Below are 72,089 nucleotides of genomic sequence, written 5' to 3'. Positions count from 1 at the left end.
CAAAAGCCCAGAAAATATTTTGCTTCTCCATAATCATATTTGATTTTATTGGGAACTATATACATATTGAGGAGTGACTGCACACTGGAACAGATTACCCAGAGAGGTTGTGGAGTCTCCCTAACTGCAGTGATTCATGAATCATCTGGATGCAATCATGTGCCACATGCTCCAGAATGGCCCTGCTTGAGTAGGGAGGTTGGACCAGATGACCCACTGTGGTCCCTTCCAGTCTGACCCATTCTGAGATTCTTTGAGTGATAGTGAGCTCCCAGCAGATATCAGGAGAAGACACTTAGCTTGCAGTGAGGAAACAGCAGCGGATTAAATACAGGATGCTCCCTTCAAAGCACTGAATCCTCATTGTTTTATTTAGGGAGTATGCATAAATGGGATCTTGTTTGTATAAATACAGTAAATTGATTTAAGAAAATAATCTGAGAGGAAAAGAAGTGTCTGCTAATTAATCCAGACCTGCCCCTTCTGGAAACACGCACTCCAGGCATTTGGACAGTGCACTGTACAGCATTACTGTGAGTGTGACTAACAGCACCATGGGTGACCTTTGTCTTTAACACTTGCTTTCTTCTGTTACTTTGCAACTTTGAACAACAAATGACTCTTGAAGAATCTCGGTGGCTGAATTCTGTATTTCAGGTATGGCTTTGCCAGTGTAACTGTTTTCTCTAAAAGATTGTGGAAACAAATGCTCAGAGCGGGCCAAGAGCCATGTTCCTGGTGACTGGATCCACTGAGGCCATTGGGACAGAGTCAAGAGGCTGCAAGAGGTGCGACCCATCAATCAGAGGGATCTCCTTACCCTGCACGAGGTTTAGGTGGAGGGAGGAAAGGCTTCCCAGCGCAGAGCAGTTGCCCAGCCTGTAGTTGCTGCAGCACGTATGTTTTTCTGCAGATATGTTTACTCTCCTTTAGCTCAGTTTCCTGCTGTCTGGCTCTAGGGGAGGAAACAGCACAGGAAGAAGAAGGAAAAAGGGAGCTGTGTTCCAGGATTAGATTCCATCTGCTTTTGGGAGCCCTTAACAGGGAAGGAGACAAGAGCTGTCAGAAGGGAAAGTTCTTTTCTTCTGGAGGAGGAAACCTGGCACCCACCTAGGAAGGCAGGTGTAGGTTGGGCAGCCTACACAAAGGGGGCTGTGGCACTTTGAAAGAGGCAGTGCTGTTCCTTTGCTCACCCTCCAAACCATTTGTAATCAGGCAGCTAAATACACCCTTTCTCCTGCTGATGTTCACAAGTTGAGGGGCTGGAGTTGCACCAGGAGGTTCTCCAAATGGCCAGGGGTAGGGCGGAGCAAGCTTAATAGGGATCTCTGCCTGTGCTCCCAGCTATGCCCCAGCTTGGGATGTTGGTCCAGCATGTGAATTTTGGCAGTAATGGAAAGAGTAGGCTTTTAGTCTGGCAAATTGCTTTGTGTGGAGTCAAGGGTCTGGCTGCAGGAGTGGGAAGGATCTGCAGATGAAGCACCCTGCCAGCAGTTCAAGGCTTCCCAACTGTCTGGATTCAAGTACTGGAGATAGTGCTGCCAACCTTTAAAGAATAAATAGACAGCTCTGGTTTCTAGATGACCTGACATGATCACACTTCTCAAAATTGATTCACAGTCATGGCTCAGAGTGTCCTGATGGCTACATGGGATGGCAAAGACAGGAGGACACAAGGGCTGTCTGAGGAGCTGACACGAGTTGGGCAGAGACTGTGTGAAGGGCATACAGCGTTCATCCAGTTTCTCCAGTTTTTCCATGGAAATGTCCTTGTGTCCTGGACTCTGCAACAGGCTGAGCTTCAGGAAGGAGAAGAGAGAAGAAATGAGGACCTGAATGGGAAAAAGTGGAAAAGAGAGATCAGGCAAAAGAGATGAGCCCAAAGAGCCAAGAAGGAGGAAGTGTCAGAGGACAGGTAAGAAATGCAAGAAGGAAGAAAATCAGCCCAAATCAGACAGCAAGCTTCAGAGATGGCAGGAGAGTGGAAAAGTGTGAAAAAATTGGGCACTTTCAGGTTAGAGTATCCTGGCAAGCACATTTGCACATTTTGAAAGGAATAGAGAGGGGGCTGCAGTGGGGGCACTTCCAGAGGCTTGGGGACATGACTTGCCTGCCAACCACTGCTTCAAAGCTGCTCTCCTTCATCTTGCAAGCCCTGGGAGGGCAAAGACAGTATCACTCTGCAGAGGCTTCAGGGGAATTTGTGTCTTGGCACCCCGTCCACTGCCCAGGCAGGTGGCAAACACCACCAGCCACCTGCATCCTGGGCCCCTTTGCCATCTTCTGCTGTTCAGACAGGCTACCCAAACACGTTATACCTTTCTTGGGATCAGGAAATGGATGACCAGGATGTCTCAATCCTATTCTGTTACAATAGTCTTGATACTCTAGGCCTGAGCACCATTCAGGTAGGTAGACTCTGGCCCATCAGAAAGGAGTGATGGAGGTCTTCAGTCTGGAGGTGGCAAGAAGACCACTTTTGGGTATCCAGAAAAAATTGTCCCACAGTTGTACACGTAGGATCCATAATTTAACCTGATCCATAACATTTGTAAAGGACTTTTCCATAGAGTTTTCACAAGCTGCAGACTATGCTTTTCTCAACAATGCACTTCTAAGGAGATTGAAATTACCAGAATTTGCTTTGTACTGCGGAGAAAGCCCTGAGCTTATTTCCTGGCTTTTGTTTTCATTCATTATTCAACAATAATTATACCACTGTTTCCAGATATCTAAAAAGTAGCCAAACAGGTTTTCATTTTATTTAATAATACAGACAGGCTGCAAAAAGCAAGGGGATTTAAGCACAGTCGCCATGATCTGCTGGAGACAGGTGACAGGATCCTTCCCAAGGTCCTAAGCCAGTGCAAAGCTAGATTTTCTCAGCTACTGGAATAATGAGCTCTTAGTGGATCTAAGAAAATGACTGTATTTCTAGAGAGAATTTTCCAGAAGTTTAGGCTTACATTAACACACTCAGTAATGAATGATTCTTAAGCAAACCCAAAATAATCTTTCCCAGAAAAGTTTCTTCCATTCCCAGGAGCTGGAGAAAAGGGCTATAAATCAATGCAAGTATAAGTGGAAATTAAGAGGTGCATGAGTCCACATAGCACAGTCCGTGACCTACAGTTTTTAAAAGCCTGAAAAGCAAGACCATTTTTTTCTAAAGCATAACTCTGTTCTGTGGACCTAATTCTCAAGACAGGAGATCCTATAACAGCCTTAAGATATTGTAAGCATTTTCTGAATTTCCCAGAATATTCTTAAACACAGAATATTAGACATTTAAAAGTATGTAATATGGAAAAACTATATTTTAAGCATACAGTTTCTCTCCATGTCCAGAATGGTTACTTGTTGATGCTTTTGGAATGCACAAGGGTGAGCTGTTAGACTTAAATAAAAACTGTAGGACTGTAGGATAGCTCTGCAAAAAGAACCAAACAATATTTGGACCACATTCATATTTGCTCAGCCCTCGTAGATATCTTTTTTTTTAATAAACCATAATTATATTAATATGATCCATACTTGGAAAAAAAAGTTATTCCTAAAATTCTGATACCTGTCTGGAAACCAACATAGAAACAAAGACTACAAAACACTATTATTTCCAGCTGAGTAAAAATCTGCTATAAAAATAAAGCTTTCTAGTTCAATTACTCTTCACATAGCATATTTGTCTCAAAGCTGTTTCATACACACTTTTCAGAGTCATAAATAAGTTGAAAAACTTTTCATGAAAAAGTCTGCACTGCAACAGGAAGAATTTAGTGGGTGGGTGTGCATAGGGGACAGGCTTGAGGTCTTTTAATTTGTTTTTTCAGACAAAAACAGGAATAGGAACTGCAGCCTCAGAAGCTCATAAATAGGATTTTAGTCAAGATTTACAGTATATTAGAGAGAAAGTATTAAATGAGATTCAAATTTTCACATTAAAATTCTTCTGTAAAATGCAGTTTTTCATTCTGTTAGGTGAGAGTTTGCTTGGAACAGGATCCGAGCTTACTTCTTGGGTTTTATACAAATTGAGCAAGATATTAAGAAAATTGTCTTAATATCCTAATCCTGCTCAAATGGACCCAAAGGCTGGATCCACATTGCTGCCCCTACTTCTCTCCCTGTGCAGCAATAAGCACAGGCTGGACACTATCAAAAACCACACAAGCTTCACCATGGCACTCCCAAGTGCTGCCACATATTGTGAAGACCTGAGACCAGGGTCAGCCCCACCATCAGAAAAGGGGGTTGTGGAATAATAGGTTCATCAGTGGAATAATAGATTCGTCAGTGCCATAAGTGACAAGCAAGGTGCATATCCCAGGTGGGATTTGGCGGCTCTTCGTTCTCCGTTATATTTAATAGGATGCTATCTACACTGTATTCACTCTAGTGGACGTCACATGTTATTTGCCTTCAATCTCTGCCAGGTGTTTGAGGTGAGCCCTCGGAGGCGTGAGAGGGCTGCCTCGTGCAGAAACCAGACCTGACAGCAGCACCCTGTCTTCTCACGGAGCATGGGGGGGTGGCAACGTCCTCACATGCTTTTTAGAAGTCCTTCAAGGAGAAACCTAAGTAGGTATTGAATTTCACTTCTTCATAGTACAACAAATTCCTTCCAGGAAGAGGGTGAATGGTTCCTGCTCGCACTATTAGATCCCTCTGGCCTTGACATCAGTTACAGTCTCATGTGATGTTTCTCCATAATATGCTGTTGGATCATCATTAAATAGGTCACTTTGTCTCTCTTCATTATAATCTTAATTTTATCACTCTACCCACTTTATGTGGCAGGGTGTTTATTGGCCTTGAAGTCAGACATAAATGGTAACGTATGGGTGCGCCCTGCCCTTGATGGTGAGTGAACATGAAATGTAGCTAATGGCTTTTGAGGACCTGCCTCCAAAATATTTGGCACCAAAACATGTTCAGTACAAATGGGGGGTGACAGTGATTGACAATGCCGTGCAGTCAGCAGCTTAGCCAGTGACCCCAACATTTCCTCGTGTCTAACCATTCCCTGCTTTCCCAGAGAAAGCCATCTGGCCTTCTGCTGAAGGAGTTTGGGGCCATATGCCTGAGGAGAGCACTGGGTAAGTGGGTTTAATCCTGCTGCCTGTCAAGTAACAAAAAGCAGGGTTGGACCCAATGCAAGAAAATGTCCACATTAACTACTGTGCGGTGTACCAAACAGCCTGCTGTTGCAGTGAAATATTTATAACTAATCATTTTGTTAAATGAAACATGTACTTTATGGCACTTTCTATAATTAACAGGCCATGTTCCAGTTAATTTTGCACATGATGTTTCACAGTTTATTACCAGGTACTACAAGGATATGCAATAAGTACTTAAAAAGAACTGCCCATACTAAGATGTAGTACTGCAAACAAAAGCAACTGAGCTTAGTATTACTTGTTTGTAAACAAGTATAAGGGGAGGATCTTTGCCAGACAAAAGATTGGATCAGTGGGATGATAAAGCAGTAAACCTTGCAATGCATGAACACATTACTGTGGAGCTACATGCATGGAGCAATGAGGATGTCTTAGCAGTTACTTTAATTTTGCTGACAAATAACATTTAAAGATACTGATATGGTTAAGATGTACTTAATGATGCATTAGATGACCTGAATGCTGGCATTAACATTGAAATAATAGCTCATTTGAGTAAGGCATTCTCAGTGGACTATGGTCACATTAACATATTCAACATTTACCATTGTCTAATTTGCAAATTATAGACTGAAAGAAGACATTTGATGGGTTTGTGCAGAAGTGAAACCTTGAACAACTGCCATTCATCTTGTTCTCAATAAGGTGGAGGTTGTGAATACACAAAACTCTGAGAGATTCGTTCTAATCTAACCAGAGGGCAGAGATGTTGCACTCCTAGTTCATTGACTTGATCACAACAATGCAGTGTGCTAAGTCATCTCCTAATTTTTCCTACTGTGTAAGCACAGGACAGCCACTGCCACCATTTCCCGTGGCCACCTGGCAGGACAAACCTAGTCAGAACAGGATTGCTCACCATGCTTCATCTTGTTGTCAAAAGCTAGAGTAGGCTTAAAGCAAGTAAACCTCATCATTTCCATACTGCAGATGTGGTCTGAGGACACAGTTCCAAAGTCTTATTGAAGCATCTTCTGAGGAAGAATTATCCCTTGGTTAGAGCCAACAAAATGGGTATCTTGCTCCTGTTATCCCTGGCTGGCAGACAAGCCAGGGTGTACGGCGAGAAAGCCTGGTCTGGTGCACCTGAGCAAGCCTTCCTGCATTAGTGTTTCCGAGCACAAACTCCAGCGCACCCTGGGGAGGCACAGAGTGGGAAAATCCTCTCTGATGCACGCAGATGCCCTTCATCTCTCCCGAGCAGTTGTGTGCTGGCTTGGCCAGTCCATGCTGTCCCCGTGACAGGGGCACAAGGCACCTCACACCAGGGAGGCACCACTGCCGTATGGGCCAAGCCAGGGGAGCACTGAGGACTCCACATCCTCACCACCAAGGATGTGCCATAATCTTGGGCCCCAGCACTGCAGGATTAGGCCTTCCTGTGAATCAACCAGAAACGTGGCATTTTCTGTCTTACTTTGAATGCAAAAGGCTGTGGCTGGCTCTGCTGGTTATTTGGAATCTGGCAATTCTCACATATTTGTTACTTTTACTGGTGCTTTGAGTTCAATTTTTGCAAATTGCTGAACAGCTTTGCCAAGCTTATGTGTGTCTTCAGCTCTCACTGCCTTAATCACTGGTCCTTCGGTAACCAACATCTACTACATGAATTAGCCATCTGTGAAAAACTGCCCCACTCTATTTGTGCCAAATCCCCACATCCTTATTTGAGATCAGAGACTGAGGGGGCACAACGAGTCTACATACACAATTTTCTTGCAAAATATTTCCTGGCTGTTTCTATTTTTAAGGGCTGTGTCAATATTTGGGTCGTGATCTCTGCAGAGGTAAGCATTTGTGTTTCAAATATAAGGCAAAGCCAGGTGAAAAATTAAGGTCTTTAATGATGTTCAGTTTGAAAGATGACAAAATTATTGTGAATTTTCATTGCATTTAACTTCCTTCTCTTTGTCCTATCTTACCTTCATCGATCACAGAATAACTAATGTTCCCTAGGCAGTCTTGCTCTGGTTAGGCATGCCCATGCTGGTTGCTTTGTTTTGGTGTTGTTGGACCAGTTTCTTTGAGTTTGGCCTAAAACTGGAGGCAGAAGATCTGAAGAGACACTCAACTTGATGAAAAATTCCTTTTTCATGCTGAAGCCAGCAGATGGTGCTTACTGCCTTTGCACACTTCTTGGAGAAAGCCTACACTATCTGGCAGTTAGTTTATGGTATTTACCAGGGAAAAGCTATAAGGCTCACAGCTGCTTGTCGCTTTTCAGAGAGCTGAAGGATTGGGCTCTGAAAGCAGAACACAACCCACAATACTGAGAGCTTTAGGATTTCAAACCCCTACAAGTTTAGATGTTTTCGTGAACTGTTTTCTGAAGATGCTGCTTTGCTACTATCACAATAATTGGTGGGGGGTTTGCTGTTTGCTTTTGGTGTTTTGTTTTTTTTTTTTGTTTAAATTTGGAAGGTAGGAGGAAGAGAGCAAGTTGTACAATCTCCTTGCATGGATTTCAAAGTGAAGCCTACAGAAATAGGCTGTAAGAGACAGGTTATGCCTCTGATAAGGGCGTGCTGAGGCCCAGGGGAGCAGGTTTGAGTTGGGATGATTTGCAGGGAATACTGAGCAGCGTGTTCTTCCAGAAGGGATGCTCTGAGACCTCTTCAGCCTGAAGAAAAGGTTGATAAGCTCTCAGAAAACCATCTTCCCAATCCATTCCCAGCACTGTTAAAGAAGCACTATCCATCCTCACTGATGAGTGGAGAAAGCTATTGGGTTCCCACATTTGCCTTGGGAGATCTTTACACCCTGAATATTTTCCCAGAACAACTACAGATGTTCTTTCTTCCTGTGTGACTTACATCTGATGGAAGGTGCACAGAGACTGAGTTATGCAGATTAAAAAGAAATAAAAGTAATAAATAAATCAGAGCTGCTCTGTCATTTGGTGATGGAGAGTGTGAGCAGCAGAGTGCTGAGGATAAAAGGCTCAGCTATACATTTACATTACGCTCCTGTGCAAAGAGCTTCTTTTCTGTTTACCTTTGTATTTCCTTTCTACAGACACAAAACCAGAACAAAAACTTGCCCAGCAGACTGCACCTTCCTGTGAACATCTTTTATTCAATATTAATCTCATTCTCTTCTTCTTTGCAGCTGAATCATTTCATCTCCGTTAGAGCAGCAATTTCTACCTCCAGCCACAAGTCAACAGCTTTAATAATAGGTAACAATTTTGCTTATCTTTAAAACCAGTAGGAATTCCTTTCAAGAAAATGTGTGTCCAACAAGTTCTCCCTGCTTCCAGCCCTTGCACAGTCAGTGCTACCTGCATTCCTAGGAGCAGCCTCAGGTTTAAACTTTTCCTTTGATGGTAGAAGCAGAAGCATTATTTTCTTTTTGAACTTTTTTTTCCTTTATGGATTTCCTGTTGTACATGCACAGCTAAGTTTTCTACATGGGAGGGCAATTTCTAAACCCGTAAGGCTGTTTAGAAAAGGCAGCAGCCTGGCAGCTGGGCTGGACTAATTTCCTGGCTGCTCTTACCAGCTTTGGCAGCTAACCCAAGGGAGCAAGAGCTGCAGGGAAGCTGTGCTGCTTGATGCTCTGGACCTGCATTCTCAGGTTTTCTCCAAATGACACTGTTTCCTCCTATCTGCATGTTTATAACGGAAACTAGGTGAAATTACAGAAATATTGGTGTTTGCCTGAAACCACCAGCTAGTTCTCTTCACCTCACTGGAAATAATGCAAGATAAAAATCTCTGATGATTAATATCTGTGTGACTTGATCTTACGTGGGTAGTGTGAATCAATAATTTTCTAAATAATATGGGAGAAGACTGTGTCTCTGCTTGGGTACAGGAACTGGGCAGGATCTGGCCCACTGTTACTCCTTAATGAGGAACTGGTGTATTTCAAATACCTGGAGCTGATATCAATGGCATTAACACTTTGCATTAATCAAGATAGTAAGATAAAAGTAAACACATGGAATGAGTTTTTAGTTTTCAGCTGTGTCCAGGAGTGCTGAGCACCTGCCTTTTAATCTAGCATTCTATCAATGTCTTAGAAAATGAATACCGAAACAAATGAAAAGTGGTTACTGAGGTATTACTGATCTACTCACTTTTGGTTTATGTCATGTGCAGGTTGACCAACTTTGTTCCTTAAATAACTAATCTACAAGAAAAAGGCTTGCATATTCAGTTTTCTTTCTATCCTATTCCTGGAACAAGGTCTTGTTAGTGAAGGCAAAAAGTGCTCAGCAACTCCATGACCTCATTTCAGCAAAGAACAGGCAGCTGCCAAACACTGAGCTCAAAGGGAGATGTGCAAATATGCCTCCTTACTTCGATGGACTGAAGACACAGGAAGGTCTCTAAAATCTGCTTTGCTCCCAAGGAAGTCAGTTGCAAAGCTCCCATTGATTTCAATGAGAAAAAAACCCCACTATTTCAAGGTTAAGTAAATAAATTTATGTCACAAATATAGAGGTCAGAGCTCACACAGCTTTGCAGTGTAAAGCACTGAGCACCTCTAGCATCACAGTGAGTGCTGTGCTGCCTTGCTATGGTGTGCTTTTTCACCCACCCCAGACCTTCCCCCACTTAGGCTCTCTTCATCTGCCCACAGGAACAGAGTGAGAGGAGTCACGTCTCCTCCAGGTCACCTTGGGTTTCCATAGTGACTATTTGAATGCGATTGTCTTATCAATCACAACCTCCTTCACTCTCATAAGCAACTATAAAATCTCCCCTGGTTTCTATAGCAACTATGTTTAAACCCATATATTTATTTCCTCTAGGCTTAACTGATTTGTTGAAAATAGTGCAAATTAACTGTAGGTGCAATATTTCTTACATTTTTCCCCCTTAAACTATCCTTTACTGTCATCAACATCAGAACAACAACAGTTATGATGAAGCTACTGCCCTTTTGTTTCAGTCACTTAGAGACCCTCTTTGCTGCCTAACCACATGGCTCCTAAAGATCATTGTTTTCATGACAAGATTGAAAACCCAAATCCTCTGCAGTTCAGTCTTTCCCTTCCCAATTCAAACCCCTATGTCCTTCTATCCCTAGGCACTTAGCAGAAAAAATGGTGCTGTTTTGATACCCCAAATCACTTCCTGTAGTAATATACAGGAATAACATCTTCCCTCCAATGACCTCAAAGCAAAGTACAGTTGTTACTTAACAGAACACTGTTACTCAGAACACTGTTATTATCGGTGTAGTATAAACAATATGCACAAGGTTAATGGCCCATCTACACTGTAAACACAATAAATGCCAAGAAGGTTGTGGGTTTTTTTCAACATAAATGTGGTAACTGCAGACGAGGCTGGTACCACACTCTCTATGGTTTCCTTTCACCAGACAGCAGGCAGATGTAAAGTTGTCTATAGAGCTGGCACAGTCACAACTACACCTTTACTTCATGATCTGATGATAGACACACACTGTTTAACTTGGGAGGCAGATCAAAGCCATACAGCTACTTGCTCACTCCCCTCCCCAGCCCCCGGTGGGGGTGAGAATTGGGAGGGGAAAAAAGTACAGTTCATGAGTTGAGATAAAGACAGTCTAAGGCAACAGAAAAGGAAAGGATAATAATAATAATAATAATAATAATAATAATAATAATAATATACAAATCAAGGGATGCACAATACAGTTGCTCACCACCCATAAGAATGTTCTTGATTCAAGGTTATAAAGTTATTAATAGACAATTGTTCTGCTCTGAAACTCTGTGGCAGCGTTGTCTGGGATCCTCTTGGTAGCAGCAAGTTGTAGACATACCAGATCTACCTCTCTGCAACTTCCAGGTTACATGGAAAGATAGAACGGGAAGACAAGTGCTCAACTTCATCTGTAGTGCTGGTTTCAAGCTGTCCTGAGCTTTTCTTATTCCTCTTTCTCTGTAGTAGGAAAACAACTTTGATTTTGGAGCACGATGAGAGAATTGTTTGCTTTTCTCTTAATTTCTAACTTTTCTTAGAAACTTTTGGTCCGTACGCTGTGTCCCTCTGCTCCCCCTTGCCCAGAGCTGCCGAGGGGCTGGCATGAGGCAAGTTTATGCCTGTACAATGGGATGAGCAGCACGTGCAGAAACACTGGCAAAACTGCAGTCGGTCCACCTTGCTCCTTAGGAAAAGGGTTACTAACAAACTTCAGTATGTTTAAGAAAAAGAGAAAAAAGAGCCAGGAGGCTGGAGTTGTGGTCACACAGTAGGAAAGAGAAAGAGAGTTTTGTGTCAGTTGGTGGGAAATTCAGTAACTGAAATTTTATGGGTATAGAGGAGGAATACATCGAGATGATAAGAAGGAGAGGAATTATCTGCTTCTAAAATTAAAAAAGAGGAATATGCAGTGACTCAGGATCACAATGCTGAGTTCACAAAAGGCAGTCAGTACTGCAGGGGCTTGGACCTCCCCAGCTGCCTGGCTATGCTTAGGGAGGTTTCCCTGTTTTTCTAGAGTGCACCATTGATGGTCCTCACATTGAGCTGCATGTGAAGGAGAGGAAGGGACAGCAGGAAGCCTTGAGGCTGGCTATGAGAGCTCCTCCAAGGAGAGGTGGATGTGGCCAAACTGTATTCAGAACCCACAGTGAAGTAAAACTATTTATGTTCATTAAGAAACATGACCTGCTTGTGACAGGAGGAGGGGACCAGGCAGTCCCTGACTTGCCCAGTCAGGGGCTGTGGTGTGCCAGCACAGAGCTGAGTGCAGAGCTAATGGTGTCCCACCTGTCAGTGCAGGGACGGAGTGACTAGTGTCTTTGCTGAGTATGAGCTCAGGACCATGGCTTTGTTGCATTGCTTCAGATACGGCCAGACACTCCAGAGCACGACACTGCAGCTCATTGCTCTTAATACTGCAACCCCTTGGCTCATACAAACTTCAGAGTAAACTCACTTCTATAAAGAAATGCTTTGCAGAAACTCAAACCCTTCTTAATAGGAGCTTGGCTGGGGCTGTTTTTCATCCCTAATCTTTTAATACCCAATGTTTTTTTCCCCCACAGATGCCCCCAGGTGCAGAGGGCTTTCAGCTCTCTGTGCAGGGTCCCGCAGCATCACCAAGGCTCTTGCAAACCTGGTTACAAATCTGTCAGGTACCAATCAGAGAGGGGATGCCAGGGACCCAGGTGACTTAGAGTCTGCAGGGGAGATGGCAGCAGGCAGAGAAAGAGTACAGGGAAGCCGTGGAGCAAGACTAACTAGCAGGAAGAGTGGCTTTCGTCAGGCAAACACTTGCAGGACCTCTGCCTTCCTTCAGTGAAGGGTTGCTACTGCTGGCTAAACCTTCCTGAGAAAACTCTGACAACCTCATTCTCCAAAACACAAGTGTTAAAAGATTTGGACCCATTGCATTTGACTTGGCATAATAAGAAACTCACAGGTTTATATAAAAATTGCTTAACATGAAATTGTTCTTATCTAAATTTCAGCCTATGTGAGGGAATGCTTAGAAGCCATACAGCACTGATCTTTTACCTTCACACATCTGAAGTTACTAAAATCATATAATCATAGAATGATTATATAAATATATAAATAGAATATATAATAAACATAATATTTTATATGTCTACTGTTCAGGTCTATAGAAGCTACTGTTATATACTCTTTCTATGCAGATGTCCTGAAGTAGCCCCATATCTGAATGCCTAACTAATATATAATCTGTTAAAAATAAGCACAGGCCCATTGCTGGCAGTAGAAGAACATTTACAAATCTGGTCAAATACTCAGGAACTGGGAAATGCCAGAGACGAACCTGTCTCTGCAGTAGTATCTCGAAAATACTGCAAAGAACAGAGCATTTCTTGCTCCACTTCCCACCTTCCTCCCCAGGCAGGCTGAGCTCCTCTTCCTTCTCTTTCCCCTGTGGACTTGGGTTGCTGAGGAGCAGACCTGCTGGTTTTTGGCTTGCTCTCTGCTTCCTTCTGGGGGACAGGAACACAAGCCATTTATGTTACTGTGGATACATTTGCTCTTACCTAAAACTGAGGAAAGGGGCAGCTAGGGAGAAGGGGTGAGAGAGGATGTTTTGCATTGTGTTTTTTCCTGAAGCCTGTGGTCAGGTGGGTGTAAAGCCTGTGAGAGCACAGCTCAGTATGGACAGCAGGAGTGCCATATCAGGGGCAGATAAGGAGCACATTTCTTGCAAGGGCTAAAAGCCTCATTCCCCTTATCTCAATTTTCAGAGCCACTGAAGCCCTATGTCTTTCTCCTGTTTGACTAATGTATTGAGAAACCGATGCAGAGCAGCTACACATGTTCCTGTCTTCCCTGAGGCATGCACAGCACGGCCAGCGGTGTCTCTCTCTCTCTCTCTCTCTCTCTCTCTCCTTCCTTCGCTCCCTCAGGAGTGTGGGGGATGCGGGCTGTGCATGTTTAACACTCCACTCTCTACACGGTATGTAGCTGCACATCCCAGTCATCTCTTCAGCAGCTGCCCCCAGGAACATGACTTTGCTATTTATGCCTCTCCCTCTCCTGCTCCCACTCCCATCGCACTGTGTGGGTCCCCAGCCCACGGTGGGTTTTCCCTCGGGTAAATGACTCAAGTGGCAATAAGACCCAGCAGCTGTGCTGGATACTGCCACAGCAGTTTCCACTAGATTAACCCTGCAAGACTGCCAGTAAGGTAGAGGGTTTGGCACGCTGCTCACTGGGCTCTCATGTCCCTGCAAGGTGGCTTTGGTCCCTCACCCTGACATCACTTGACTTCCAGCCTTCCTCTGAAGCATCTGAGCAGCTCCCACAGAAATGGGAACAGTTTCTGTAGGAGGGACTGTAGGTAATGATTGGACATCAACTTAAAACATAGCTAGCAACACCACCATCTCCATCCCTCATTTGAAGAGGGTGGGATGTGCTACCAGCACAGACACAGGGCAGGTCCTGCCAATGATGTGGTGATTGTCCTTTCCTGTGATTTCCACCGGTGTGCAGGGTTACACAGCCCAGACCTGGGCAGCTGCCCACCTAGCAGTGGCTGCTTAAATGCAGCCTCTAGACACATAGACCCAAGTTCATCTAAAGGGACTTTAAGTGCTAGAGCCCGTCCAAACTTCTCTGGCCCAATTGTAGTATTGGTCAGGGACCAAAGATCTCAGTAAAGGTGAGCTAAGGACATGCCTTTTCCATTATGTTCATCAGAAAAGAAAGCTGTGGCAAAGAAGTGGGAACAAGAGGTGGGAATTTAAGCAGGACCTTTGAGCTACTTTCCAAAGTTCAAATTTTTTTTTTTTTAATTTTTCGTGGGAATTTAAGCAGGACCTTTGAGCTACTTTCTAAAGTTCAAACTGTTTTTTTTTTAATTTTTCTTTTAAGACATCTGAAGTGTGGGATTTTGAAATATGAAAGCAATTATTTGAGCTCACCAGTGCTCACAGAGAAGCAGCGGTCACCTGTTCGACTTTAGATAGCAGTGGAAGAAGATACATTTCTTTTTATATAGGTTACACCTCTGTAGGGCACTATTGCCGGTGCCTGCAGCAGAGAGGGCTGCATTTGAGTCCTGTGGTAGGCTGGCTACAGGAGACAGAGATGGATGCCTGAAGAGAGGAAGTTAGGGCAACAGGTGCTGAGTGCTCTGAAGAGGGATAAGGTGTTTGTAAATTTCTGGAAAACTCAAAAACAATTAAAGGACATAAATAAGAGTGGATTTGGTTTTTTTTCCCTTGTAGAAAGAAAGTGTGATGAAATCTGTGACTGCACCTATGCAACGGCAAATAAGAGTAAGTAAAGTTTTCCCTGTCATTGTGTAAGTCTTGTCCCAGGGCCAGATGCATCTGGTGGGAGTTTATAATGCAAGTAACTGTGCTTTTCTGTGGGAAGTTCCTCCCCTGAGACATTCCTGAGGGATTAGTCAGATTTGTGTGCCTCCAAAAGAAATGTGTACTATGGTTTCTGGAAAGAAAATAATAAAAATAATCCCAAGCAAAGCTGTAGCGCAAGCAGATGGAGCTGCCCAGCCTGGCCAAGCAGGCTTAGGCTGTTCATGGCCAGCTCTGCCCACCTACAGAGTGTGTGCAAGTCAGATGGAGCTCTAAAAAGATATCTATGCTGTTCAAGAGAAAACAAAACTGGGGCTTGAAGATGACAATGAGGTGTGGGAAGTAAGTTTGCAGACAGCACCAAGTTGGGCAGAAGTGTTGATCTGCTAGAGGTTAGGAGGGTCTACTGAGGGATCTGGACAGGCTGGATCAAAGGGCTGAGGCCGATTGGATGAGGTTTAATAGGACCAAGTGCGGGGTCCTGCACTTGGATCACAACAACTCCATGCATCATTACAGTCTGAAGGAACAGTTACTGGAAAGCTACTTGGCAGGAAAGGGGGCTGCTGGTCAACAGCTGGCCTGAGCTGAACACAAGCCAGCAGTGTGCCCAGGTGCCCAAGAAGGCCAATGGCATCCTGGCCTGTATCAGCAATAGTGTGGCCAGCAGGACCAGGGCAGTGATTGACCCCCCCCTGTACTGGGCACTGGTGAGGCCATATGTCGATTCTTGTGTTTAGTTTTGGGCTCCTCACTACAAGAAAGACATTGAGTGCATCCAGAGAAGGGCAACAAGTATAAGGAGTGGCAGGGGCAATCTTATCACTCTCTACAAGTACCTTGAAAGGAGGGTGTAGCGAGGTTGGAGTTGGTCTCTTCTCCCAGGCAACAAGTGACTGAACAAGGGGAAACAGCCTCAAGCTGTGACAGGGGAGGTTTAGGTCACATATTAGGAAAAATTTCTTCACTGAAAGGGTGGTCAGGTTACACTAGAACATAACTGCTCAGGGAAGTGGTGGAATCGCCATCCATGGAAGTGTTCAAAAAACAGGGAGATGAGACATATGGGGACATGGTTTCGTGGTGAACACGGTGTTGCTGAGTTAAGGGTGAGACTTGATGATCTAAGAGGTCTTTTCCAACCTTAATATTTCTATGATTCTACGAATTTGAGTGGAAAGTTTGAGGTACTTTTCAAAATCCAAACTTTCTTTGTCTCCTTTTTCTGTTTTCTTTTAAAGACAACTAAACTATTGCTATTTGTAGTCTTGCATCTCACACAAGTAAGAACCTTTTGCACTAAGCAGAGGACCAAGTGGAATAATAAAAGGTTCTGTAGTTTCCAAGAGGAATAATAATTCCAGAGTGGAAAATCATTACTACTCTATCCCTTTGGAGACCAGTGGGTAAATTTGCTCATGTCTGAGTATTTGAACTAACAGTGTGTAAATACCACATCTCTTTCTAATTTTGCAAAAGTATGTTGATAAATCAAAGACATCCACAGGTGTGTCCTGAATGTTCTTCTGGAGGTATTGTGGCTGTTGGGTAGGACAGAAGAATAAATGTGTGCTTTCTAAGTTGAAAGAGTGCATCTGAAAGATATGATCTGTTAGCCTAAAATAATGAGAAACTGTTTTGAATGAAAATCCAAATTCTGTATTTAGAGCTTGGTAAAAAATATAATTGAGCAAAAATCACTTTGCCCCCACTAGAACCTGCTGTTTGGGCTTGAAACCAAAGGTTGTGGGTTTGAAATCTGTGCCCAAGGTATATAAATCCTCAGGGGTCTTTCCACAAGGGAAGTGATGTTACACTGGCCACCTGCCTTCTCTACCTCACTGGGAAAGCACCCACTTGCTTGTTTATGGGCTGACCTCGGGAGGTGGAGGCAATTTTGTTGAGGTCATCTGGACTAACTAACCCAGAGAGCTGGGTGTGTCTGTACGAAGCCGCATTTGCCAGTGATCAGAAAAGCATCCAGCTGCCTTTTGTTGGGATCCAAACTGTGGTGGTAACAGATTTAAGATGCAGATACGAAACATGTTTATTACTTGTGCTGATCTGATGGGCCTGCTCCTTCCTAATGAGGTCCAGGATTCCTTTTGGAGCAACCAGGGAGGAACAAGCAGCCATCAGCCACAAAAGAGGTTTTGACCATTTTATCACTTATTGAAACCGTATATATTGGCTTCAACAAATTTGACAATATTGGAAATGGGAGAGAATGAGGGGGAAAAAAATCTTGTAATAAGCTGCTGGTTTATCTGGGACATTCCTCTTGCTTGCTCTCCAAAGAAAAAGTAGTTTATTTTATTCAAATTGGGGAAAAAAAGTCAGCAACTTCTTTATCGTCTCTGAAGTGGATTTCCTATTTTCTGGTCAGCTTCTTTTGCCAGTAGGGTCAAATTGCCTGCATAGGAATGACTTTCCTGTTCCCCAAGCATGGAGTGCACGTCCAGGGCCAAGGAAGACAAACATCTTCTAGTGGAGGCCCAACCAGCCTCTCCCTTGGACCAGGATTTGGTGGGGGAAGTCCATTCATGCTCAGAAACCTCAGTCCTTTGGCAGAATGACATGATAACGATCTGCCTCAGGTCTGTATTTCAAGTGCATTATTTAATGAGAGTAGTAAGGTACTATGTAGGGTAAATCAGCATGGCACAACAGCTGAAAACTTGGTCTTGATTTAATACAGGCAAATGAGATTCTTGTGTTAAGATGTTAATTTAACCTTAGCTTTGCATGATCCTCAGTCACTGGTTTTCATATGGCCTAGAAGGAAAAGTCAGACAGAAATAATAAGAACTTGGGAAGGGCCGGGCAGCTAAAATTGCATGGTTGTGAACTGAAATGGGAGGTGGAAATCAGGTGCTGCAAGCTTGTGGCAGGGTCAGGTTTATGTGACCAAGCCAAAGATCCTGCCAAAGAACGAAATGGGAGGATGAACTCTCTTCCTTTTGGGTTTTTATTTTGCTTCCATCCAGTCCTGTGGCTACAAAGCAGATAACCTCTGTGATAGCTGCTGTCCACCAACTCTCCTTGCCTCAGCTGGTCACAGAGGTGACACTCTGGTTTGGATCATGACCTCCAGCTGCAACTGCCACAAACTTTACACGCTACATCCCACTGACTGCGCTGATGGAAAAGGCAAGTGCTGCTTGAGAAAACAATGAGTATCACACAGCTTTCAAAAATCTTTACAAAAGAAACATCAGAAAAGTGTTTAAGGTAGATTGAAATGATTGGCTTTAATTTCTATGAGGTTACTTCTGCCACATAATTATCTTACAGATTTTAACATAACTTGAAGTGTATTTCTAAAAGAAAACAAAACTGATTTTGTTCTGAAAATGTTAAAACAGGCTCTTCTAGAGGCCTGCTGGACTTTAGAAAGGTTTTGCCCCAGAGTAAAAACTTAGCAAAAGCCATCATTCATCAGGCTGCTTTGCATTTCAGTAGACTCAGGTTTTCCAGCATAAAATGTTTCCATCTTTCTTTGACCAGCTCTGTTGAAACTGTCAGTGGTGATACCAACAATGGCCCTATGAAGCTGTGAAGGGGAGCTCTAAGAAATGCTTATCAATGCTTTACCATTTCTTCAGAACAAGGTTTATTACTATAACTTCAACACAGCAATGGGGACATCTTGCTGTGTCAACATGATGTGTTTTATTCATTTAACGTCATTTTTTAAAGAAAAGTAATTCCGAATTCTGTACGTTGAGTAATTCTTATTTTTTTTCACATTTAAGCAGGCTTGCAGTGGGCATACAAGTTTTTTTATTTCCTTTTGCTTTCTGAGCTGCAGTCACAAGCACTACCCAAGTGATATTTCTACAGGTTTGTGTGGTTGGATTGGGGTCTTGAGCAGTAAATCTCACTTCCAGTGGGCCTCAAGGCAGGAGTTAACACTGAGTTGTTGCCCATGTCCAGCTTGTGTTATAGGTCTGTCCTATATGGGAATAATAACTAACCCTCCCTCTCCCTCCTTTTAATCTGTGAGCATATCAATGCAGATTATTGATTTTTCAGCATCTTAAAGCAAATCCCTTAAATTGGTGACCTCTCCTGTGCAGTAAAATCTGCAGGACCTCTGGCCCTGGCATGACAGAGTGATCCATCCTGAGGGAGGGTTCTCATTTTTCCCTGATAAAAGGACTTGCTCTAATATTTTTTAACTATTTTAAGGTTGAGAGTTCTTTCATTAAATATGGCTATTTTATTGATCTCTTCCCTTTTTTTATATTAAAATTTTGAATTAAAGTAGTAATTTGCTTAGAAGACAAATACCCAAATAATTCTTGAGGTGAAGGGTAAAACTGAGAGAGGCAGTGTGTTATGGATCTCTAGTAAATAAATATATTGTAAGCATGATGATCAGTGGAGGAAGATTTGAAATCTCTGCTTTTAACTCTAATTTCATCCACTGTGTGTTCCCCTCCCAACAGACTCCTGTTCTGATATTCATGAGAAATGATTTTGCCATCACCATTTGTTCTTCTGCAGGTTCCTTCTACTCCTGGAGCCTGCTTGGCTCTGCACCTCTCAGCTTGCCCATTGACAAATTGCTGCAGACACACATCCACCTACCCTAGGTTTGCCCCAGGCTTCCACACCACACAGTGCATGTCCATTAAACAGCTCGTGCTGTGTTATCACAGACTGTAAATTACTGCTTAATCACACAACTGGCCTGGATGTCCATCTCAGTCTGACCTCAGTGTCTCCATGCGACTGATGATGAAGGATGTGTGCATCCCAACAGCACCAAGTATTATGTTCTTGAGAATCCAGAGCAGGAGTCATCACAACAGATGTGATGTGACTTGCTTTAACCTAGATAAACTGTTTAAGGGGGTGTATGTATGTGGGTACATCTGAGCAAATATGATAAGAGAACAGAAGTATTTAAATGAGGAATGTCCTGCCCTATATAACAATAAACCAAACAAATCAAAATCCCCTCTCCTCCCCCCTGTTAATCTCTTTTCTCCTGTTTCTCATTCTCACAAATCTGTCCTTGGTATTTGCAGCAGCCTGTTTTCAGCATGGCAAAGTTTGCCCCTGTGTAGCATTTCAAGTAAAACAATTTAATGGCCCATTGGCTAAACGCTGACTAACCTACTTTGAATTCAGTGGGAGGTAAGGACGGAGCAAAATCTCAGCAAGGATTTTGGCACAGCATCCTGTAGCACTCACATCCTTGCAGTTTAGTGGGAGCTATTTACTCACATGGGGCTGTTTCATGCTCTGCATGAAAACTATTTTAACAATTTTTTTGCGTTGAAACAGCATTACTGAGGCACTTACTCAGCTTTCATTTGTCAGGCTTTGCTCTTGGCCCTGCACAAAGTGGGGCCTCTTCACGATGTCATTCAGCGACATATTCTTCTCTGTTGACCTCCCTCTGTTTATAACTGTGAATTGTATGGGATATTACAGATCTATTCTTTATTTGGCTGCAGAGAAGTATCACTGGCAAGCATACATAAACACAGTTATGTAGTAAGTATGGTTTGCCACAGCTCAGTTTGGGTTGTTGAAACATCCACAAAGTGCACAGACCTATAGCCGGCTGCTTTTCAATGGCAACCTGATTAGGTTACTTAATTATCATCCCCCAGTAGCACGGGAAAACTCAGCTCTGACCTAGCAGCAGGCAGCGTGAGTGATGCTGTCACAGGTTTCCTGGTAGGTGCCCGTGCATCTACATTCTGTTCTATCTCTGCTTTGATAGATCAGAGGTGATGTGCAAAGGCAGAGTCCTGCTGTCCACGTCTATAGATGGCACAGCTCATTCCTGGAGTCTGGCTGGAGAACACATGGCTAAGCAATGCTACTGGCTAAGCAAGTGGCTTACAGCTGATGCACAGGGAAGGAATACCGGCAGGAAGCCAGCGTGGCCTTTCCTAATCACCCTGCTGCTGGATCCATGGGTGGAAGAGCCCCTATGGCTTAGATTCATGGACTGCATTTAGTGTTTAGATCTATACTTTTCTCTCTTGCCTCTTCTGTTTTAGTCTTCATCCGTATTTTAAATCATGGGGGTCTACACATGACAGGATGAGGTTTCTTTGTTCCACAGGGAATGCCTTTGGGCTTCTTCTATTTTTCCTGTGCAACCTAAATTCTGAAGAAGAACATGGTCAAAAAACATTTGACTTCCTCCAGCCAGAAGAACTGCAGACCAGCTTATAAGACACTTCAAAATCTAAAAATGAGTTCTTAAGAGGTTTTATTATGGCTGTTAGGCTTTTTTAACAGAAACAAAAAGTGGAAATTGTATGCTTAAATCCTGTTTTCTTCCATGCAGTTTTATCTCCTTCACCCTTTTTGAAAGTCGTCCGAAAGCTCTCTGAATTAACATTCATTGAAATCAATACCAGTTTAGGGGAATTGATTAAGGTTCATTCATGGAATAAACAAACATGTATCTATTTTTGGAATATTTTTCAAAGAGCTTTGCTGTGACTTAATCACAGGGAGACACAAAACATAAATATATGCATAGAACACAAACTTTATCTGTTGCAGAGCAGCAGACACACTGGCAATCAGATGCTCAGCAGTAAAAGAAAAGCTAAAATCTCTACCCAGATTTAGTAACTCATTTGTCAGTAGAGTATTCTTGTCTGCAGAGCTAACCAGTAGCCTCAAACATGAATAAAGGGCCAGGAGCCAAAGGTTAGTCACAGAAATGGTTCACAAGTCCCTCCTCCCTTTATAGCTTGTTTAAGATAGTGACACTTGCTTCTGTTTGAGCTTTCTGTCACGTGTATGCTGTGATCTTGCTTCCTGTTCCTCCTCTGCCCAGAAGTTAACTGAAGACTTCCTACCAGCTTTGCCACTGGTATTATCCTGAGCTTTGAAGTGATTCCTCTAGTTACTTCCCTCTCTGCTTCATCCCTGCCTCAGGACCTCTGGCTGAGCTCAGCCTTGGGTAGTTTCCCACTAGTGCCTCCTGGAAAGACCCCTGGGTTCCCTATGGAACATCAACAGACCCTCAAAGGCTGCCCATTCACCTAGTGCAAGACAGAGGATCTTCTGTTCTGCAAGTCCTCAGCTCAGACCAGCAACACAAAGATCAGGGTTAGCCTGGGCCTGAGGCTCATGCACAGGCAGCAGCTTTTTCTTTTTGTGCAGCAGGCAAGGTCTCCAGTGCTGCATTCCAGTGGAACAAGTGATGGAAGCAAGGTGGCGTGCTTAGGGCAGGTCTTCACATTTCCAAAATGATGAAGTTTATCATGAGATGCATTAGACTACCATCTGATAAATGAGAACGTCACTACATGTGAAGAATATTTGGTATTCTAGAGAGACTGGCTTATTTTGGCTCCATCACTTCCATCACATACATCCATGAAGAAGGTATATGTTCCCATATTACATAATGGGAACAGTAAATAATAAGAGGAACATTTCACTGAGGGGCAAAATACCTGACCTAATGTTGAAATGCATCATTTGGACTTTTGCAGTTGTTAGTTTATGTACTGTTAGTCCATCAAAAGATTTTAAATCAAACCTGTATGAGAGAGGTTATACAGTAGATAAATGTTAAGATTTTACCCTTTTTATTATTTATTTTGTCCCTATCCTTTTGTGGTTCTAAGATCTTTGTGGTTAATTTTAAAAAATAATTTCTCGGACTGTGCATAATCTCACAATTCTTGGTTGCACTAAAGCTTTTAGAAAAAAACTTAACAGCAAAGGAAAATACAAGAGTTCTGACAAGTCTCATGTACTTTACATAAATTTAAGTCATCTAAGATTCAGAATTACAGGAAGATTGAATTCAAGGAAATTTGATGTGTTTTGTGAGATTATAAACTTTATTTAAAAAACCAGAGTTAACTCACAAGTCTGTTACATTGGGAAGATAAAGGCATTAAAGGAATATTTATATAAGTAACTAAGGTTTATAATGACCCAATAAGGCAATCCAATTTAAGTCCTTTTTGAGTGTTTTCCACTCACATCACCTTAAATATTTTTACTGGGGATTTGACTCTTGTATACTTCACACAGATTTCTGGATAAGAAATAAATGCTTATATTTATTAGAGACTTTTCTATGATATTTGAAAGGAGTCCCAAGAATCTCAGAACACAGCTTGAGCAAAGCCACACCTCAAGAATTAAAATACACTGAATACTGATGCAAATGCCACTAGGGCAAAACATATGGTTGTAAAGACTTGGAGAAAACTGGGAACTTCAAGAAGTACATTATATGTAAATGTAACAACACACACGATCAAAAATCCGTTATGAAAAGAGTTTCAAAAGCTTGCTTTAGAGGAATCACATTGTGGGTTTTTTTTCCTTCGAAAAGAAGAGCCAAACGCTCATGCGCTGTTTAGTCAGTAAGGCTAAATACTTCACACATTAAGGCCATTGCATTGCAGTGCCAGTGAAATTCAGCTGCCCATTAACTTCTGCCTTGCAGTGGCAAGCGTTCTCCTGCTATGTTGCAGCATGAAGGAAAGGGCCATCCTGAACCGCCTCTCTTCACTGTGACTGATGCAAAGATCAAAGTGAAACAGGCACATGTGATTTTCACATGTGTCTGGTTAAAGGTAAATTAGAAAGCCAGGTCATTAAATTTGGGGGAGGGGAGGAAAAGTTGAACCACTGATTTTGTTGTCTTTTCATTCTCCCTCCCTCAGGGTAAAGCATAACCACTGTAAAATTTTAAATAAGCCACTTGGTCACAAGGGATTAATAACTTACCACACCATTAGCTGCTATGAAATAGTTAACGTTGCAGAAATCTGAAAAAAATAAATCCATCCCAGATTTGCCTCTTATCAGTGCACTTTCTATGAAGGTTCATTAGAGGAAAATCAGAGCAGTACCTTCTGTAGAGGTAATTGAATACATGGCAATCCATCAGGGCCAGAAAAGCTGCTTTTTGTGGATTCAGGACTAATTGTTCTGACAGAATTCTGCTTCAAATGTCTCTACAAAATTCTTCTCTGATTAAGCTAAGCTTCCTGCTATGGCATCCTACCACTTTTTCAACATAAATCCGTATCTTTTATGGTGCTAGAACCATAATCTTCATTTCAGCAATAATCTAAGCAGGCAGTAGTCTGTTAATAAAACTTAACCCTTGATGATACCACTCTACCGGTACCAACACAGAAGTACTCTTCCACACTTAAAACAGGGTTTTGAAGTTCGGTCTGACTTTCTATCCCTTAGCTCTAGGAAAAGGAAAGGGAACACTCAAAATACTCCTGTTGCTGGCCAACTGTATGCAGTTATCTAATGAATCAGCAGAAGTGAAGAACAGGCAGCTCAAAGCAGCCAGTAACAGAGAGCTGCATTTTGATAATCCAGTTGCTTATAGTCAATGCAGAAAACTGGGCACTACTGTGGGAAGCTGCACACACTGTAGCATTGCTCCTGCCCCTGGCTGTGAGAAAACCTAGGGTGATGCTAAGAAGTACCAACTAGAAGAAAAACATTTGCCTTGACTAGGATTAGCCGGCCGCAGAAAGCACTGGGCCCTCTCACCTGTTCTTCCTCTTCAATAGTTTCAGTGGCACCAGTTGCTCTTTTCTCCCTTTGGTTTTGTTGTTCCAGGCAAAATACTGCTGTAGCAGTGATAGGTTCTTTCAAGTGTGTACAGCCCTTTGGGCAAAGACTGTTCTGTGCGAAGTGTGGGAGATTTAAGGTTTTTTATGACTTGAGCACAGGAACACAAAGCAATGGCCTGTCAAACATGACAAGGGCAACACTTACAGCAGAAGCACTGAAAGAAGTTAAAAACCAAGAGGCCAGGATATACCAGTAAAATGAACTTTATTTCAAAGCTCATTAAAAAGCTTCACAATAACAGTAACAGAATTAGCACTTCCTTCATTTTATGTACCCCACATGAAAAATGTATTGTTTAGCAAGAGATGAAACGTAAGCGTTTCTGCATGCTACTAACACATTTCACCATCTTATCACCTGATACATACTTTGGACTGCAACAATCAAAAGCCTTAGGACAGAAGGATTTCTTCTGGAAAGTCCTTATAAATGGGACAGACACTGCCTTTTTCTGACATACCCAATCAGATGTCCAGACAAAAGAAAACTACCTTGGCATCTACAAATGCCTACGAGTGTTTTGATTACAACCTTTTGAAGGAGCAGTACATTTCAGAATAAGGGCTTCTTTTCATCTTTAGTGATGCAAATGGTTAAATACTGCACAGAAGCTTAGTATGAACTCACAATTCCACAGGAATCTGGAAGTTACCAAGGCAATTTTCCTTTTAGGATAGTCATGACCAACACTATTACTATTCTTCCTCCTGTAACACAACATATCCCAGACAAGTCTTAAGAAAGAAATATAAATAGTTTCCAAAACAATGCATTCCCACCCCCATCACATAGGAGAGCCAAAACTGTCATGGGATGAAATAACTTGCTGCAAGTGCAGTGGTTTAGTCCAGGTCCATGTTAATGGTGTTTTGATCATTCGGATGACATTCGCCATTTTGCTGAGGCATTTCTGAATTTTTGTCATCTTCTCCTATGTCTTCAGTTTTATAATCACTCCGTTCATTTAATGGGTTTTCTTCCTTAGGAGAGTCAACTTTTGGTTTTGGTTGTGTCACAACAGGCTCACAGACATTGTTCAATTCCTAAAAGAAGTGGAAAAGATGTGGTCAGAATATATATTAAGGAGCAACCAGCTTAACCAGTGTGAATAGTCCTGTGCCCAAAAGACTGTTTCAAACTTGCTTCTGTATTTGTTTCCCCTGAGTCCAAACTGACAAGTACTTACTGTACCCTGAAATAAATTAACTGATGTTCCACAGGCAAAGTTCAACTTCACATTTTGGATTTCACATGTTTTTTTTTTTAATTCTGTTTTTGACTACCAGAAAAACACTGAAAAACAACATGAGTTTTTAAGGTCACTGAACAGCATAAAATATCAATTAACTCCACTGGATTGTACACAGTATACTGGAGCTCATCTGCTTTCTGCTGAATCTTGTTATCTCCCTACTTTCTACCTGTTAAGAATACTAGAGCAGTAAGATGAAACTGGGGGAGACAAAGGGGACAGATACCAGTCTACCTTTAGCACCAACCTTTAATGATAGTTTATTAAAGTACTTACCTGTAGTTTTGCCTTAATTTCACTTGAATGCACAGCTGGATCCTGATCTAAGCTCTTCTTAGCCTGTGCACTCACAGCATTATTCATCCACTCTACCACTTCACTAACACACTTCTCTACTTTCATCATTTCCATCTCATCAATATGGATGTATTTCTCATCCTGCCCAAATACAAACATTTTATATTAGTTAATAATGTCATCAAGTTATGTCAACAAGGCTGTCGCTTATTTACAAATTCTAAATCTTTATTGATGGTCAAAATAAATAGATGCTGGCCACAAGCAAGATCTGTTACAGCAAGAGACAACAAGAAATTCAGATGTTAATATAAGGCTTCCTTTGCCCAATAAACAAAAATTTCAGTTCTCAGGGGGCACAGAAGCTTCACGAACAGGTCCTGCAGTAGAATTTAACATTCTTAGCAAGGCTGATAAAAAAAAAAAAAAAATCCCCTCCCCTCCTGGAGGGTCCACTTGGGCCCAAGGTACTTTAGACAGTGTGATTCTGATGTACGCGGAAAGGATCAAAGTTTTCAACTTCAGCATTCCCTACAATGCAACAGCTACACAATTAACTGATATCAGAAGGACCTACCCAGCAACACAAACTATGAATCCACATTTAGAATTCTTAAATAAAACCAAGTTTTAAATATGCTCTTTTCAATGATGCTACTTATTTAAGGACTGTGCAACACTACTAATTATTTCACCTAATACAACTTCATAACCTATAGCTGGGGGGACATAATTGTTTGCAATTGAGAGTTCCATTGAGATGCAACTCTCAGTCACTGTTGTGAGCTGCCCTATTCAAATTCTTTAAGTTGAAACCCAAAAAAGCAGATTTTCAGGCAGGAATGCTTATCAATAAAGCAATTTACAAGTGCCATTGAGAACAAACCAAAAAAACAACCCCCAAACACCCACATATTATAAAATTGGATCTTTTATTTTATCCACTATCCACTTTTACACTAATGCTTCTCACCATACAGTAATTCTCATTCCTGAGAGAACTGGAAGAGAAATAAATTTCTAAAAGGAGTGAAATTAGCTTTTAAAAGGTCAAGAATCTGACCATAAGTCTAACCCTCATCCTTTATAAAATGTCCTCTTTAGCCTTAAAACACTCAAAAGTATCAAGCAACTGAAAATGACACACTGAGTGAGATTTTTTTGAGTACTGGGAAACATTTGTGATGCTAAATTTATGACCTATATAAAGTAGGTTGCAGCTCATCTGAGAGTGAATTTGAAGCCTTTCCAGCCAATGAGCCTCACTGAAACACTGTGGTAAAAAAAAAAAAAGTACTCCAAGGCCACTTACTTTATTCCTGAATTCCCCAGCTATTGTAGCATAATACTGGAGCCTGTGTCCCAGTTCTTCTAATAGCTTTGGTCGTTCCTCTGCTTCTTGATAACGCATTTCAATTGGAGTACCTAATTTCTAGAAAAAGCAGTTCCTATGTCTTTATGTGATTCATTAACATTCCTTAAGGTTATTTTGTGCATTATTTTGGAAATTTTGCATTTTGGGCATATCAACAGACCTACCTTTAAATCCTCTAATTTTTCTATGTACACCTGTTTTGCTTCATCCTCACCTTCTTCATACAGCCAGCCTTCTGTCTCTGTTAGGAGTGCAGAGAACCCCTGCAGATCCTATGTGTCAATATAATTCAACACATCAAACATCAAAATACGCACCAATCAACTATGTTTGTCTTGCAATAGCAGGATACTGGTAAATACACACATTAATTCTTAACCTACAATATAAAAATTACATTTCTACTGCATCTTTTGCTTAATTAAGTCACTTAAAGCACATCAGCTTCTCAACTGAGAAACACAATCTACAACACAGGTATCATTTATAGCTTTCTGTCCTGCATTAGGCCAGTGTCTGGGGTGTAGCTCAAATTCATGGTTTTGGTTATGCGTTCAGCAGCACACCTTCCCCTTCTAGTCACCAATTTTATTGAAAACATTACTCCATTTGTGGCAAAATTTATTTTCAGGGATATGTATTTGCTAAGCTTAAACCTAATTCTGGATCAGTCACTGCTGTCATTCAAACAAGTTCTGGTTTTGCAGCTATTTCTAGGGTGGCTTTGAGTAAGCTTGACCAGGGTATACAAAACATATTTGGTATTATTATTTAAGGGAAGTTCCTGAAACCATAACCTACCTTTTCACAAACAAACTTTTCATATGGTCCAGACAGCTTGTCCCTAAACTCATATACATATTCCTCCACTGCATTCTTTGCATCATTTCTTTCTTTCTCCAGTTTATCTTGCATAATCATCTTTCCCTGTATGATCACAAAAAATATTTTAATTAAAAAATACCAGTGTTCAAACAACATCCTACAAAGAACAGCTCCTTGAAAATCTCCCAGAGGCTTTGGCTCACCTAATTGCTGGAATTCGCATTGCTATGCAGTAGACCCATCTGAAGAAATTTTAACAACAGTTCATACCAATCTGCGACGTCACTCATGGATCACTGCTCTGATACTAATTGTTATAAACAGCACTTCAGTCTTTCTGACAAACATTTGTAAGTTGTGTGTTACAAGTCAGACTGTATATTAGCTCACTGTAAACTGAGTTCACACTCCAGGGTTACAGTAAAAGAACAGAGGTTGCCTGGAAAAGCAGACAAATGATTCAAAACTGCACACAAGAAAGCAGTCCAAGCCACACTCTAACTCACCTCTGTTTCAATATACATATTGAGGAGATCTTTTCCTAACTGCCAAACCAAGTTAGCTTCAATGGGTAGTTCCACATTCTTCACTTTTATCTTGGGTTTTTTAGCTTCTGGGGGCTGATCACCTTTCTTCTCATTTGTCTGAGTTGGAAAGAAGAAAAAAAAGATAATTTTCCTGACTGCCTTCTAATGAACTAGCACTATGATGACAAGCATTCAGAGGAAGAACATACAAAGGCTTTTCCGTGTTCTTTCAATATTTCAAAATATACTCATGAGGCCCTTTCCTTTTGGGGATTCTACGTCCTATGCTAGTCTCCTTACAGTCTGTTTCACAGACAGTGAGTACTGAGCTACAAGAAGGATGTTTCTCAGATGTCTGATATCATGTGTTTGCAGGTTTTCCAGAAGTGTCCATCTGTAGCTTAGCACTTTGATGACGCTTACAGTGGTTAAGATTTTAACCCAAAATATTTTTCATCTTGTACAGATGAAAAACCACGAACCATTAACAATAACATGCAGACCTTTTTCACCTAGATTATTTCTTTTCAGGTGCATGAGTTCCTCATTCCAACTTTTCTCAGTAGGCCTAATAAGCCTGGCCTCTAACAGCTGTTTAACAAATTGAAAGTCTGCAACCTCAACAAACTAGCTGTACAACACTGCAGGAAGACAGGGAAGTGGTAGAGAGATATTTCTTGCAAGAATCCTTTTGAAACTCTGTACAGAATCATCACAAGATATAGACATGATTTTTCACAGTAATAAAGATATGAAAAAGGTTCCAAGCACCAAATTCCTTACTTTTTCCTGGAATATGTTACCATTTTAAAAGCCACCATTACAGAGCATAACATTTTCAACAGAGTTAAAGGGTCACTCACTTTCTTGACATCTGGGATTTTGTTTTCTTCAGAGGGAGGTTCTGATGAAGGGGGAGACTGTGACGTTTGTTGACCATCAGTTTGTACCTGGGACTGTGTTCCAGCCTCACTGTTCTCTTGCTGGATATTTTTCTGAAATGAAAGCCCAGGCACAAAGGATGTAGAAGGCATGTGCACGTGCATTTAACTATAGGGCACTTCTCTTCTGATGCACATATTGTCCAAAGTGCCCTACAAAGCATTCTGTGCACACGTAGAAACACAAACGCTTTAACTAACGGAGATACAGAGTAGGTGCGAGTTCAGAAGGACTTCATGAAAATGCTACCAGTGCCAAGCTTGCAGCAGGGTACTTGTGTGCATGTGTGCACATGCTACCACTTCCTCTTACAAAAAGTGGCTTTAATTTATTGAGTCATAGCTTTTAAGTTTTTTCCCCCCTCAGGAAACTTAAAACATCAAGTAAACTATAGCAATGTGTTCCCCTCTCCTTCAATGCTGTAGAAAACAATCCAGCTTTCCCTTTCGCAAAAAGGTTCAAAACACTTTACTAATACGAAGGATTACATACAAATCCTTTTAACACAAAGAGCACAGATGATTAACAATGCAAATCAAGTTTTCCTATTTGGAACAGTTGGTTAACTATGGCAGTTTTAAGTAATCCCACCCTCAAGCAACCCACCTGCTGCTATTTGACACTTTGCCCAAAAACTGATTTTGAAATCCACACACTTTCAAGATAGCATAAATTGTCTCCTGTTCTTATAAAGACATTTCCTGACAGCTATGCACATCTTAAAACTAATCTTCTTTCACTTCCACAGAAGTATTTTTCTTCCAGAGTATGTAACAACAGAACACACTTGGCACAGTAACGACATTCACACACAAGAAAAGTCAACTTACATCACTTAAATTGTCAATAGGCCTCTGGTCCTGAGATTCCATTTCAGTCTCAACACTGACATCTTCACACTCTTCACTTTTAACTGGTTCTACCATAGATGCAGTGGACACACTGAAAATGCCATGAGTATTGACACGGACTTTTACTTTGACTTTAGACTTCTCTCCATCTTTCTGGGCTGCCACATTCTGGATAACATACCTACCTAAAATCAGAAGAATCAATACTCACACAGTGGAACTAAATAGGTAATACTACAGAGCCAGGAAAACACCTTCCTTTTTCATAAACATACTTTTTCTAATATTTGATGAAGCCTCTGTGGTAATCTCATCGTCCCCAAACTGAAATAAATACTACCAGAAAAAAAAAAAAAAAAAGGCAACCAAAAAAAATTCAAACTCAATCAAAACCAAAGTACACTGCTTTTCAGCCAACTTTGTGTTACAAATCAAAAGGGATTGTGATTATTTTCATGAGCTAGTATAGGTTCACCTGACACTACTAATTCAGAATAAACACAAAATTGATTCTGTGTTACTAGTGGGCTGAAAGGCAAAGACTTAGTTTAACACCAGTGTTTAGTAGTATTTTTTTAATACAAGTTACTGCCCAGCATAGAAACAGTATTTCTAGAAGTGCTCTTTAATCCTGCTAACATCCATGCAAGTCTGCCAATATCTTTCTTCCCAAGGCAAAATCTAGTTGTTCTGTAACTACTGTAATACTTCAAAGAAGTGTTGCAAAACTAAAAGACAGACAAGTAGTTTAAATAATGTCCAGGGTGTCTGATTCTTTAACAGCAGACACTTTTCTACCTACTACGTGGTTATACATATGTTGCCAAAAGACTGACCTGGAGACTATGATGCTCATTTAGCTGCAAAGTACAAGTTCCCCGATTTCATCACAGGCCAGATATACACAGGCTTGCACACACCATTCAATCCTCTGTCTTGTAAATCGAGAAGTATTGGAGATGTGTGACTTGTCCTCCCTTTTGGTAGTCTCATGAGAACTATTAACTCACCCATTACTACTACTAGTAATTCTGTTCTGAGTGAAGAATTAATCAGCAAGTGAGCTGAAACCAGTCTGATCTTTACTTCTGTTCTTACAAGTTTTCAGAACAGCAGTTAAACAGCTTCTTGTTTGTTAAAGCCATATAAATTGAACACTCACAAATCCCACTATCAGTCTTGATGGTAAGGGTTAACAAAAGGGTTAACAAAAAAAGTTACTTCTGTAACTTCAAAATATTGTCATAGGAGCATAGAACAGCCTGAGTTGGAAGGGACCTTGAAAGATTGTCTAGTTCCAAACCCCTGCCATGGGCAGGGACATCTTCCACTAAACCAGATTGTTCAGGGCACCAATCCAACCTGGTCTTTAACACCTAGAGAGATGGGGGCATCCACAACTTCTCTGGGAAACCTGTTCCAGTGCTTCACCACCCTCACAGTGAAGAATTTTTCCTAATACGTGATCTAAACCTGTCCTATTGCAGTTTAAAGCCATTCCCCCTTGTCCTGTCACTACTTGCTCTTGCAAAAAGTCCCTCTCTGTTGTGCTGGTTTCCAAAACACATGGTAAGCATATATATACGTACAACATTTGATTGTACGTTTGGAACTCAAGAGCAATTATTTAATTGGCCTGTCATTACCAACACAGTCTTTTTCTAACCACATTATAAACTCTTTGTAAGTGTCAACACTGTCAAGTATTGCAATTTGTCAAAAAGTATGAAAGAGCTCCTTAGAAATGTTACATAGACAAATCAATACTGTAGTTTTGCAGTTGCTGCTATTTCAGGCTGCCTTGATTAAAAATTATTCAGCGTTATGTCAAGCCAGGAAGGTATAGGAAAAACCAATATCTAGTTATTCAAGATGTGTTTTTTTTATATGCAGGAGATATTTTGTGATTATTCCTAGCTTGCTTTAGTGATAAGCAGAAAAGAAGATTAAAAAAGTTATAGAATTATCTTTTGCAGTGATAACCCCATTCTAGTCCTAGGCATTTGTTTATTGTTTTCCCTCCTTTTTTTGGTCATATAACCATACTGCAACACACCATAGTTAAAGAACTGATTTGAGATCAAACAGTGAGAGACAAAACCACTTCCAGGACAATTACTTACCAATTTTCGACTCAGGATATGGTACTCCATTAGGATCAGAATAAAAAGCTTCTAACTCAAATGGACCTTTCCTATAGAACGTAAGAACCTTAGAGAAAGGTGCTGCATGATTTCTGCTGAAGACCTCGTGAACTCTGTAATTAAGGCACAAGTATGATTTTTAGCAGAGTATTTAGGCTGAAAGGCTTTGCTACAGGGTCAGAACTCTTCAGAGGAACATCACCATGTTTTGACACATACGATCTTCTGAACAATTTCAATAAAAATACTTCATTACTGTACTGCAAGGGAAAAAGACTACTGTTCTCAGATGTGATGGGAAATTGTCCTATTCCACTAATTTTCCATCTCAGAGGCAAGTAAGTTTAGATACAGTGACAGATTATCAGTACATCTCCAAAATTTGTTTCCTGCAAAGACATCTTTAACTTGGAATAGCGTAATTTGAATTGTAATTTTCACTCTTCCTCAGTCTCAAAGGGCTAATTATAGCCCTGTTAATTCCTTACTCATTTACTTTCCATGGCTCAGTTGAGAACCCTGACACCAGATTATTATTCATTCCTTAATATGGCAAAGACAAGCAGCATTACTTCACATTCTTTCTCTAAGGTCTGTCCCCTATTATGCCAGTCTAATTTCCAACTATGTTTTGTCTCCTAACTGTGGAAGATCTCATCTAGTAACCTAAATGTGAGAAAGTGAGAACTTAACCTAGAATGTGAACCCGTAGGCTGCCCTCAGAAGTATGTGACAAAACAATTAGGTTCTGCATCTCCACAAAAAACAGACATGAAAAGAAAAGGGTGAATTACAAGGAATATGAGTAAAGTAAGAACAGGTCCCTCTAGAACTATAATTTTTCCAAAAGTTGAACTTAGATGTCTTTACATCCTAGACAGCAACTGCATTTGCCACAGGCATGGCACAATTAATAGCAGAGAAATCAGTAAGACACTGCAACTGCAAGAAATTTCTCTTACAGAAGTTATATTCTTGCTAGGAGTTAAATTCTTGCTTCAGTCAGATAAATAGCATCCACATAAGCTCACAATATTTACATAGCACGTAACATTATTACTAAAACAGGAATCTCAGGTTTTGGGAACACCTTGTATAAAAACAGAAAGCCAGAAAAAAAAGTGGGATCAGGATCCAGTCATTGTTCTGGTTAATTTTGTATTCCAAAACCTGCCAACCCGATAAAGGCAATGCAAGACAACATATTAATTGGTACCTCATTTACTCACAATTTTTTTTTTTTAAATCTTTATATTTTAACATGTGAGGAACTATAGTTAAAATTTCCATTAAGATGGAAATAAATAAATCAAAATAAATAAGTTAAATAAAATGTCTATACAACCTCCACTGTCAACCATCTTTGGTACACAGTCTATGGGTTTTCTGCATCACAATGTCAAGATCCTAATTTAAATACAAGCAAGAACATTATCCTTAAGTTACAAAGGTCAAAAGCTTCACAGAACTGTAGTCTGAGCTACCTACCCTTCAGTGTCCTCTGCTTCAGTGTTCCACAACAGAGATATTGGAAATGGCGTAGCATCTGTCACAGAGAATTCTCTCACTTTAAAAGCTGGAGAAAGAATGGCACACTAAAAAAAAAGACATGCAATAAAGTTGGTTAACTGGTCCACTCCACTAGCCAACACAAGCAAGAGAACTATGCTGACTTTGCTAAAGCAGAACTAGGCAAACTGCTTGATTTCAATGCAGTATAATAAGAGACAACAAACTCTTACCAAAGTGTTTATACTGTGTTACCATGCCTTTTAGCCTCTTACTGTAGCTTGTGAACAAAGGTAACAGCCTAAGCAAATACCAGGACTGTAAAGAATGGAAATGCTGCATTGCTTAGTCCTAAAAGAAATGGTGCTTATCTTAAGGATCCTTCTTCCTTCCCTGAACACAACTGATTGCTAGTAATGGAAAGCAGTTAGAGAGATGGGGTAATGAAACAAGTCAAAGAGGGTGAAATAAGACAGTAGGTTAAAGGAGAAAAGAAAGGACACAATGAGTGGTTTGCTTCTAAAATGTAGTTCACTAGTTGGAGATTATAAAAATGGGAGGGAGACAGAATAAAAGTCTGTTTCACACTGATGGAAAGTTGGGTATCCAACGTGCAGTAGTTTGGGATCTCCACAGATAATTCTCATACCTTGTTGATTAAAAATATCTTTCAGCTTGACAACAACTTAAAATTTTTTGTATTAAAGATCAAAAGAACAGGATCTAGGGAAGAGCAGAGTGGGCTGCCTACAGAATACACCCAACATCGGGACTTTCAATACAGTTCTACATCAGAGAAGTACTCTGGACTTTTTAAACAGCATAACCCCATAAAAAGACCTAGGAAACATATATGTTCCCTTGCATAATTTAAAATGGAGCACTGCCGCCATTTTTTATAACTGCTTTGTTAATTCTTCACAGAAGTGATCAAGAAATATAACTTAAATTCATCAAGTGTTGCCAGTACTATACCTGCAGAGCACAGCCCCTAGCTATGGCTTCATCTGCATTCAATGTTGTACTGACATCCTTGCCAAAGAATTTAGCAATCCTCTCTTTGACAGCAGGAATGCGGGTTGCTCCTCCCACAATCTCTACAGCAGTTACATCTTCTACTTTCAGTTGTGTTTGTTCCATTAATGAAACCAGAGGCATCTCTATCCTTTGCAGCAGGTCAGCACACAATTCTTCAAATTGTGACCTAAGGAAAAAAACATGAAATTAACTAAAGAATGCTTGTCCCACTACATTTCCTAGTATTCTTGTTTCCAAACTGATGCTGACTAGGTTTGTTGTCTTCACACTGTGAAGAGACTTAAAGCTGAACTCCTGTGAGGAGGTTGAAGTGGCAACTGTAGACAAGGTAGTGCATAAACAGCTGCTTTTCCTAAGCCACTATCAATGTAGTTATTTACGATAAAGGTATCGTTTGGGCAGCTGCTCTATATATGCCTTTTAGCAGAGGTTACAGATAAGAAATCAGAAAACACTGATACTTCCTTTACAATGAAACCATTGCCTAAATGTTGGTGGAAACTGAAAAAACAACCCCCACCACTCTTGGCAGTAGTTACAGAACTAACAAATGAAGTCGTGCCTCGTGAGCATCTGCAAGAGACAGACAGACGCATATTTCATTTACACTCGGGCCATAATTAAGTCGTCCCTCATAAGCACTGTTTCTGTCCTCTATTCCTCAAACCAATATCCACAGTACAATAAGAACAGAAAAAAAGGAACAAGGCTGCAATTATTGCTATCTTAAGAGCAGTATGGGATTTCGGTTACCTAAAATATGCAGAAGGCCTAAATATGCAGCCAATCACCCCAGTCTGCATGCACTAATCCATGGTTTTAAGAACATGTCATTCTACAAAAAGAATCCAAGCTTCTTATGCATGCATTATTGCACTGAAACATCACTCAGGTAGCTGAACATTCCATTTCACAGCCTCAGATACTGCAGCATTACAAAAATACTACAGACGTTCAGCACTTACATCTAATTTTAGCACAGTAAATTTCTTCTTAAGATGGAAAGAAACACTTGTCTAAAAAAATCTGGCCACCAAAGCAAATGCCTGTCTTGTACAGAACTCACCTGTTCATTTTTCCAGATACATCAGTATCATTCATGAAACACTCAATATTTAGGGGAATGTCTGTGCTATTTGAACTCATGAGTTTCTTCAGTTTCTCACATTCCTGATACAGACGAAGAAGAGCTCGAACTTTGGATTTTGGATCTAGTTTGTACTTTGATTTTATTTCTGCACAAAAATAATCTACGAGCTTTCCATCAAAGTTCCTCCCGCCTAGGAAAGGGTCAAATGCTGTGCCAAGTACCTGGTTTAAAAGAACAGAATTATTTAGTCTTACACTCAGTAAAATCAAAAGGAATATCAATCTTCCAATATGAGTAAGCCTTTCCTTCAAAAAACTGCTGAGGACAGGTCAGCCTATCTTCCAAGGTACAGGCTTTAAGTACTTCATTTAACCATGTCAGCCAAAAATTGCTCTTCACTTTTACAGTGGGACTAAGACTAAGTAACTAGGTGACAATCCTAATTATTCAACATTTTAATCCATACACACATTCATTTACGTTAAAAAAAATAAATTGTAGTAGTTGTATTATGTATCTTACATTTGTATATTGCAAGGAATTTACAAGCTCTGTTTGAAACCATCGTAATGAAATGAAGGACACTGATGCAAACCTTCATCTTTTGACTTGTTGACACTTGCCATGCATTAACTTATTTCAGAATCTAAAGAACAAGGCAGATTTGCAGGCTATTTAATTCTAATATCTTATAAATCCTTTTATTTTCATTTAATCTTACTACCTTTAGTTTGCTCTTGTTGAATGCACAGGCTGATACTTGAAATGCAGAATGTCCCATATCAACAAACACAACTATCCGCGGCTTCTCCTCAGGAGCTGGAAGGTCTTGTTTATAAATTCCATAATTTAGAGCCACTGCAAAAGAAGTCAGATATTACCCATGCCATCTCTAGTGAGTTTCAAAACACATCCCTGTGATATTAAGCTATAGGATCCAAAGCATCAAGACAAATTCAGACATACACCTATGCAAGGTTTTACCTCCATGGAAGCTTTATTCCATTAAGTTGCAGGATCTGAGAAGCAGAACATTCTCCCTCAGTCGTGTATTTGCTAAGTGTTTGTGTGGTTTTTCGCTTTGCTTAGTAATCAAAAGCATAACACATTTTAACAAAACCCAAACTCAGTTTTGTATTTACAGTCAATATCTCCTAGGCAGGAAGGTTTTGTCTGAGAGTTGTATAAATGGTCAGCAGAGCTGCATGTGTGTGTCTTAAAACCACAGTTATACTGAAAAAAGCCTTGGAAATCATGAGGTGGTGATGCTTAATCAAGGAACTTCCTTTCAGAGTGCCTAAATCCCACACCTGTGGATCTGGGCAGTAAACTAAATGAACAAGTACTCCAGGCATATGCTGTGACTCCTAAATAAGTGCTCAGGGAGATAACTATCACTGAAGCTTGATGTTGTCTACACCTTCACACAGAAGACATTAAACTAAGAAAAGAGCAATAAGTTTTTCAAATGTTTTTGTCTCATGTTTGATTTTTCAAGTCAGCCCTTTTTCTTGGAGTAATCAAATGCACCCTCTATCCCACTTGTCATCTACAGAAATTGCACTTTTACCCTGCTTACCTGCTGTCATGTCATTCATCAATCTAAGACAATTTAAGCCAACAATCTGAGCTGCATCTAGAAGGGACCTCCTTTCAGCATCTGTGAAAAATGATGGAACCTGAAAAGAGCAGGTGAGAACAGGAAGTTATTTCCAGAAAATGAATCATCACAATGTTTATTTGAAAGCATTAGTTTTAAAATTGTATCTATTCTTTCTCTTTGAGGAAGACCCTTGCTCACTGCAAGCCTCTAAAATGCAACTACCATACCAAATTGAGACTTAACTATTCTGTTCAATCGAAGATGGAATTAAGCAAGCATCAGCTAGTTTACATGAGCACACACTGGAAAGAAACAAGTGAGGTATTTGTATACAAGTGCTAAGAACCTTAAGTACTGGGACAATATTTGAAATTGGGTATTATTGAGACAGACATGGAATACCTTAATCAGAATTAGCAGCTGTACTCCTGTCCAAAAAAGTAAAGAGGAAGGTAAAAAATATACAGTGATATTACAGATATGAGAGATGCAAAGAAATAACAAATAAAGAGAATCTATTTTGACTGAAATTACTTTAGGCAGGAAGTGGTAAGAAACTGAAGGAATATGTTGTTGAAAATTTTTTACGCTTCTCTAGCATTGGGATTGGACAGTGACTTCTGATGTCCTCAGGGACACATGAAGAACTAGCTTTCCAGGTATCGACTGGAGAATAAACATTTCTAATAATAACAGAGCTAAATATTCCTAGATGCAACATGAGACAGACTTGTTCCAAAAGTCACTGAGAACAGAGCCAGGTGTCCTTTCATACTCAGGGCTTTGCAATGGAATGACTGTTATTGATTCAAGGCCATTTTCTTAGCAGTCATAAAATTGAAAACAAACAAACAAACAAACAAACAAACAAAAAACAAACCCCAAAACTTGCTAAAAAGATGAACAAAACAGGACAGAAACTAAGGTTTTCAGTTGCCAAAAGGCAAACTTTGATTAACAAATTGTTTATCAAAGTTGTTACCAAATTGTTTTGAATTTAAGGAAAAAACAAGTATATGTATTTACTTTAATGAGTAATTAGGATGCTTAGTCATGGAAACAAGCTGTAGTAAAAGGGTATATACCTGGATGCCAGAAACATTGTGGGTCCAAAGGTTCAGACATTTCCAAGAGAATGAGTTCAAGAAGTGAGTCAGGGTCTGGAATATGGAAGCAGCCCTGGGATTTCTTTAAGTCAAAAGCTCTAAAGCTAGTTAGGATTAATCTCTTTTTAAGTGCTTAGCAGAGTTCTTTTTCACTCTACATGAATAGAAACAAAATGCCCTCAATAGCTGAAGTTAAAAGACATAACGTTCCTGTGCACTACAATTACTTACAGAAATAACACAGTCTGTTACTGGCTTTTTCAGGTTACTTTCTGCAGTCTCCTTTAATTTAGTCAATAGCATAGCTGAAATCTGTTCCACACTGAAGATGTGCTCCTCGTCCATGTACATGACCTAGATGGAAAAGGTAAAATAATTCCATTAGTTCAACTGAAGGAAAAATTACTGAACATTTTTTGATACACGGCTGGCTAATACTCTATCAATCATGACATGCTTAATTATTTTATTATAGAGCTTCACTTTACAGTTTAATTTCCCAGTTGAGTGTTTACAGAAGCAATAATTCCATTCTCACATTCTTAAAAGATCACAAACTGTATCAACTCTATAGATGATAGGAATGGCTAGGAAATGGTCAAAAGTAACACAAGTTTAAAATGTGACTGAAGCTAGACATGGTCACACACTATTAAGTAAAAACCTAAAAATAGCCAGTAATTTTCAAACTACTGCCAAATGCAAAAAAAAACCATCCAGAACTGATTGCTGGCTATTCTCCCTTCGCATTTTTATCCTTCTGCTCAAACACATGAAGAGTCTCTGCAAGGAAGAACTGTGCAACACAGCTCACCTATGCACATAAAACAATTAATAGCTAAAGATGAAGCTCAGCAAAAAGTTTATTTATTGCTCTCTTACCAAAAAAAATACTATTGAATCACCATTTTTCTGTGCAATAGAATACATGGCAGTGATGAAGTGAAGGAACATGTTACAACTGATTCTTGAAAGTAGTGCTTGCCTTTTATTCATCTCAGTACAATTTGGGAGAAAAGTAAGGATTTTGGTTTTAATAGAAAAATTCTTCTTCAAATATCCCATATTTAAACTGAATGTTACTGAATCAATTATTAAAACTTTTTAACCACAGTTAAATAGAAAAGCACTACGTTGTTCTCCAAACAACCTGAGAAAAATAAGAGAACATCAAATAGCAGTGTTCTCCCAATACTAGACTTCCTCAAAGTAAAAGACTCCTACACCCACTAATTAAAGGAAACCAATAATTTGCATTTAAATTTATCTGTTAGCCTCGCAAGTCACAAACAGCAGAAGAAAAAGCATCTACTCTTTTGTAAAGCCTAGCTACTTTTCCAGTCAGAATTCTTTCTAATGTTTAATCTCTTCTGTGATCTATTCATTACCTAGGACTGATCTATTTTGAAGTTTTGAGGCACCAGTTCAAGCTAGGGGCTTCACTAATGAAGCAACATCCTTTGTTATGCCAGCAGGGCTTCATTAGCAATAATTTTATATACTCTGTAAATGGATACAATGTTATGAACTGCAGCTGACATTGTATCAGAAAATTCTTTGAAATGTAAGCAAGAGCCCAACCTGCAATGTGGCACAAACTGGTTTTCAACAGTTGTCTGCAAGTATCTTACTCCAGGCAATCCACTAATGATACACGTGTCACTCATTTATAGCAACTATTCTAAAGAAAAGTTCTGACTACGTTATGAGGAATTTGTAACCACATAATTAGACTGCTGCAACACATTTCACACAGGAGTGACAGAAAGGTTAATACTTCGAAGTAACACCATACGACCTTGTAATAGTCTTCGCAGTTCTTCTGCTAGTATGTTTGAGTTGGACATGCAATTTACCAACAGAGAAGCTTGCATTTCAGCAATTACTTGTAAATGAGCTTTAATTGGACAGTTAACATCCGCTATTTAAAGATGAAGCTGTCTATTCATATAAGAGTTCTTCTTTAACAGAAAAAGTAAAAAACCTTCTAGGGTAATTAAAAGAAATTGATACTTTCATGACTAGGTGCTGAAATATAAGATTTCAGATTTAGCTGTAACACTTAGATACACCGCAAATTTACCTTTACTCCAACTCCACCGTTCTTCATGGGAACCAAATCATAGCTCAACTTTTCTTTTTCCTTCTGAACAAAAGGATCATTAAATGCACGGCCATGGAATCTCTTGAAGTTAGATACAGTGTTGTGGGCATGAGTAATTTGCTGTAAAGAAATACAGGGTATTTAGAAATCCACTCTTGTTCAGCCTGCAATGTACAATGCTGTTCTGTATGCCCCCAAGCGCAGGTCAAGTTTTCAGACAACCACCTGCTCCCTTGTCACAGCTGTTTCTTTTAACACCAGTAATTACTATCTGGTACTTTTTAACAGCTCATTACTACAGAAGACTATATGAGTTAAACAAAGACTGGCAGACCATTATTTATTAAGGATTATAAAAGTATCTCTGAAACCTTGATGCAACCTAGTGAGCAATAACATGATCTGCAGTGACTACTACTTTGGTCAGTTAATTCAGAATCAGAGAATTATTTAAATTGGAAAAGGCCTTTCAAATCATTGAGTCCAAACATTTACCAAACACAGCCAAGTGCACCAATGTCCCAAAATGCCACATCCACACACCTTTTAAGTACTTCCAGGGATGGGGACTCTACCACTTTCCTGGACAGCCTGTTCAAATACTTGACAATCCTTTTGGTGAAAAAATTTTTCCTAATACCCAAGCTAAACCTCTCGTAGTGCAATTTGAGGCCGTTTCCTCTTGCCCTATTGCTTGTTACTTAGGAGATGAGACTGGCCTCCACCTCCTTTCAGGTAGCTGCAGAGAGCAGTAAGGTCTTCCCTGACCCTCCTTTTCTCCAGGATAAACAACACTAGCTCCCCATGCTACTTCTAATAAGGCTTGTGCTCCAGACCCTTCACCAGCTCTGTTGCTCTTCTCTGGACACACTGCAGAACTTCAGTGTCCTTCCCAAACTGAGGGGCCCAGAACTCTGTGAACACAGTACTCGAGGTGTGGCCTCACCAGTGCCCAGTACAGGGGGACAGTCAGTCCCCTGCTCCTGCTGGCCACACTATTGCTGACACAGGCCAGGATGCCATTTGCCTTGCTGGCCACCTAGGCACACTGCTGGCTCATGTTCAGCTGCTGTCAATCAGCACTCCCAGGTCCTTTTCCACCAGGCACCTTTTCGACCCACTCTTCTCCCAGTCTGTAGTGCTACAGGGGGTTGTTGAGACTCAAGTGCAGGACCCAGCACTCAGCCTTATTAGACCTCATACAACTGGTCTCAGCCCTTCGATCCAATCTGTGCCCTTCAATCCAGTCTGTCCAGGTCCCTCTGAAGAGCCATCCTAACCTCCAGCAGATCAACATTCCCACCCAACTTGGCTTCACCTCCAAACTGACTGAGGGTGCACACATCATTAGTGAGTGGCCACTAGCTGGATTTAACTCCATTTACCACCACATTCTGGGCCTGGCTATCCAGACAGTTTTTTTACCCAACTAATAGTACAGTCCAGCGGTGCCAATCATCCTAACTATGCCATAGTTTTATTGCTGCACAACAGCATCCTGCTCTTCCTCTTTGTTGCTCATGCTGCAGGCATTGATGAAGATGCACTTCAGTTGGGCTATTAATCCCAACACTTTTTGGAGGGGAGCACCCTAATTCCTATGTGACTACTCTCAAGTGCTTCTGTGGTTTCTAACCCATCAATAATAGCCCTTGTGTCATTGCTGCCACATGGATCTCCATCCCCTACCTCCACTGAGACAGCAGACTGAAGGACCTCACTAGCACACCATCCCTCAAACACTAGCGTGGTGCCCCCAGGCTTATCTCTAGCAAACCTGGTTTTATCCCTTTCCTTTCCAAACCTAATGTAAAGCTCTATCAGTAACCCCTGCTAACTCCTGGACAGAGATCCTTTTCCCCATCTGAGACAGGTGTACCCCATCTGTTGTCAGCAGCTCTGCTGTCATGTAAACTGACCCACAATCAAAAACCTCAAACTCTGCTATTGATACCAGGCTCAGAGCCAGATATTGGTCTGCTGGCTCTTCCTGTCTCTTCCCACATTTCCTGAAACTGGAAGGACAGAGGAAAACACATCATTACTTGGGTTCCTGATCCCTTAACCTGCTTTCCCAAAGCCCTGAAGTCTCTCCTGATTGTTCCCAGACTTCTGGATGCAATGTCACCACTTTCAACCTGAAAAAACAATAATGGATAGTAATCCGAGGGCCATACCAAGGTAGGAATTTGGACTCTGGGGAAGCAGCAGACTTCTCTAAGAAGTAGTTCCAACCAGCATATTGGGCCTTCTGTTCCCTTCAGAAGGGAGTCTCCTATGCCAATAACCTCTCTTTTTTTCTTTATGGAAGCAGTTTTGACATAGACCAGCTTAACCTGGGAGACAGCTCCATGCAGGATGAACCACCATCCTTGTTATTATTCAGTTCCACTTGCCGTTAAGCCAGGGCATTTGGGGAGGTGGGGCATTCACAGAAGAGATGTGGCCAGGAACTTGTCACCACTACCCCTATCCCTTTAAGTCACTGCGTTCAGATAGGTGGAGAGGAGGGTAAGGAATCCTCTCTATCATGTGTCCTGTCTGCCTCCCAGGCCTGTCCCAAGGAAGGCAGGGTGCAATTCCAGTATTTCATCTCTCTTGCACTCTGATACATCTCAGCTTACTTATCTCCTCCTGGAGCTCTGTCACTAAGTGGATGAGTTCCTCTATCTGGGTGCACTCCCACAGCTGTGCTCACAGCTTCCACCTGGTACTGGCACAAGAGCAGGGCTCACCCTGCAGGTGGCACCTGGGTGACAGCACGTTCCCGCCAGAGCTGTCTGGGCAGCTGTGTCAGTCGTGTTGGGTGTGGAGCTTAGCAAAGCCATGGCTTTCTGCCAGGTGATACCGTTGCTCCCTGGTCGACCTAGCACAGCTCCACAGCAGCTTTCTCTGCAAACTGCTGCGCCACACCCTGGTCACAACTGCCCCCTAAGGGCTTATTTTATATTTGCGAGCTACTCCTGTTGCTGCTCCTGGCCCCACTTAGGTCCCATCAGCCACTGCCGCTCAAGCTGCAGGCTCCTGGCAGGTCTTGGCTCCCTGTGAGGTTCCCCCACTCCAGGAAACCCCCCACTGTGCACAGCACTGGAGTACTCTGCCACTGATCGTGCCAGCAACCAGAGCCACTACCTTGGCAACAGAGGGACAGAATTTAGATGAAATTCAAATGATTCAGGATAGAAACCAGCTTCACAAGTAGTTGCAATGTTTGTAAATTGGTACTCCAACCCCAGCCACTGCACCTCCACTTTAAACCTCGTTTACATTAAGTGCAAGCAACTGCTTCTGTGCTTGTGAAGTGTCAAGCTTAAGTGTTCCCATACATTTCAATACTTACCTTTTCCCTCCTCTTGCACTACCTTTAAATCACTTTACCACATCATTTCCTTGTCCATGTTCACCTAGCAGCAACTCATTCTGGCATCAGACTGATGAAGAATATAGTGCACAGACAACACCAAAAAACTTGAAACTTTTTTTGATAACAACATCAGCTGGAAGTATATGCTAAACTACAATGCAAGCTCCCCACTACACAAATGACCTAAAGAAGCATTCGTTATCAGGAATGCAAAGCACAACAGAAACTAGACAACTAGACCTGTCTAAAAGTGATACTGCAAGAACCTAATTGTAAATTAATTCTATTCTATTGCAGAGAAATTATAAAAGTGCATTGTTCTCTGCAGGACAGATTTAAGTAGGCACAGACTATATAGCAACTCAAATGCTGATCATACCAAGGAAGATTTCTAGCATTCACTACCCTCAAAGGAAAGCATCAGTTCCTTGTTGCATGTAAAATTTTCCATCATGAAATGGAAGAATTTGAACTACATCTTATATTAGAAAACTATGCAACTAGGACAGTTCTCCTACAGAAAAGCTCCCTGACAAAAAAGGAGGCTGTACCCCTACTAACAAACAGTAAATTTCAGAGAGCTGTGTGTGGAAAAATGTCACATTTGAATTCCCTACTGAGAATTATCCTTGATTTATTCCAATCACCAAACAGTGCTCAGCAATTAATAGTAAGAGCACGAGTTAGGACAGGCCAAAAATCATGCCAGGAACTATTCCAGTACTTTAATGCAATCGAGTATGTAGGTTCCCTATGATTGTTGCCCAGCATCATTTCATTTATTTGTATACCCACAACTTGAGAGTACTTTAATGCTACGTAATTCACAGCTGTATTGCTGAAGAACACAGAAACAAGAATTATTACCATGTAGTGGACAGAGAACCACAAACACTCTGGTAGCTTTTATAGCCTAATTTAGAATTAACCTGGAAGCCTTTTCTAAGAGAACAATCTTCGGATATTTTTAGCGTAATTGTATGCCATTAGGTCTGTAGCATGTTTTAATATCTTCCTGCTTAGTCACAATTAAGAAAGCTGAGAATTATGGTCTGTTAACTAACATACTGTTGTCATCTCTGATGCTACCAGATTTAGCTAAAGGTAAGAGAAATTCTCCGAAAATTTGCTCCAGCAGCCGATGCTCAAATATTAAAGAGAGCATCTTTGAGCTCTCTCACACATAATCACATTATAGAAGTCAGTCAAAAGCTCAGGGTTTGGGTTTTTTTTGTTTGTTTGTTTGTTTTTTTGGTGGGATTTTTTGTTGGTTTGCTTTGTTTTGATTGCCTTTTTTTAATCTAGAAAACTCATTCAAATGAAAAGCATCATTATACTCCTTAAGTAGCAGCTATACCTAGGACACCAAAAATGCATCTCTTCATTGTCCATGTAAAGAAACTTCTACATTTACAAAAGAAACAATTTACATCTCAGGTCATCAGCCAAACTGGACCACTTACAGCATGAGAAACAATTGATCCATCATATTTTATATTTTAAGTATCGTTTTCTTTTCTTCTGGCAAAAATGTTTACCTTCAACTGCTAACTGGACAACCAAGCATGAAAGAGTCAATACAGAAACATCATACAGGTTAGTCTGAAAGTAACTGAAGTCACAGGTGTTCATCACTGCAAATACACACTTGTAAATGCAATCTGAGAGATGGCATCTACTTCACTTTCAGCTTGCTTCATGCTCTCCACAGCATTTATTGAAATAATCTAACAATACTGAAACATGCTCAAGAATACATAGGTTCAGACCACTTGCCATTTTGAGTAGCAACTCATTTTTGCACACTGATGAAACATAGTAGTTTCTAACGTAATAGTGGAAACAGTCAACTAAACAAAAGCAATGCTAAACTGAAACTTAATGAAAAAAACACAAACATAGGTATTTACTTTATTACTGCAAATGTTAACCCATAACTGAGAGAATACATGTGTTTGTGAAGATGTAAACTATTTTATTACCTCAGCTGTTCAAAATTAGGAGGGGAGATATTACAGTGGAAAAGAGCCTCCTTTAGTGCTCTCTCCATGGAAACCCACTGCAGTCCTTTTACCACATGAGAGATATGCACAGGCCAGTGGAGGCTGCATGCTTGATCTCCACCGGCAGCAGTTATGTAATGGCACAAAATACCTAAGGATTTATTTAACCATTACATTTCATTATTCTGAGACTTGCTGGAATCAAGCTCTCCTTCTAAACTGAAAATACGACTTTAATGAAGAATACATTCAATCTTTCAGAGCACCTCAATCAAAAAAAAAAACAAGAACAAACAACCAACCCCCAAATATGACTTCAAAACCAGAGGCATTTACTGTACAGTGAATCTAAAGGTACCTAAATAGCTTTAAGAATCTAAGACAAACTGCTCCTTTTACAACTAGTTTTAAGAAACTATATGCAACGTTTAAAACATTACCCTTCAAATGCAAGGAAATCCTACATACAGCTGTTAGAAAATGAAACCAAATGACCTTAAGCTGTCAGAAAAGCAACATGTTCAACTGGAAAATATGAACATTAATGAAAGAGAGAGCAGTAACATTCTAGTACAAACATCCTACATTTTTCCGAAGAAAGGATGGCACCACAGTGCAGCATTTCTAAAATAAAAGACTAAACAAGGAAAACGAAGTTGTTTGGTTTTAACTATACCCAGCCCACTCTCTTTACACTGGTACTTCAACAGGAAATTACCTACCTGGTTTTTAGCCGCAACACCAATAGCTCTGTTTTTGGATCCAAACGAAACCACCGATCTGGAAAGAACAACAGGCTAATTAACTCAGTACTGACAACAAACACGACTGAGAACTGTCACAGATACATCTCGTACTACTTCAAATAAAACACCAAAGTCTTTCCGTTGAAGTACCGTTCCTCCAGCTTGCAGTAAAAAAACTACAGCAAGACTTTTATCCATCCTTAAGCCTTGGCTCGAATCCAGGACTTCTCACAACAGCTTATCAAAACGCTAAAACAGGATGATCACAATTCAGAGCTCACATCCAGGCTACACCCTACCCGTCTGTGCACGGCTCCTTCCAACTTTGCCGCTAACTCCCGCTTTCGGCTTTCCATACCCGACCTCTGACTAAGGGAGAGCTGCTCAGGAGCAGGTGGCAGAGTTCATCCGGCCGCAGCGTGCGAGTGTGTTCCCCCCCCCGTCTCATTTAACCCGGGCTGCCACAGCGGGGACTCCCAGCCCGCCGCGCCGCGCCCCGAGCAGCCTCCGCACCGCTCTCCATCCCCGGGGCAGTGCCCAAGGGATCCGCTCCAGCCCCGGCTGCGGGCTGGGGGCGCACAGGGACACACAGCGGGGTCGCCGCCCGGCCCCGCCGCCCTGCACCTGCCCCCCACCGGCAGCCCCCGGGGGCCCGTGCGGAGGCGGCGAGCGCCGGGGAAAGCGCCAGCCCCACACAGCGGGCACCCCCCCACCCCGCGCCGGGAAACTTCCAGCACCTTCCTCCGCCGCGGGCGCTCCGCCGGGCACGGACCGGCGCCCGCCCGGCCCCGCCGCCCGCTCAGCCCCGCGCCCCTCACTACTCACGGCGTGCAGCGGTCGCTGAACTCGTTGGCCACGGTCTCGATGCCGCCGGCCCGCGCCACGGCGATGTAGCAGCTCTGGAAGCCCAGGTCAAAGCCCACCACGGCCATGGCCCCAGCGCCAGGGGAAGGCCCCCGCTGTGCTCCCGGCTGGCTCCCGGCGCTGCTGCGGCCGGCGGCACCGGCAGCGTGCGCGGGCGGGCGGGGAGGGGACGCGGCAGCGCCGCCGCCGCTTTAAATATGACAATGAGACGAAGTTTCCAGAAACTGCGGCAGCCACTCACCGGCTCCACGTGCGGCTTCCGCTTCCGCCCTCGGCCGCCTTCTCGAACAATTCCCGCCAATCAGAGGCGCCGGCCGCGGTGACGAAGGGCCGTTGCCGTGGCGACTGCGGACGCCGCCCGCCCCGCAGAGGCGGGGCCAGGCGGGAAGGGGCGTGTCCAGGCGGGGGCGGCGGCGGAGGAAAGGCTGGATGTGTGGGAGAAGGGGAGGTAAGCGGCTGTCGGTGGCAGTGCTTTCCTACTTCAGCACTCTGGGAAACCTCTCTGTAGAGCCGACTGTCGCGCTGTTATTGGTATCTCCCCGGTGTGCTACGCGGTAACAGCCCGGGTTAAATATATTAACGCTACAGATCCCTTGTTCTCTTCAGAGGGCCTTTATCTCTGTGTCCATTACCACAATCCACTAGAATGTAAATGCCCTGTTGCTTCCTAACTGTCTAGCTCTAGTTGTTTGTTCATGACCCCATTCCCTGCTATAAGTAGGCCTTAACCTCCTGCATTCCATAGGAAGGTATGGCAGGTACACGGACCTTAATTTCAGTTGTCAGCAGTACATCTGTTATGGAATGACAGAATCAATTAGGTTGGAAAAGACCTCTGACCTCATCAAGTCCAACCTATGATTGAACACCACCATGTCAACTAGAGCATGGCACTAAGGGCCACATCCAGTCTTTCCTTAAACATCTTCAGGGGTAGTGACTCCATCAGCTCCCTGGGCAATCCAGTTCAATGTCTAATTATCCTTTCTATGAAGAAATTCTTCCTAATGTCCAAACTAAACCTCCCCTGGCACAGCTTAAGACTATATCCACTCTATATGTTAGATGCTGCCTTTCAGGTTCTCGCTGTTACAAAGGGCAGGGAGAGGTGAAAGTACTGAGTCCTGAGTTTCCCTGTGTAGAAGAGGCAAAATATAAGTGTTTTTCCCCTACTCCCTTTCTAGGTACAGTGGTGCAGCAATTTCTGATAAAGCTTTGCTTCATAGTTGAGTAACATTCAGCTCTGTTTGATCTTGACCCCTCCTGAATGTATACAGGGAGGATTTGGTCTCCTGAAATAGTGTTTGCCTCTTTCAGAGGAACCACAGAGCTTAAAAATCCACTGAGACCAGTATTACTAGCTCAAAATGCAGCCTCCAACTTCAGAATAAGCTGATAGCTTGGCCAAACACTAAGGGGTGTGTGTGTGTAGGCTGATGAGGTTTCCCATCCCTACGTCACATGGTAAATATTCCTGATAATGCATTTCCAATTTTAAATGAGGAGATAGACTTCTTCAAATATTTAGGTGCTTAAATATCCTGATACAGAAAAGCTTAAAATACTAAAGCTGCCTTTGTGAGTGTCCAAAGTCCTTGCATCCTGGATAATATTTCTCTAGGACTTGAAGGTGAAAATCCAGCATCTTTCTTACCAGTTCACTTGTATATCAGCTGCCACCCTATCTGACAAGAAGTTAGGTGCCTAATATTTTCAGAGGTTGTTTAGAAAATCCTGTTGTGGCAAATTATGGACATACAGCATACGCAGTAGTGTAAGTGTCGGCATAGATGATAGAAGTAGATGCCAAACATTCTTTTTGCTTTTTCTCTTTTGTTGTAAATTGTTTATCCTTGAATAGAAATAAGGAAAGCTTGACTGTTTGCCCAGATTTGCAGCTGCTCTCTAAAGGGAGAAAAAGCTCAGCAGCAAATTTGCAAGTTACTCTGCTGGCATAATCTGTCTGATGGTGCAGTGCAGTGTTTGAGCTATGGCTTCAATGAACTGGAATCCCAGCATAGGAATAAAGTTTTTCTTACTTGGCCTAGAGCAGAGGCAAATGTTGATAGTGACTTGCTATCTGAGTGGTGAATTCCCACTGTGGAACTTAAATGATGTTGGGCAGGAGTAGAGAGGAGATAAGAACTGCTGAGTGAGATAATTTTGGTAAGATGCTTGCTAGAGATGGTTCCTACATCTGGGCCTGAGGCAGCTGACACAGTGGTGAGGGCCATTCTGAATGGATAGGCTGGTGCTACACACTGCCAGTAATCTGTAGGCTGGAAACCCTGTGGCTGTGAGCAAAACCTGTGTACCACCAGGAAGTGCTCTGTGAAGGAACAAGCTTGCCTATTATGATGTGAATAAGAACCCCCTGTTTTTGATCACCAATGAGAGCCAACAAATACAAGATCAAAGAGCCATCATGAAATGATACAGCATTGATTGGCTAAGGTAACAGACTGGTGAGGCCTAGAGAAGACTTACATCTGTCTATCCAGACTGATGCTTCAGCAGGATTGGAATAATTAAAACAGTGATTTAACAAGGGTTACAGAGATGGTAAACTTTATTTTAAAAGTCTGGGAAACAATTCTGAAAACTCTTGGTTCTTTCTTTCAGTGATGTGGAGATTCTGAGTGTGTCTCCTTTCTGAATTAGAGGTAGGAAGGGTTATATATGGACTATTAACTGTGTTGTACAGACAGGTGGTGAAACACTGTAAGCTCTGCTGTTGTTCACTAGTGTTGGAAAGCTTGTGAGTTTAAGAACTGAGACTAATCGGTGTTCTGCCCTTCTTTTTCACTGTCACATCAGTCTTTATTGGATGACCATGTGGACAGACACGCTGGCCTGATGTGAAATTTCCATTAATGCTCTCCTCGATCAAGTAATCTGGGATTTTAATGCTGCTGGGAAGGGAAAAAAGTTCTGCTATTCCTGCTTTCTCATTGTTCAGTAGGATATTGGATTCTTACACGTGGGTGCTGGATTCTTACACGTGGGTGCTATGTTTTAACCACTGTGTTTTTGTAAAGCACCAACTATTGCAGCTTGTTACCAGAGTATAATGATTGACCCATGTTTTTAAAATTTTTAAGGTTGCCTTTTACAGTTAGGATGAGTGTTGCTCAGTCTACCCAAATATTCTCTCTATTTCACTGTTTAGTTTATGATAAATAAAGAGTGAGTTTGGTGACAAAAAAGTATCTGTTGTGGATTTTCCTTTACTCCTCAAGCATGTGCAGGGAGTTTAGCTCTTATTGGCTGTGATGTTAAGGGTTTCTATAAACATGTCCACATTCTGATCTGGAGAAAAGAGCAATCTGACATTTTTCAGTGCAAGCAAATGCTTTAAAATGGTAGCTGGTCAGGCCTTTAAAAAAATTATTTTCATATTTGGTACTGCGGCCTCTACCAAAGCATTAATAAGGGTGTTGAGAAACTGAATTTGACATGGGAACAGCAGTTATCTGTTAAACCAGTCCTAATGCTGGTAAACTGCCATGGGGTGTGGAGGTAGAATGACATTAGTGTCTATACAGGGAACGTTACCGTTATAAAACATGACCTCAGTGAACTGAAGAGGATGGGCAAACGTCTCTGTGAAAGGCCAAGCATTACAGGACATAACACAGGAATCTTTTGAGTACTTGACATTTCTGCTATGTTGCTGGAGGCCCAAACAGAGATGTACAGGAGCTCTGCTGGGACAGTGGAGGCAGCATTCTTTGTACATGATCTTCATATTTTATTTAAAACAGAAAACAGGAAAACTCATCCCAGTATATGCAGGCAACATCTAAACATTGCATTACAAGTAAATAGGTCTCTATCATTTATCCATTTATCTAGGGATTTTATGTATGTTCTCACTTTCCGTTTGGGGGTTGAGCTGGATTCCTGCCCGCCCATGCTATTGTTCTAATCTGTTTGGAAGTTGCCTGTGCCAGCTTTACTGCAGCTGCCACTCTGTAACTGTGAGAAGTTGGCTCTTAGGATAGTACATGATGGGATGCTGGTCAGTCTTAGCTTCTGCACCATTTCTGTCTCTCATCATTTGAGAAGGTCTTTAATGCAACATAATGAGATTAGGGTTCATTTGTTCTTGGGTTCCCAGCTAAGTTTTAAAGGGTAAAGAGCATTTGAGGTCATTGCTTATTCCAAGGAAAGACTGACATTCCCATCAAGCCATAGTTCTCTGTAAATATGAATTAGTTCACTAGATAGCTCCAGTAGTCTCACCCTTGCTGTACAGTCCTGTACTGCAGCTCTTGTTTTATATTGATTTTAATACCATTATATTACCACTGTATGATATTTATTTTCATGTATATAAACATTTTGTAAATCAAGTGAAAAAGAGGATAGTGATAAGGAAAATAATATTAACTGCCAAATGTCTATCCAACTAGATGAAGCAATAGGTAACACATCGTGCTTGTATTTTCATTTAGCCTTTTTTTTTTGGTCTCTACTGTATAGTAAGTGTTAATGATAATGTTATGAAGTATTATCTTTTTTAATACCTCCGTGCTTATTTTGGAGAAAGAGACGAAAATTGAAGAGGATATGTCACCAATGCAGTAGTGAAGGCAGCCTGAAGCATAGCAACCAAAGGGAACTCCTTTCTAAAGGTTTGAAATCTGAGCTGTGCTGTTCAGAGCATCCCTACTGTGGGGAATATTCCCTTTTAAAAAAATGCACAGCCTCACGGGTAGGGCAGATAAACTTCACTTGATAGATTTTTACATGCTTCCTGATAAAAGCCTCACACTTGGCAAATTATAATATGACTCTTCACGGCTCTGGCCATGTATCAGCATACTTTAACACACAGCCTAGCATGGATCCAAATCCCAGGGTAACCAACAGGATAATGCTTTATCTTCTTGACAGTCTGAATAAGACTCTTAATCCAAAAGTAACTTTTCAATCAGAATACAAGGATGTCATTTTCCTGTGATTTTTTTTTTTTCATTTTGAAGCCTATTAATAGATCTGTGTGCTTCTAAAACATGAGTTAAAATGGAGCAGACTTTATTTTTGAGGTTAACATGCATTCATCAAAAGTTGTTGCTGTGAATGTTTTCTTTGATGGCTGGGAAACTACTATTACTGTCTGATATTGATTAAGCCTTATTTGGATTTAGAAAAACACAGATTAAAACTGAAACTAATGCAGAGGTGGAGAAGGTAATTTAAAAGTTATAGTGCCAAGGTTATTGCGTACTTCATAGTTCTGTTCCTTTGGATGTGCAGACGTTTTCATCCTTTCACTTAAAAAACTGGATTGTCCTACTGGAAAATGTTAAGATTTTAGGAAAAAGAACATTTACACTTTATTTATTTTGCATATAATAAACTTATCACAGCAAGTCAAGTATACCACAAATGCTTTAAGATTCAAAATTACGGAGTTTAGGAATGTTCAGATAATCCCAAAAACTGAAGAGTTCATGAATCTCAAATACTTTAACGTGAGTGATTATATGTTTATAGTTCCCTCAGAACCTTTTCTCCTGTTGCTTAGACACAAGATGTGTTTTAAATACAAAAATCAAACAACAGGATTATGGTGGAAAACAAATTTAGTAGAGGTGATGAGTTGCACATCACTAATTGGAAGAAGTGAAGACTTGGCTGTTTTTAAAGTAAATATGGAACTAGATTGTATAAACTCTCCGATGCAATTAATAAAATAAATGTATTTATAAAAGCAGAAACATTGCAAATCCTCCCTAGGCTGACTGGATTTGAAAAAATTAAATCAGTAGGGTTTTGACTGCTTTTGTGTATGAAATGAAAGGAACTGAATGTTATTTTTAAGTAGGCAAATGAAAATGAATAAAAGTGAAAATTAGGAAGGGGGGAATGGAAATAAATAAGCTAAGTTATTACTACTTTATCTGATAGCAAACCATCTGGCAATATGCTGCCAAATCATTATGTATCATTTATATGACTCAGTGCTAATTAGATGCGCACGGATTATGCAGACTCCCTGTGCTTTCAACATTGGTAGAATGTTTTAAAAATATCACTTGCAATATTAGTATGACATGTACTTGTTAGGAATTTCTGACAGTAATCCAAGCCATTTTTTCACTAGAAAGTATCCCAAGCACTTCAAAGACTGTTCAAATTTTGACTTACTAAAAAATGAAACAAAACAAAAATCCCCAAAAGACACTAAGAATTAGCTCAGCTGGTTAGAGCATGGTGCTAATAACACCAAGGTCACAGGCGTGTTGTAACAGGGAGACTACCGGGGTGAAACAATTAACAATGCTCAAAGTTCAACAAAACAGCATTTATTACAAAGAAGTAGCAAACAAAACAAGAAAAAGAGAAAGAGGAAAAGGAAGCAAGCCCCAAGACAACCCCCCATGCACTCAGGTGTTATTCAGACAGTTGCAGTACATACTGACCCCAAAATATTCAAGATCCTCAACATAATGAGCTTCTGCATCCTCGGGGCATCAGTAGGCTTAACACGTGTGCAGACATCCCTGCAAGAAAAACGTGGTCTCCAATGTCAAGCATGCTGCCTTCCCCGAGGAAAAAACTGTCTGCTTTTTATGCAGTTAATCTGTGATGTCTACTTGGGCAAGTGTGGCCTGCACTGCCCAGTTAGAGGCCTTCAGTCCCTCCCCCTGTTATGTAAGTGATACCCATCCTGCGCATGTGTGCTGCACATTGAGGGTCTTTCCTAATGAGGCTGGGGGCTTACTTCAACACCCTCCTCTTCACTTTCTCCTTCAATTGTCATTGAAGAGCCATCAGCCAATAGCCAGGCCCCAATTAATTTCAGTTTACACAAGATGCTTCCTTCAAGAATGAAGTTCCCGTGTATCAATTCTTGTTTTCTCATAACTTGGCAGGAAAAGAACAGACTCTCGCAGGTGGCTGGGCCAATCACAGACCAAAAAGTAACAGCATCTAGTTAAGCACCTGTAGATGCCATTCACTTAAGAGTTGGTCCCGATGATCCATGTGGGTCCCTTCCAAATCAGAATATTCTGTAATTCTGTGAAATTTTTTTTCCCTCTTTTTCATTAACTTTCCAAAAATTTACTGACCGAGAAGTTAGGCCTGGACAGCATGAAAAGATAACTACATAGATATATGCACACTACAGGTTACAGTAAGCATGCTTTGAAAGAGCATGTAATAAAGTGTCCTGTAAAAGTGTGTGCATTGCACACTGTGCTTATATATAGATAAATCCAACACTTTTTTTTCTAAAAAGAAATGTAGGGATGTTATTTCCCCACTCTCATTGTCATAAAGTCAACAATTTCCACAAATGAAAGACTATAAAATTTTCCAATGAATGTTTATAGCATCTTTATAGCTATACTTAGAATAAATTAACTATTATATATATGCCTACCTTAAACATGCTACCACATAAATCTGTTAATAAAATGTATTCTGAGAGTTTAAAACTTCAAACTGTCTTCATATGAAAGCCGTAAAAATCTGTTGGATGGAATATGAGATACTGAGAGTTAAAAATCGACACAAAGGCTGCATAATCAGTAGGTCAACCAACTTCAAAATTCTTTTCAAGAAACGTCTCAAAAAAGTTACGTATCCAAAACTACAGAAATTATTTTTTTGAAGAACAAAAATTCAATATGCTTCTCTAAGAAATACTATGTGTATTCTGGAAATTTAGGGCCTCTGAAGGGAGCTTGTTTACTTGTCATGTGACCTTAAGATTCAGTTATGAATATCATGAAAATAAGGCAGCATAAACTCATACTTGTATATAGGACCAGCAACTATGAAGAAAGAAGTAATATTTGAAAAAATATCAGAGCATTCTAATACAGGGATGTATATCTTAACACAATAATATTTTTTGTAGTATTGGTGCTTCTGTAAATATGCATCACTTCCTGTGTGTGGTTTCCTGTATTTACATTTATAGATGATTTGGAAGAGTTGAAGAGAGCTCAAAGAGCTGGCACAATGCTTTATAGTGTAGAACGCATGATCTGCAAAGTGGTATAAATAAACATTTACATTTACTTATAGAATTACTTACACAATAAAAAGAAATATGCTTATCAGAGGTTTTTTTTTTTTTGTTGTGGTTTTTTTTTTTTTTTTTTTTTTTTTTTTTATTTTAGACCTAGTCATGTAATGTTCCTCTAGGATGAGGGCAAAATTCAAACCAAAAGTGACATGTACACTTTTAACAGTGACTGTCATTAATGATCTCCTGGTGAATTTTTTCAGTATGATAAACTTGTTGAAATTATTTATAGTTATGGGTGCTTGCCTTTCTAAAAAGTTATTGTACTTTGAACACAGGCTAGATTCATCCATGTTTCAAAAGTGGATTGTTATGCAAGAGATTTCATTTTAGTGGTCTACTAGTAAAGTCCATGCACTGCTTGGAACATGCTGAAGACTGATCCCTGTGAGAGGCCCCAGCTGCGTGGGCCCCAAAAGTGAGAAACTAAAATAATGAGAACATTAAGAAAATGGTAAAAGTGTTTTGACAGCTTGACTGGATTTACCTGTGCTGTGCTAATATCCGTTTTACAGAGAGTTTAAGCTGAAACTAAAGAAACATGGAATATTTGCCTGTTTGGAAATTTACCACATCTGTTAACCTTAAGCCTGAGCCAAGCCTTGGCATACAGTTACAATTACTAATTAGCATTAGATACGGTTTGTTGGGTTTGGGTTTTGGGTTTTTTTGCTCTTGCATCAATAAAGAAAAACAAGCTTCTATATAACTTCCGGACATTGGGTGGCACTATTGCCTCATATAAGCCACCATATAGATGCCTCCTAGCTTAAGTATCGCAGAGTTGGCTAAGCTCTCCTCTTTTCCTCTAACATAACTATATAAGGCAAGTCAGAAAGTAGAACTATTAGCTTTCTTCCCCTCCCCCCCATTTTTTTTTTAAATTTGATCTTAAGTAATCATCTTGCTTTAAATAGTAACGTGTTTTTGACCAAGGTCTGATGTTGCTCAGTTTAAAGAACTGGTGTTTTGATTTCAAGAGCTAAAATGGAAAGATATTCTGTACAGTCAAATTGCTTTCATGTGTGAGTACCTCGGCCTGTGATGAAACTGTGCACTTATGTAAAAAGCAGGAATAGCACCTGTGTATTTTATTGTTTTAATAAAAGTTCAGTTTAAAATTATTTTTTTCATTAAGACCTGATTTCTGTCAGTGACAGGACTGACACATCAGATACAATTATGTGTTTCTGTAACTGCAAGATCTCCACTAAGTTTACTTTTAATATGTATTTAGGTCTGATCTCCTTGCTGGCAGGTATAAAGTTTGTTCCATATCAGAAGACTGGTATGAAAACATACAAAAAAATACCCATATGGTGTTATCCTTCCCCAGAAATTGAGCACCCCTCAGTTCAGGAAGGATATTGAGGTGCTGGAGCATGTCCAGAGAAGAACAACCAGGCTGGTGAAGGGACTCGAGCACAAGTCCTATAAGGAGAGGCTGAGGGAGCTGGAGTTGTTTAGCCTGGAGAAGAGGAAGCTCAGGGAAGACCTCATCACTCTCTACAACTCCCTGAAAGGAGGTTGTAACCATGTTGGGGTTGATCTCCTGCCAGGCAACTATCAGGTAGACAAGAGGCCATGGTCTTAGGCTCTGCCATAGGAGGTTTACGTTGGATATTAGGAAGAAATGCTTTACAGAGAGGGTAATCAGGCATTGGAATGGGCTGCTCAGGGAAGTGGTGGATTCTCTGTCGTGGAGGTTTTTAAAATGAGACTGGATGTGGCACTTAGTGCCATAGTCTAGTAACCACGGTGATAGTGGATCAAGGGTTGGACTTGATGATCTCAAAGATCCTTTCCAACCCAGCTGATTAGATGGCTCTATAATTCTATGATATAGGTTGCTATGAAGGAAGTTAGCTCCATCCTGGCCAGACCCAGTATACCAAATCTCTACAGCTTTTTAGGTAAAATTCAACAAACTAGTTGTTTTCCATGCTGTCTGCACAAAGTTTGTAATTGAAGTTTGCTGTGTATGTCATGGGCATTTTCTTAGGATGGGCTATGTTTTCTGTAGAACTATGTAAAAACTTGTTACTGCTGTTATGCCCAGTATGCTACACTGCTTGGCCACAAAGCAATTTTCCAGGCTCTTAACTGAGTGGTTTTGATTTAGGACTGTGTATTTCAGGGTTTGGAAAATATTTTTCTGTGTGGTGTTGCCATCAATCTCCTAAATTTCTTTTGATTTTTGTATTTTCTCTGTGTCATGTTGACTTGATATTGCTGTATTTGAATAGTTCTCTACTATATGTGGTTTTCTGTGGGCTTTTTTTTTTTTTGATCCAGTTCTGTTTGACTTTCTATATCAAAAGCGGAATGAAGTAGTCCTAAGGGCACGATTGGTAGTGGACATAATCTAAAATTGCTTCGAGGCTCATCAGGCTGTGATCAGTGCAGTTGCTCTGAAGTGACACAAGGCTGTAATGGCTCCTAAGGGCCATTTCACATCTGAAAATTTCTAGAATGAGGAGTGCTCTTGTTGCTACTGTCAGTTTTGATCAATAAGCTACCCATATGGCTGTCTTAGCCCTTGTTTCCCCTTAAACCAGTCAGAAGGACAAGGCAGATGCCCACCTTTGAGTGAAGAAGATCAGAATGCACAAGTCCCTTTCAGACATAATTAAATCTATTTTTATTGCATAGAAGATGGTTTTTGTGCTTTTGTTTATGTCAAGGGATGGTTGTTAGGTAACTAATTATAAGCAAAGATGGTTGGAAATCTCAGAATTGAATCATTTAATAATGACTGATCTAATGAATTTAAACTGCTTTTTTGCCTAAGTGGGAGGCTTCAACAGGCAGCAAATACCAACTTGTCCACTTGGAGTTAGTTTACAGGCCCAAAATTGTAGACTGATTTTGTCTGTAGGTATGTCAGAATACATACCATCTCAGAATAAGAGAATAATTTAGGCTGGGAAGGACATTTTGAGGTCATCTGGGCCAGCAGTCAACTCAAAGCTGCTTCTGAAGTGGCATAGTTTTCCAACTCTGCATGTTCAATTGCATGATTATTGTGCACACCCAAGGTCCACAAGAGAACTACTTCAGCTAAAGAAACTAGATGCTGTCATATTTCTGCCATTGCTTAGAGTGTTTGAATCTAAGTATAAACCTCCTGCACTTCTTTAGATTATTGGCACTAAAAGCTGTAAAACAGACATACCCCAAAGTGTTTGGTGTCACCATCTTATAGGATGAATTTTTCAAGGTTCTAAAACCTGGTTTGAATGTTGCATGTTGTTTGAACATGTCTGGATGTTACTGTGACTACTTGTCTCTTCCACTGTCCAAGATTTTTTTTTTTTTTGGTCGCCAAATTGGGATGTGATAACAACTTTTGAGTTGGTTCTCGAATTGTCATAGTTTACAATGAAGCCATAATAAGGCAAAACAAAATATGTGGAAGCTAGTTATGAGATATAGGACATCTTGACGCAGTAATCCCAGCAGCTGATGCAGGTTAGTCAATGCTTGAGTGACTGTATTATTTATAGCCCATCAAACCAACAAAAATGATAAAGAAAAATTCATAGGACATTATTAGACCATCCACTTTAGTGTTCCTTTAGCAGATTGCCTTGTTTTTTCCTTTGCCACTATGACTAGTACGCAGTTGAGAAGGGTAGGTTATTCTTTGTACCACTGTTTCTTTTCATGTAGGAAGTGGAGTCAAGGGAAAGTAGTTAACATGGCCAGTAAGCTCTTTAAACATATGGAAGCATTTTGTTCCCCCATCGTTTTGCTCAGTTAAACCCCTTATTGTTCATCTATACTTTGACTTTTGGTTGACAAGGTAATATTTAAATAAATTGATTAAAAAACACTATCAGGTAGTTTAGGGCTAATGTTTTGTATTTTCAAATAGCTACACTTCAACAGGGAAAATATAAAGAGCTCAGATATGCTTCATAGAGACAATTCTATGTCAGATGGAAGCAGCAGGAGACCAAACTGGAGAGAGCAGTGAGTCTGACAGTTCTTTAGGCAAGCTGTTCATTTGACCAGAGTGGGCAATATGCCCTTGGCTTATTATCAGTACTGGAAAGCTTCACTCCTCTACATCTGCCTGTAGAAGTATTACCCTTGTTTCTCCTTGACTTTGTGCAGTACAATAGACAGGAGCATCTCATAATCTCATCACCAGAACCTTGCAAGAAATCAAAATAATACATTTTGATTCACATTTGCTGACCAAGGTTTTACACTCTTGATCTTTCTTCATTGGTCTGCAGCTCTGTTAGAGCCAAATTTACTGTCCATAATGTCCACATTGGCATTTATGCGTGTTAGACATGCATAAATCCATCTGCATTACCCCTAAACCCATTTTTTTTGCGTCTCCATGTCTGCATTTCTTTAACCAAATATAGGTGAGGCATTGGCAGCTGTGGAGCCTCCAATGCCAAGGCTATGCCCAGGGTCATATGCCTATACCCCTGTTGCACCCCGTGTCCCCACTCCTGGTCACACACGTAGTTAGGAAAGGTTGTCTGAAGGTGCCACGTGCTCTCCTGGGTAAAGGTTTGGGAGGTCGTTTCAGAGATGAAGTAGGCCACTTGTTAGGGTGGATCAGGTTCCTGGGCTAACATTTCACAGAACCACAGAATCAATTCAGTTTGGAAAAGGCTTCTGAGATCATCGACTCCAGCCTGTGACCGAGCACCGCCATGACAACTAGACCATGGCACTGAGTGCCCGCCAGAGGGCGCCGCGGGCTCAACTCCGCCTCCCGCTCCTGCCGGCGCTGGCGGCCTGTCCTGCCAGGGAGGAGGGAAGGGGAGGAGGGATGGGAAAAGGAGGAGGAGGGGAAGGGCGGGCTGGCGGCAGCGGCGGCACCACCGCCACCAGCCGGAGGCCGCTCGCCGGCGCTCCTGCGGCGGAGGCGGGCGCTCAGTGCCCCGCAGCTCATCGGCCCCTGCCAAGATGTCTCGGGATCCCGGCTGCTGCAGCCTCTGGCTCCTCTTCGCTGCCTGCGCCCACCTCTTCTTCCTTCGCCCGCCGCTCCGCAGCCGGGGTGAGTGGCGGGGGCCGGGCCGGGACGCCATGGCGAGGTGAAGGGAGGAGACCCGGGACGCTCGGCCCCTCCGCGGAGGTGATGAGCGGGAGGAGGGCACGGAGCGCTGGAGAGCCTGGAGGGACGCCGGAGCCGCCGCCGCCGCTTCCTCCCCGCTCCGTCCCGCCCCGCGGGGGGAGGCGGGCGGGAGAGCGGAGGTGTCCCTTTCCCCGAAGTTTGTTGGGAATCCGGGCTGGAGCGCGCCCGGGCAGCGCGGGGTTCCCTGCGCGGCCCCGGCCCCGGGGGCAGCGCCGGGAGCGCTTTCCGCCCTCGGGGCGGTGTGCGGGGCATGGTGCGGTGCGGGCAGGGGCGGCCCGCGCCGGGGAACCGGCCCGCAGGTCGGGAACGTCGTCCTGGAGCAGCCGGGTGAACCCAGCGCGGAGCTGTGCTCGTGTTGGAGCAGCGCCGCGCTGACAGGGGGGGCTTTGCGGGGGGCAGGTGAGAAGGTAAAACCATCTGGTTAAAATACCCAGCCGAGAGGAAAGCAAAATACTACAGTGTTTTGGAGACGTTTGTAATGTGCCTGGTGAGGTGGGAGAAGATTAAAGGAGAAGGGATACGAGTATGGGTTGCGGTTGGGTTGCTTCAGGCTCCTGGAGTTGGGAGCTGCTGCCGTGGGTATAAGAGAGGGAAATAAATGTTTCTATCTGTTTTGTTTCTCATTCTTTCGGTTCGTGAATGTTTGCTAGCATAGGCTTGTCAGTTTGTTGGAAGCCTTTGGATTTGTTTCTCCTCTCCTGCTATGGCTTGTGGACCAAAATCACACAGAGGGAACCTGGTACTAATAAATCCCATTTTTAGCAAAGTAAAACTGATATTTTGCTTTTTCTTTTGCAAAACACTTTTCGTTTCACTGACATAACTTGGTTTTTGGGGGAATCCTCATACTTTACAGCTCTTCCTAAAGCTGCATCTCATTCTTTCCGGGATGAGTAGTTTAGCTTTAGTGCTTCAGTAGCACTTTAGATAATCTCAAACAGATTGTAATAACAGTCAGAGAATAGCACCTTCAGTTTTTCCTCTGTGTGTGTGTTTATTGTATATACACATGTGCAGCTAGAAGGCAGAATGGAAACACTTGTGTTCTTGTTTAGTAGGTCTTGATTAATACTTGTGTGGAATGTGTTCACCAGAAGTTGATTGAAGTATCATGGGGGTTTTTTTTGTTTTTTGTTTGTTTGGTTTAGAATATCCTTTTATGTTAGAGCCCATCTTTCCTAAATAACCTATGCTTTTGAGATGGTCTGGATAGTAAGTTTGCAAAACAATGAGCTTTGTTCTTGGAAACCAGATAATTTGGATTGCCTTTCACAGAAGCAAAGAAGTCTGTCGGTAGTTAAGTAATTTCATAAATTCCAGCTTGCAGGTGGCAGCTTACAGAATGGGAAAATGTATTCAGTTGATTTTGTATGGTCTAGCTACTAGACAGTAAGAAGGGATGATGATGATGCTATTTCTTCTACTGTTTTTCTTTGCTCTGCCTTTTATGAATATACTGGTGTACACAGCACTCAGATGTTTCAGTGGTTCAGCTGCCCTCTTCCCATATGTGTAAGGAAATGTAATTAGTTGCTTTTGTTTTATGAAAAGCTTCAGATGCTGTAAATTTGCTTGCATCACCCCTTCTTTCCTTTTCACCCTGTACTCTCCCCATTTTGTGATGATAAATCTGTAAATCTTCATTCTTATCTGGTTAGACCACAATTTTTGATGCTGATATAGTAGCAACAATGAAGAAATATTATAAAAGCTTCCATGTAAGTACATGAAACTAATTTATATTGCTTGCTAACGCTCACAGGCTGTCTCATCATGGAACATCCCGTCTCTTTGACTGACAGCATCAGTGCAGATTTTCTCTGGAATCATGTCAATCCATAGAATCTTATGTTTTTTGAAAACTTGGGAGAGGGAGGAAACCCAGCCAACTCCCAACCAAAACAAAAATAGACCTTTCGTTAAATTATTATTAGAAATATAAAGAAATTCTGTTTTAAATGTTTTGTCTACTGTGTGCAACATAATCACTGGCTTCATTATTTGAAATGCTTATTATTAGCCATGGTTTTGTCATACATTGTCATAGAATTTGTAAGTTTCTTGTAGCTCATCTAAACTGACCCAGAGCCCAGCAAGGTGGCTGGAATGACTTTGGGGTCAGTCAGCCTTGAATTAGACTGTAAAAAAAAAAAAGATAACAAGAGGTGTTGCCCTTCTGACTCAGATGGCTTTGTCTGTGAAAGAGAAAGAGTTAACTCCTCAGTTTTTAACATCCTTTGCACTTCAAGGACCTATAACTGCAAGTGTTTGGAAGTTGTTTATGCTTGGAAGGGTAGTACTGAAGAAAGATTGCTTCTGTACTTAAAATGTGGTATTATATCGTTATATATATATTCATACAGCATATTTTAATACTGCAGCATTTATATCTATTTTTCTTATAGTTTATTGGCACATATTACTGTGGTTCAGCTGCTGCACAGTGAAAATAAATGGTTGAGTTTTATTTTCTAATGTTATAAGCAAGTCTTCTCATCAAAATTTTAATGGAAATAATGGAACACTTGACAAAAATAATTAGGAATTGAAGCTGCTTCCATTACATTTTCGGATTACATTTCCAGGTTTTGAATCGATCCAGAAATGTTGTCTAGCTTTTTGAATGAATTTTAGACCTGTTCTCAAGAGAAATAAAGATAAGATTGATGATAATAAAGAGCTTTAAAGTCTTTCTAAGATTTCTTTTTTATCCTCAGTTCTCAGAGTAGGAGAGGACTAGCAATTTACACGATCTGCTTGTACCAAAGGACATGATTGTAATGCGCAAAGTGCATTAATAAGCTTCAGAATACACAATACATTAAATAACAAAGTGACAATTACAAAATTACAGGTTGGATTTAAGATGGCACCTTGCTGGCTTGCCTGTGTTTTCTTCTGCTTTAGGTAGCTTTGTTTGTGAGTAATCATGCAAATTATCACCCAGGCCTTTTGATTACTGTGGTGCCTACATAGCTTGAATTTTTAACAACTAGTAAGTTCCTTCTTTTATTATATTTTCTCTGTGCTCTGTGGCAAGGCAGTGGTTCAGCTGAGGTATGCTTACATGGTATCAGAAAACACAAAGGGACTAGAGAAAAGTCTGGATTTAGCAAAGGTACCTCTGGTTCTAGAGATTGATCTGTACTTTAGGGAGTTGTGCTGAAAGAAGTATGTTGCAGTTATCCGAATTAATAATGATGTTTAGGTGTGAAAAGTTACTGTTGTGTTATGGTAAGATTTGATAGCTCCTAGAGCGAGGTCCATGTGTACTTTGCACACAACAAAAAGATATCCTTGCCGCACAGAGTTTATGGTTTCTACTTGTGTTATACAATTGACCTGGTCATGAGCTGTGTGTGTCATTTTTCTATCACTGGTCCACTCCTGGGCACACCTTTTTCAGAAATCTCTTGGGAGTGAATTGCAGGTGGATGAATTCATCTTGGAGATGTCCACTTGGGCACAGGCATTGTATTTTCTACTTACACTGTAGTCCCGTTGCTGATATGTTGTAGGCCAGCTAAATTTACTATGTTCTTCTCCTGCCACCATTTTCCCACTAAATCCTTAGAAGAGGATATTTATTTCCAGGCTGAGAGATTGGGTTGCTTAGCCAGAACAGTCTTGGTCCCAGTTTATTTCTGAAGATGGCTTTATTCGTATCAAATATATGTGCATAACAGATTTGCTAATAAGGTAGTAGAGTGTTGCTAAGATAAAGTCATACAGTCTGTGAGTGAAAAGCTTGATTACTGTTGGGTGAAGACTTGAAGCTTTTTTTGTGGTGTCTACAGAGGTCTAGTAGTCTGTTTTTTGAGTGATTGTTCAGTAGTTTAAAAATAGTCTGAACAGTTCTTGTCTTATTAAAATATATTAGCTGGAAAAAGTCTTCCTGATATATTTGATGTAAAAGATATCAAGTTGTTTTAATGTGTTTTTTTGTTGGAAAAGAAGTGGACACTTAGTTCTGTGATCACAGGGAATAAGAATAATGGTATAGAGGGAGATTTTAGCATTCATTACAGGTATTGATTTGTTGAATAAATTATATGTCTGAGTGTTGAAGTTGCACTGTGTGTCAGGGCAGCTGCAACAAAAGTAATTTTCAGCTGTTGTCCTCAAAAATAAAGACAGATTGATACGGGAGGTGGTAAAAGAGAGCTGGTTGCTTTTCAAGGTTCATCTCCTACAAGCTCGAGAATGATTCGTCCCCACATGCAGGAAGGCAAGTCAAGATGGCAGGAGACCCACATGCATGAAAAAGAAGCTCCGGGCAAAACTCAAACATTAAAAGGAAGCACTCAAGAGGTGGAAATACAGAGACACTGTTTGAGAGTGCAGGTATGACATTCCGAAAGCCGGAGCCCAACTGGAGCTGAATCTGGTGAGGGATTAAACTTGTTAAAGGCAAGATAATGGGCTTCTACAGGCGTATCAGCAAAAGGGAGACTAGGGAGAATATGGGCTTGCTTCTCAGTGGGGGAGGGACTTGGTTAAAAGAAGGGGATGGAAGTGGGTGAGGAACTGAACCCTCTTTGCCTTGATCTGTACTATGAAGACCCAGCTTCAGCAATCCCAGGCCCTTGAAACTCATGGCAAAGTCTGGAGCAATAAAGAGTTACTTTCACTGGAGAAGGACCAGTTTAGGGAACATTTAAACAGTTGTACAGATGTACAAACAATACAGAAGTCCACAGGACCTGATGGGAGGCACATGCAAGTGCTGGTGGAGTTTGATGGTCTCAATTGTAGGCTACTTTTGATAATCTTTGAAAGGTCATGGTGACTGGGGGAGATTGCTCAAGACTAGAAGAAAGCAAATATCAGCCCTGTCTTCAAGGAGGGGAAGGAAGAGAATCTGGGGAAACTGTAAGTGGGACAGTGTTACCTCAGTGCCTGGGAAGGTGGTGTAGTAAATAATCCTGGATAACATTGCCAAATAAGAAAGGACAAGACAAACATATAAAGGACAAGAGGGTGAATGGGAGAAGTCACCATGTTTTTATGAATGGGCAGTCATGCTTAACCAACCCGAAGACTTCTATGATGAGATGACTGCCTTCATGAATGTGGGGACGGCAGTGCGTGTTGTTATCCCAACTTTAGCAGGAGTTTGAGTTCAGTTCTGCCTCCTATAAGGTCATATGCAATCTGATGACGTGTGGGCTGTATATGTGGACAGTGAGGTGGATAGAAAGCTGTCTGACTTGCTGGGCTCGTGGACTCTGATCAGTAGCATGGTGGGTCCACCTCTTCATTAATGACATTGACAGTGGGATAAAGGGCACCCTCAGTGAATTTGCAGATGATACAAAATGGGCAGGAGGGATTGATGCACAAGCTGGTTGAGCTGCTATTCAGAGGGACCTCAGTGGGCTGGAGAAGTGGGCAAACAGGAAGCTCAAGACATTGAGTTCAGTGCAGGGAAATACCAAATCCTGCCACTGACAAGGAGGCACCCCATGCACCATTGCACACTCGGAGCGTTTTTTAGTGGAAAACAGCTCTGCAGAGAAGGACCTGAGAGTCCTGGTATGCAACAAACTGATCATGAATTAGCAGTGTGCTACTGTGACAAAGATGGCCAGCAGCCCCTTGGGCTACACTGGAGGAAGTGTTGGCGGCAGGGCAAGGAAGGTCTGTCTGTTCAGCACTGATGAGATACATCTGGGGTGCTGTGTCCAGGTCTGGGCTCTCCAGTACAAGAGAGAGCTGGAGTGAGCCCAGCAAAGGATCATGAAGATTATTGATAGATTAGAACACCTGACAGATGAGGAGAGGCTGAAGAAGCTGTGGCTGTTTAGCCTAGAGAGAAGAAGTTCAGGGAGGATCTTACCAAGACTTATAATTACCTGATGGGGAGCAGACTCTGGTGGGCATGAGATAGTTGGCACAAACTGAAATACAGGAAATTCCATTTGAACATAAATGTTTTTTGTTTGTTTGTTTGTTTTTTCCCTCTAAGTCTGATTGAGCACTGGAAGAGGTTGCTCGGAAAGTTTATGGAGTCTCTGTCCTAGGAAACACTCAAAATCTAAAACCTGACTAGACAGGGTCATGAGGATCAAACTTTGGGGGGATGAACTAGATGACCATTTGGGATCCTTTCCAACCTCAACAATTCTCTGATTCTCTAAAAACAAGATGAAGTAGTTTCTTTAAGTATTTCCCTGAAGAGCTTTATCTGTGCTCTCAAAGTGCAAAATAGGTTGTGGGGTTTTTTTTTCCAGGTGATCTGATTATTGTTTGATTTGTTTCATGTGCATTAATATTTTATAAAGCTTAGAAGTAGTGTGGGATGGGTTATTGAATCCACCACAGTGACAGACACGTCATCTCTTGTCAGTCACAGTTGTTTCAGATTTCAAGTGTCATTCTTCAAAATGCATATTGAAAACTAGAAGACATGAAATTTATGTTTGTTTTCAGTTTTGTGAATAAGCTGAATTTATGAAGTGATACTTTTTTTTAGGTTAATACTATGTAATTAATACATTTCCCAGAATGAATGTGTTTTGTGTTGGTCTTGTAATTAGGATTGTGTAAAGTAGAAGATATGGATCTGGTTTGTTCAGAGGAAAAGATTCCTTGTCTGAATCTGTAAGTGCGGTTATGATGGGAGAGAAGGAGGAAAATGATCAGAACATGCTGTCAGCAAGGGATATAATAGGCATTCTCGGCGTCCTTTCACACTAGAAGTGTAGAACATTTACTTGAGGACAACTTTGGGGTACACTCTTAGTTGTACTCTGTTTTATGCTTCCTGGCTAAAGGCCGTATGGAAATGTGTCTCTGGTCAGCATGAGTCTACTGCGTTAGAATGATTTTTGGGATGTCTGGATGTAGTGCTGTGATTTGAGATTCAAGTTAATCAGGACCAGAGGTGTCATTGTGAACTTCAACTCCTAGACATTCATGAAATTTGATCTCCACTAAAAGAGCATACAGATGTAGGTAACTGGAAATAGAGCACCACAGACTTTGGACAATCTTGTCTTGCTTTGCTTTATTCTAGGTTTCTAGTGCATCAAAGCAATGACAGCCGTTAGCAATTCACTTTGAAATCAATTTCAAGCAATAAATAATTTAAGTTTGCTTTAAACAATCCACTTGGATCTACTTTCCATTCCAGTTTTTAAGAAAACCATTGATCTGACCGTAATGAACATAATCTTGAATTCCTTCCGAATTACAACAGTTTTCTTTCATTTGCATCTCTTTAGCACATTTAAGAAAAAGATTTCTTACAAAGAATTTTAGCAAGGCTTTCTTATGTGAAATGGTGCTACTTTTACAAATGAGCAAGCTGAGAAAAACTGATTGACTACATCATCAAGAAAAAAATCCTCAGCACCAGAACCCTTTTTACGATTATTTTTCTAATACAAACTGGAAGTATGCATAGGGTAGTCTCACTATAAAGGGTTTAAGATAATGCTGTATCTGTGTTGATTACCTCTGTGGGTTCTCTGTTCTTTTTGTAAACATTTATTTGGGTCTCATACGTTAGCAAGTTGGACTGTTGCTCAGAGATGGCATTCAAAGCCTATGATAGCCATCTTCATGTTTGATAGAAATTTCTGTCAGCTGCTGACAGTTTCTGTGGCTCCATGTGAAGCTTTGGTAATCCAGACTTTAGGTAAAGACAAGTGGACTGCCAGTCTCCCATATGGTAGCACATTATACTTTGACCAAGTGAACTACTGGATTGAACAGATTTTTTTTCTAAAGGGATTTATTTACCTTGAAGGCAAGATGAATTGGCTTCACATCAAAAAGTGATTTTTTCAGCAATGGTACGGGAATTGTCAGGCAGCAAATGTATAAATTCCATAAGAACAGACTGTCTCATGTTCACAAAGAATATTATTAATATAGTATCATTAAGTGTGAAAAATATAACTAAATTTGGTGTGGTGTGGTTTTTTTTTGTTGTTGGTTTGTTTTTTTTTTTTTTTGCAGAACTTTGTCAGTTGGGAAAGAGAGCTCCTATAATATGAAAAAAGTCTGCTTTTTCTTTCAGCTTTTGCTGTAAGTGTAGTTCCTGAAGGTGCAGAAGATGAGACTGAACTGTCAGTGCTGCAGGTAATAAATTTTAATTTCTAGAGCAGGAACATTTTATAGACATTATAAAATAAGCTAGAAGAGACCAGAACAGAAAGCCTAATATCTCTGACATTGATTATTTTGGTCATTGACATTAGTGGTACTTATATCATGTCTTTCTTTTCAGTGTGGCATATAAGAGATAAGGTGGTGGTGGTGTTGCTGTTGAGAAAAGTTTCTGAGCGTATAATCTTTATTGTTTCAGAGGCAGGTTTTCCTTTCTTCTTGGTTTTGTTCTATATATATATATAATACCTTGAGAGGGAAATGGCTGCCTCTTTGCTAAATTAGCATTATTACATATTACTACTCAAGTCACGGCTCAAGTGAAGCCTGCATATGAAATTTCAAATTAACAGATTAGAAGAACTGATGGTCAGAGCTATCCCGAGCTTTAAATAACATAATAGGTGTTAAATATGTATGCATGTATGTCCTTTAACAGACCTCTCTCTGCCATTTTGTTATTGTATATGTTTGCAACAGATGTTTGTGTGCTTATAAAATGAATTTAAGGGAGGAAAATAAAAGTACTGGAATTAATCGAGTTAGAATCTATAACTACCATTTAGATCGAGTGATCTCACATCAAATGCAATAGAAGTATGGCCAGAGATATACATTTCTAAATATTTTCTAGTTTTGATGATGGTTGCTACATCTACAATAATTTTCATAAATTAAAAAGATCCCTATTGCAAATTGCTGATCTGCTGCAGTATATCTGGGAGACTTGGTAATCTCATTCTGTTGTCATTACTTCTAAATTGCTCTTTCCTAAATTCCATTACTTTCTCAATCCAACTGTTTATCCTGTCATTCTTATATAAGATATAGTTCATAAAGGCTCTTCTACTATTTTAGAGTTTCAAAACCTTCCCTCAGATGAAGCCAAAATATCTTTTTTCCTCCTTTTTTTTTTTTTAGTAACACTAACAGTAATGTATCAGGCAATAATTGTTTTATGTTGTGTTTTAGTAAAAGTAATTGTAAAATATGGCTTGTCTTCCCACTGTGTACCACAAAGCACATAGTTTTTTGTTTCCAAAGAAAATTAATCTTCCTATGTTGTTTCTGATATAGGTTAGCTTAGAATGTTAACTTACTGTGTGATATAATAACAGTGCTGTGTAGAGTCACCAAAATAACTTAGTCTTATAAGAAATTTTTTAGACTTTATTGACCCAGTCAGCAAAAAAAGCATAATAAGAATGGATGCAATGCAGTCATTCTTGAAAAGGTTTTACAGATGGCTACCAAGGAAGTTGGAGTTTATGCATTTCAGTGCAAAAGTCAGACCTGAACAGAGGAGAGATCATCTGATTCAAGTAGAGTTGAAAGAATTACATAGATCTGATATTAAAAAAAAAAAGGAGGGGGCTAAGTATCTATAAATAGAAATTGTCTCAAGGGTAGGAAAACTATATACGAGCATATTACTGCAGAGTGCCTTGTATGGTGTTTTTATTTGAAAGTCTTAAAACATTTGAATCAAGGTAAATACTAAAACATTCTTATGCAATTAGTAAAGATGATTTTTATTTTGTATTTGGAGAAACCAAAGCTTTGGGGTGCTGTCACCAGGGAAAAATTGTGCATTAAATGAAGGCTCTGTTTTCCTTCCTATAATTTTTGTAGGAATTGCAGAGCTCTTTCTCCAGTCCTGTCTCTCTTAAGCCACACAGTTCCACCTGACCTCTGTTATTTAGAAGCAATTGAGTATGTTCCCAAAATATTTTTATATGTGTGTCTTGGTTTCCTGGTCCACAATGCAAATGGCATGTCACTGTTGTCGCTTCCTCAGCACTCTGGTAAAATTCTAACTATCACAAAAAAAGCACAAACTTATGTGATATCTGAGTAAATTTCAGTGAAATCATGTAAGGTACAACAACCTTTTCATATTCATTTGTCTTGACATATATTGCTTTTGAGTCTTCCTTTAAGAACTGTGTTTCAATAGAAGCTTGGTAGTGGATGAAATAAATAAGAGTGTGTTGGGGGTTTTTTACATACTGAACAGGTGTGTTTGCATTGTAGAGTTCCGTATTCCAAATTTAGTGCTCAGGAGATATGTAATAAATAAAAAAAAAAAATAAAAAACTATGTTAGTATTAATTTAAAGAGCTCTGGTATAAATTGAGTTATGGAAAAACATTCTCTCTTTTAAATTTTTTTCTAGTTCTCTTACAGTATTTTCTGAGTAATAATATGCAAACATGTAGGATATCTGTTGCAGTTCTTGATGATGAAAAGCTTTTTACTTTATTATTAGTTTTTGAGTTAAAACCTCTATGTTTATATTTATAATCTGATGAATGCTTTGACTCCCAGTGTTTTTCCTATAGAAATATTTGAGGGTTTTTGTGTATTCTTACTTGAGGTTTTTTCTTCCTTTCTTCCAGAAGCCTGAAGAAAGTAGAACAATCAGTAAAATAAGCAGAGGTAAGTATGTATAGTCTGTATTTGTTTTCACTCGTGGCTGCCTTTTTAGTATAAACAAAATACAGTTATGCTTTGTAAAGTGACTGTGTGAACAGTGCCTAAATGCCCAACAGCATGATCAGTTCATTGCTGATTCTTAAATACCTTTTTTTTTTCCTTTGGCTCATGTAGTCTCATGAAACAGAAACTTCTGAATCTTTGATT

General features: G+C 40.8%; 2 protein-coding genes across 3 annotated transcripts in view; one reads left to right on the top strand and one right to left on the bottom strand.

The window, feature by feature from the left end:
- Positions 1-24,727: 24,727 nt before the first annotated feature.
- Positions 24,728-48,315, bottom strand: HSPH1 (heat shock protein family H (Hsp110) member 1). 2 transcript variants are annotated; one of them, XM_027884572.1, is made up of 18 exons: positions 48,142-48,314; positions 47,293-47,350; positions 41,183-41,323; positions 39,331-39,453; positions 37,970-38,069; positions 37,115-37,248; positions 36,367-36,611; positions 35,238-35,466; positions 34,242-34,348; positions 32,733-32,866; positions 30,589-30,794; positions 29,680-29,811; positions 28,796-28,933; positions 28,266-28,391; positions 27,629-27,736; positions 27,402-27,521; positions 26,069-26,230; positions 24,728-25,583 (listed from the first exon to the last, which is right to left on the bottom strand). In XM_027884572.1, the coding sequence occupies exons 1-18, from the start codon at positions 48,246-48,248 to the stop codon at positions 25,383-25,385; spliced, it is 2,571 nt and encodes an 856-aa protein (XP_027740373.1). In that variant the 5' UTR covers positions 48,249-48,314; the 3' UTR covers positions 24,728-25,382. The 2 variants fall into 2 exon arrangements, with proteins under 2 accessions (XP_027740373.1, XP_027740374.1); XM_027884573.1 differs by lacking the exon at positions 29,680-29,811 and having other exon boundaries at positions 48,142-48,315.
- A 12,766-nt stretch (positions 48,316-61,081) lies between these two features.
- B3GLCT (beta 3-glucosyltransferase) overlaps positions 61,082-72,089 on the top strand; it is a 54,625-nt gene continuing 43,617 nt past the window's right edge. The window contains exons 1-3 of the mRNA XM_027884598.1: positions 61,082-61,253; positions 69,358-69,419; positions 71,846-71,885. Of these exons, the coding sequence (XP_027740399.1) occupies positions 61,163-61,253; positions 69,358-69,419; positions 71,846-71,885 (193 nt within the window). The 5' untranslated portion in view covers positions 61,082-61,162. The remainder of the gene's footprint in view (positions 61,254-69,357; positions 69,420-71,845; positions 71,886-72,089) is intronic.

Source organism: Empidonax traillii, unplaced genomic scaffold (assembly GCF_003031625.1).
Source record: "Empidonax traillii isolate 1590-97213 ecotype Southwest subspecies unplaced genomic scaffold, ASM303162v1 scaffold149:size904812, whole genome shotgun sequence".
NCBI classification, from domain to species: domain Eukaryota; kingdom Metazoa; phylum Chordata; class Aves; order Passeriformes; family Tyrannidae; genus Empidonax; species Empidonax traillii.
This window is presented reverse-complemented; position numbering and strand designations above follow the sequence as displayed.

Bases quoted from the DNA above. Each gene is read 5' to 3' on its own strand.
- HSPH1 (XM_027884572.1), bottom strand. From the start codon at position 48,248: ATGGCCGTGGTGGGCTTTGACCTGGGCTTCCAGAGCTGCTACATCGCC. The intron at 39,454-41,182 runs GTAAATTTGCGG...TTTTCCATCTAG, and splicing joins ACGGTGGAGTTGGAGTAAAG to GTCATGTACATGGACGAGGA. The intron at 25,584-26,068 runs GTAAGTACTTTA...CACTTCTTTTAG, and splicing joins AAATTAAGGCAAAACTACAG to GAATTGAACAATGTCTGTGA.